The sequence below is a fragment of the Macrobrachium nipponense genome, chromosome 30, assembly GCF_015104395.2.
Source record: "Macrobrachium nipponense isolate FS-2020 chromosome 30, ASM1510439v2, whole genome shotgun sequence".
NCBI classification, from domain to species: Eukaryota; Metazoa; Arthropoda; class Malacostraca; order Decapoda; family Palaemonidae; genus Macrobrachium; species Macrobrachium nipponense.
The window spans coordinates 38,795,524-38,851,437 of record NC_087218.1 but is presented as its reverse complement, the minus strand read 5'-3'; the positions used below and the strand labels follow the sequence as shown (position 1 = coordinate 38,851,437).

At 37.0% G+C, this 55,914-nt stretch overlaps 4 protein-coding genes across 8 annotated transcripts in view; 1 reads left to right on the top strand and 3 right to left on the bottom strand.

Annotated features, from left to right (window-relative positions):
- The window catches only part of LOC135202459 (nonsense-mediated mRNA decay factor SMG7-like), a 148,711-nt gene extending 147,887 nt beyond the window's left edge, over window positions 1–824 (bottom strand). For all 4 annotated transcript variants that reach the window (XM_064231858.1, XM_064231860.1, XM_064231859.1 and 1 more), the window contains exon 1: window positions 667–824. In XM_064231858.1, coding sequence (XP_064087928.1) covers window positions 667–692 — 26 coding nt within the window. In that variant the 5' untranslated portion in view covers window positions 693–824. The remainder of the gene's footprint in view (window positions 1–666) is intronic.
- Window positions 825–12,114: 11,290 nt separating this feature from the next.
- LOC135202458 (uncharacterized) lies at window positions 12,115–13,722 on the bottom strand. The gene has a single exon (XM_064231857.1). The coding sequence runs from the start codon at window positions 13,603–13,605 to the stop codon at window positions 12,553–12,555; it is 1,053 nt and encodes a 350-aa protein (XP_064087927.1). The 5' UTR covers window positions 13,606–13,722; the 3' UTR covers window positions 12,115–12,552.
- Window positions 13,723–14,327: 605 nt separating this feature from the next.
- LOC135202456 (uncharacterized) lies at window positions 14,328–42,594 on the top strand. The gene is given in 6 exon segments (XM_064231856.1): window positions 14,328–14,445; window positions 31,533–31,696; window positions 31,698–31,712; window positions 32,116–32,352; window positions 36,453–36,695; window positions 41,996–42,594. Coding segments are annotated over 5 exon segments (1,209 nt in total). The 5' UTR covers window positions 14,328–14,445; window positions 31,533–31,537; the 3' UTR covers window positions 42,551–42,594.
- Window positions 42,595–47,714: 5,120 nt separating this feature from the next.
- LOC135202051 (serine/threonine-protein kinase 10-like) overlaps window positions 47,715–55,914 on the bottom strand; it is a 22,552-nt gene continuing 14,352 nt past the window's right edge. For both annotated transcript variants that reach the window (XM_064231318.1, XM_064231319.1), the window contains 2 exons: window positions 48,191–48,345; window positions 47,715–47,937 (listed from right to left, as the gene is read on the bottom strand). In XM_064231318.1, the coding sequence (XP_064087388.1) occupies window positions 47,715–47,937; window positions 48,191–48,345 (378 nt within the window). The remainder of the gene's footprint in view (window positions 47,938–48,190; window positions 48,346–55,914) is intronic.

Sequence of the window (55,914 nt, the reverse complement as noted above, 5' to 3'; positions counted from 1 at the left end):
ACCGTGATCGGGATATGGCTGCCGTACCAATATCCTGTGCCAAAAAATTATATTCATGGTCGAAATTTTTGTGAGACCATCTCCTTTACATTTACCAAAAAGTTTAACAGTGCTACCTTTCTACTAGGTATGTCTAATCATAAACACTGGCAGAGCAGGTGTGGGCACGACCCCAGTTTAGGCTACCTAATGTAAACAAACTTCCTAACCAGATCTCACAGAAACTAAGGAGGTCTAAAGCTATTACCGATAATATAACTTCTGGAGTAGGTGCAGTCGTTACCTAAAGTAACCTACGAGATATCTAAATGATTACTAGGTACTCCGTTCCGGAGCAGACTGGACTTTGTGGTTACTATGCAGCCTTCGGTTGGATAGAACAGTGCCTGGGGTTACTCCGTTACTCAAGTCACATACCTAGTGGCGATATAAATCGATAAAACCAAGATTATCTGATATTTTAAGGAAGCTATTAGAGGAAGGATAGAATGTTAATCATTATACCAGAGGAAACCAGCACCAAAGTGACCAAATCAAAAGAAAAACAAACCAAAATACCAAGATACCCAACGTACGAGATCTTGACATTCCTTCGGTGCCACTTCAGGTTTCCTTTCCACATTGGGTATAATAGGTGAAAGACACCATTGGCATCCTGTCACTTACCTCAGGAGCTGACTAGCAGTTTTCATCTCATGTAAAAGGCCGAAAGAAAATTCATTGGATGCAGCTCATTGTGATACTACTTGCTCGGACGTCTGTGAATCTAGCAGATACTCTTTTAACTGCTCTTTGGGAGAAGCGGGCACAATTTTTTAAGCAGATACTTTGTCACGATGGAATGACGAAGGTAATATATATACTGTAGCTACAAAATTTTCCCTTCCTATGGTAATATCATAATTCCTGAGGCATTTAATTGTAATTTTATAACTGCATATTCTCGATAGAATAAATGATTTAAGCCTTTTTTTCTTCACTTCTTGAAACGCAAGTGACTTCGTGACGTAGAAGGCACTGCCCGGCTCCCCCGAAAGCGTTGAGATAAACGAAAAGCAAAGGAAATTCCATTTTTGTCCCGTCTGATTACCATTTTTGTATATTTAGGGTAATAAGTTGACATGTATATATATATATTTATATATATATAGATAGTTGACTTGTTATATATATATAATATAATATATATATATATACTATATATAATATAATTATATACACCTTGATAGAATGACGAATTGGTAAGGAAGGGGAAACGGAAATGATTGTCTCATAATACTTGGAAGTATATGCAATGGATTATCTGAGTCACTAAATATGTGAAGCAAGGAAAGCAGCTTAACCTCTGCAATATAGGGTTATGAGAGCCCCCTTTACGTGTATATTATGAGGACGAAAAGAAAAAATGGACAATGTTGAAGTTCGTAGCTTGCATAGCAGGTGTCGGGTAAGAATGGATGATAGTAGGTAGAGAGAAAACTGGTAAAAAGATGGTTTACTCATATGAAGAGAATGAAGGATAATAGGTTGGACAAGGGTTTGTTTTTAGCGGTCCTCTTTCAACAGAATTCCAAGACAACTTATTGCGTTTTCTACGACACTATAAGCTTTTTATTTATCTCAACCAAAAATCATGTTGAATATAATGGAGACCTTATAACCACAAGGTATTCAATGTGTAAATTTTTTTTTGTTTCTCACCCAATGAGAGCAGTAAAAGGGTATCCAAAAATAAACCAGTATGATGATAATGGCAATGATAACTCTCATTGCCAAATGAAAGTAAATTTTCGGCCAAAATAAACAAGGTATTATGCATTTTGAACTCTGTAGGTGTGGAAGCTACAAAACCCTCAAAGTAGCCTTGACAGTATTTACGACTGAAATGAGGTATTTTAGTAAAGTTGCAAATTGCAAGAACTAATAATCAAATAATAGTTTTGATTACGAACTGGCTCACTTTGTTTTTAAGCAAAATGTTCCCAGAGTTAACGGATGTTGCTCTGTTTCTTCAACGCTTTTCACGAGGATGTTGGAACATCACGGTTTGTTTTGAGTCTTTGGTCCATGTTATGGCTTTTGTTAGTCCTGGCCTCCTAGGGCTCTCTTAATGGTCGTTGTTAGTCTTCAGGAATTTTTCATGGTTGTTGCTGGTCTTAGGATTCTTTCAGAGCTGTTGATGGTCGATGGTCCTTGTGACTGTTGAGGTGTTTGTGCTCTCACCATGATTGAAAGAAGCTCCGAGACCCTTGATAATTGATGGTTGGAATGGTTTTTGAAGTTCAGTCATATTTGCTGATGAGCTGGCTTGCTGGCTGTTTATTGTCTTTGGATTTCGTAATGGTTACCGATTGTTTTTCGGTACTCGAGGCTGAGGATAATTTTTGGACCATCCAGAGTTTTTGGGTAGAAGGGAATGTGGAGAGGAGTGCTTGGTCTGCTAGTCTGATCGAGCTGAATAAATTTGTTTTCTTTGTGAAAGTGTTTGCTTTGTACATGTAAAATCATCATTAGAAAACAGCTTCAAAGAACCCGCATTGTAGCTAGCGGAAGAGGAACGAACTTATCCCACTTGTAGATCCGAGAGGAAACATAACCCCAATTATTTTGATGCAGTGCATTTAACAGTGAATGAATGTATAATAAATTCAAAACTCAATAACTGTGCTGACGGATAAAACTGATCAGCAATATAAAGGATATCTAGGTTCAAACATTTGTGGGAAGAACCTGTTAATGACAGCAAATTTGACTCGGGATGTTGAATGTTACGAAGGAGACTAAATAATTAGAAGGAGACTATAGACTGGATACCTAATCTCATGTAAACCATTTTTGATTGTTGGAGGACGGTGTAGCTGATGCATCAATTAACAGAAACTGTTATTTACAGCCAATATCTGATTTAACTGAGAAAATAAGTTTGCTATTTAATTAACCTGTGACAGGTGGGACAACCAACATTCTAAAATATAATCACAAGGCTATTGGTGAAAAAGTTATGGCACAGTGTTGTACGTATGACATACATGACAAATATGTCATGATCTGCGTTTACTGTCAGACACACAGTGAGAACGTGTTGCTTTTATGAACTTGAGGATCTTCAGTGCTTAAAACATGAAAAACAGTCGGGGGGTAGTTTGAGTGGTTGGTCAGCAAGATAAAGAAATCCGAAAATAAAGACGAAGTACAAGGATCTAAAAGTGGAAGGGAGGAAACCCCACAGTTGCTCAACGAAGAGGGAATGCAGACAAATGAATAAATAGTGGATGCAGCTAGGGGCCGAGGGGACACTGCAAATACCATTTAGTAATGCCTACAGAGCACCACGTGAGATGCACTAACGGCACTGATTCCTTACGGGGTATTGAGTGTTGCGATACTGAAGATCTGACAAGTTAGGTGAAATATGCAGCACGATTCAGTGAATGTCATTGCGAATACGTGTGCAAGAGAATAAAAATGACAGTCCAGCAGAGTGCCTTCGGTGAAGACATGACCTGATAAAGAAACCTACACAAAATACAGTAATCCACCGAATTCCTCTGGGGTATTAAAATTTACGCAACACATAAGACGCCTTCTGACTGTAAAGTCACTGAATTAAGAAATTGTTTAATTTTCAATGATGGTGTCATCTGTACATATGAATTGTTTTCTTGAAATCTTTGTTGTCTGGCACTTATAGTTCCTCGTGAAAATCTAAATAAAGAAGACAAATGTGTTTAAAAAATTATCCAAGTCCATGAAAAGGTTAAGAGTGACGACATTCCTTTTACCACTCTCAAGGAGTGGTATCAAAGATAGTACATATTGGTATCTTCAGGGTAGAACCTGCCTTTTTGTCACACATCTTCGTAACGGCCAAACTTATCCATAGAAACTAATAGTGAACGTTTACTCCACACTCGAGTAATTTCAGGCCATATCTGTGGGCCATTTTCAAGAGATGTTTGGGTTGTCAGCCTGGGTCAAGGCCCAGCAGTCTTCTGGAACTTCTCGTTGAGCTGTCATTTATGTGATGGCTGTTCTGGTTTCCTTGGGAGTTGCTAATCCCCTCTTGTCGCTCTGATATCCTGAGCTGATGTCAATGGGATTAACCATTAGCAACTCTCAAGGAAACCAAAACAGTCATCACATAAACGACAGCTCAACGGGAAGTTCCAGAAGACTGCTGGGCCTTGACCCAGGCTGACAACCCAAACATCTCTTGAAAATGGGCCACAGATAGGGTCTGAAAGTACTCGAGTGTGGAGTAAAATTAAATGTAAATACTTAGAAGTAAACAAGTTACACAGTGATTTTGTGGGTTTCTTTTTCAATCTTCAGAAGAAAACTGAAAGTTTTTGTTTGGTTCATAATGGAAGTGGTGTTCTGCAATGCCGCAATGAAGCTAAATTCACCAGGCCCATGAACTATTCAACCTCTGTTAGACTAAAATCTGGCTTGTGTACACAAAGAACAAAGCTTAATACTGTTATTGCTCTGCAGACATTTTAAAAAAATAAATCGGCCTCCAATAGTCATTTTGTTCATGCACCGGTGTGTACAACCGCAATCGATACAACTACTGATATTACAGCCATGTTTTTTATGAGACATTCTATCAAAACGTGTTAATGTGTAAGAAATACGTAGGTTGGCTGACGAATTTAGAACCCGCGGGATTCTCGGATTACTAGTGCGTTACAAAAACTAACTTTTCTGGTTTCTGATAACTCATTAAACTTGGTTATGTAAAAAAAAAAAATTCAAAAGTAGGAGTTCAGTTGGAAAGGTAATGTCGTCCCTAAATTGTAAAGACGACTAGTGTCGTTCAAAACAGGATATTATCACTAGCAAGCAAGCATGTAAGACACATGCAGACGTACGTAACTGTGTCGTGAACATGTTCGATTGTACACAAAGGGAGTGGTGAGAATTCGGCACTCATTCCTGTTCCAGGCGCTGACAGAGGCAAGAGATGGATGACCAGGAATTTGTGATAGACCAGGAATATTTGATTCTGATAGTTGACACCATACATGGTCCTGAATTAGTACTGGTCATGTTAGATCATTACTACGCTCTGTTGCAGTTGAGAGTAATATATTAGGCACACCAGCTTCAATAAGAGTGTTTGTGATGAAAACTGTAATGGAACTCCAAGAGAGTTTGTGCAATATGACTAGTAAACGGTGAAACATTCTGTGGGATCTGACGCACGGCTGGTGAGGCTTGTGTATAGATGTATGAAGTGGCTAGGGTCATCATGGAATTTTTCTGCACGGTGTTCATCCACGTTCTTGCAGCTCAAGTGCCAAGGTGGCGCTGATTATTTCCCTTTATTTTCATGGGAGCCAACCGCATTTAGGGGAAACGGGTTGTAAGGTTAAGCAATCCTCATGCCCAATAAATAAATCAGGCACGTAACAAAACACAATAGATATTTCTATGGCATAAAGAAGAAGAAATTGTGACAAATTGACACTGCTTGAGAACCAAGAATAGATCTCGTTCGCAGGCATTCGTGTATTAACACGAAATCCACCCCTACCAGGTCGTCGTTGTTTTGACGTGTCAAAGACACGTTTTCTATAAACGCGTATATCCTCCGTCCTAGGTGCTGCTTGTCTTTCACACATATGTATTTCTTCTTTATAAGGATGGCTCCAGAGGGTATTAGAATGGAATGGGGTGTGAAATTCAGGTTAAAGGCCAAGCGATGGGACCTTTGAGGTTAGTGAGAGTTTGGGGAAATTTTGTGTAAAGAGGTTTTAAAGGGTGTAACGGGGAGGACCCTGCAGTGGCACTACGAAGCATTTGTCAGGAGATAGTGGAAAGTAAGATGGAGGAAAGAAAATATGAACGGAGGCATAATGTAACAGTAATGAAAGGGGTACGCTGCGCTAGAGGTCGAGGAAAGGCTGTAAAGAACTTGAGTAATACCTCAGCGCACCACGTAAGGTGCACAGACGGTACCCTCCTATGGGGTCTAGAGGGTATTATAGGTTCTAGATTTTCAGTAAGTCTTCTTGGATGACGTTGCAAGGCCCACACCCTTCCACAGTGGACTAGCTGCCAAGTATACTTCCCTATTTAGGTTAATAAATATACCTACACTTAATCACGAAACAATAAAACACGGTGTTGCTGTACATTGCATAGAAGTTTACTGATTATTCCAACATTTGCCTTTGTAATTTGTCAGCTGGCCAGTGTTTACATTTAGCAGGAAAGACAATCGTTATACGGTAACTGAAGGCAGAGATAAAAGGGAGAGAGAGAAAGAGTAGCGAGTCGTGTGAACTTGAAGCGTGATTTTCATTATTATTGTAAAAAAATACATTTATATAAACTACGTACACCGACAACTTTAAAAACAATTTGTACACTTATACTCTAAACAGAGATGAATTGAATCGTTTCATGAGTAAGTTATCTTGTCAGCTGGTTACGAGGAAAGTTTTCGTAAAAAGAGTATACTGGATGACTTTGTGCTATTCACCAAAAATCGTTAGCAACCTTCACGCACGCAACTTCGTCTGCCATGTTTACATGTTATTCTCACGGCGATTCTCACGTTCACTGAAAAATACAAACATTTTCAGTTCTTCTAATACTTTACACTACTCTTTATAGTATTATAATATCAATAATTTAGTAACTTTCCACATTCGGAAAATCTGTAAGTCAATATCGTTAACGTATTGATGAGGAAAGTTATTTTAACTTCTGTACCTAATTTGCGGGTGTCGGAAGCTGTTAGTTGTGTGTATTTACTCTATAATTGGTGGCTACGACTTTAATGATTTCCGTTCTTAATACGATAACAAGGCAACGCTTAACATTCATCTGGAGGTGTTCCAGTTGATATGTGTAACAGAAGTTCGCTTGAGTACGGTACACCGTACGCTGACAACATACCGAAAACTACGAAGTGGTAAAAGCGCGCGTTTGAAATTATTCGCGAAAACTGTGGTTACTATATCACAAAATTCCTCTTTACATTAGTGGAAAATGTATATGTAAATGTAAGCCCATGAAAGAGTACTTGCTTTCTACATATTTGACTTATTTATTCACTGGTGTAACCTCCCGATTGCTAGTTGAGGTAGTTCGAACAGTTGCAAAACGCCAAGATATATTTTCAAAAATATTAGAAATACCATTATTGCCATGATAATACTTAGCAATATTCATGTGCAAAGCAACTGAATCCAAGGAATGATGACTACTGGACGAGAACAGCTCGTTACCAACACCTGCCCAGTTTTCCCGCAACCCCAACGGGAAATTCAGAGGTACAGTGAGGTTCAGTGAATGTCGTTACATATAAGGAAGCAACATTAAATGGGGATTTTATAGTAGCCTATACGGCAAAGACGGGGGGAAATGATGGTTTTACAGTGGCCCTTTGGCAAAGACGGAACAGAATGAAGAAACGTAAACATTAAACGGTGAAGCTGCGTGTTAACACATCCACAACCAAATTTATGTATGTACTCACACTCTTTGCAATCATTTCCGTATGCAGGCCAATATTTTGTAGTAGGCTATGTCCAGCTGAGGAAATCATGACTGTTTGTAGTTAAAATGCACTGGTAAATCCGTGGAAGCCCTCATAAAAAATCTCACCAGGATGACTACAAATGTCCAGATCCGAGTAACACTTGGAGAACGAAAAAAAAAAAAAAGAAGAAGGCGGGTGCAATTTGGTGAATATTTGGAATTTCTGAATTTCTGTTCATATAGTAAGCTTTATATGACTTACGTGACCTGCAGCAGTTTATATATATATATATATATATATATATATATATATATATATATATATATATATATATACATATAAAGCAGATCCAGAACCAGAGGCAAACCCTATGGTTAAAAATTGCAACCTATTGCCTCTTTCCCGCCCCACTTTTTTCCCGCTTTCGTCGCCTGTTAGTAACCCAATATCTTCGACTTGTCAGTCCTTGCTTTTGTCGGCCTTCTTGATGACAGTTCTCGTTGACTTGTCAGTGATAATTCCAGCTTAGTCTGAGTGCTAATCATTAACTTAATGATCAGCGGTGTCATAATTTCAGAAGAAAAACATTCCACCTGTACTTCAGCTTATCACGTTTTAGGCGCTGCTTGATTTTGGGGAAAGAGAATAATTCTGGACTTATCCGAGGCTTTCTTTACATGGGCACATAAGTAAATATAAAAACATTGAATATTATAATTAGTTACAAACATTTGTCAAGGTAGTCATGAAGCCTAAAGACGAACTGAGAAATAAAATAGAAAACTAGCATATTATGAGATAATGATTTCCAAATACAATACAAGAGCTGTGATTTTCGGAATTGCCGTCAAAGTAATAATAGAGTCCATTGTAAAACGGGAACTTTGCTCACCTGTCTCCGACTGCTCATGTATTGATTTTTTTTTTTTACTTGATTCATGAGATGCCTCTCTTTGCTCCTATAATTTCCCCCTATTTTTTCTGTCTGGTGTTGGTCAAACTTTTCATTCAAATAAAATTTTTATGCCATTTGTGACAAAAAAAAAAAAAAAATAAATAAATAAATAAATAAAATCGGTTCCTCCTTTGACATCGTTTTCTTACGTACCAAATTACCTTTATTTCGAGGTTCCCTTTTCTTCACCGAAGTCGTGACTCTTCTCTTACGAAAAAAAAAAAAAAAAAAAAAGGAGTGGCTTTGCTTGTTATTGCTCTCTTACCTTAAACTAATATCTAACTTGATCTACCCCTTCTCAATCAAACTTCCCCTTTATCACCATTCCTTTGACTAAAGATTGCTGATGACCAGCAAAGAATTTTTTTAAATTATTATTTCGCTACAACCAAAAGTAATCTTATATTTTCCCATGTGACTGTTAATTTTGCCAAAATGCTTGTATCACCATTTATTCGAGATAAGATATGAAGAGATTATGTTACGTTCCTCACTGCTTTGAAATTAGTAAAGTCTAATTAACACAACTCCGCCCCTGTCTTGTCTTTATTCTTTATAGAATTATACTATGATTATGGCATACCTTGTACTGCCCTTTACTTTCCTGTGCGACTGCATTCAGACCGTATTTCTGGTAATTATTAGCACGGGTCATATTTACATTAAAGAAAAATGTTGGATAAATAGTGGGGTTGTGCCAGGTCTGAATAGTCGGGTGATATGATGTGATTGCCAAAGGCTGTTGCGCTCTTAATTACCTTAGCTGGCAAAGGCTATGTTGAACAACCGCTCAGTTATCTAATGCTTTTCTTTTGTTGTCTGTTTGCTCCCTTGCGGCAGGTGTATGTTTTCAAGAACCTGGATGTTCACAGGCTGACTAAAGTCAGTATATTACAACAACAGGAGATTCTTCCCCAAGTATTTTTGTTTTGTTTTGTATGGTGTTTTTACGTTGAATGGAACCAGTGGTTATTCAGCAACGGGACCAACGGCTTACGTGACTTCCGAACCACGTCGAGAGTGAACTTCTATCTATATATGCAATTCTCATTCTTCATGATCCAGCGAATTTGACAGGGCAAAGTAATTTCGAATATTTTCTTCCCTTAAATTTAGTACACATGATAAAAACAAAACATCAAAATGGACAGTTGCCTTGTTTTCAGACATCATGGTCATCACCACACATGCACATTGTAGGCATAGCATCAAGCAGTGCAACTGACCAAGATAGCCCAGCCAGTGAAGGACAATGATCTGTTGCAGTAATTTGCTTAGCAAGTCAGTGGATGTGAATAGCTTATCTTTTATAGAACATAAATATCACTTCTTGAAAACATATAATTGCTTCATTCCCCTCTTGCTGCAATTTGAAAGACTTATGCCAGTCTGAAACTGTAAAGCAAGGTATATAGAAATGTTTAAGAACCTATTTCATGTTTATAACCTGAATTACAACAGTAATGGTATGCAGTGTATGCTATACCTAAAAGCAATACAAATGACAAGTCACCATTTGAAACAATTTAAGTAGCTCTGTAAAGAAGTAGCCATCTAAGTGCTTTTCTACTCAGTAGTTTTTGTATTTGACACATCACAATTTCAAACAATTTATTGGCCTCCCACCTCGGTGGCTGTGAGTTCGATTCTCGGGCATTCCACTGAAGGGTTAGAGATGTGTATTTCTGGTGATAGAAGTTCACTTTCGTCGTAAAACCATTGGTCCTGTAGCCGAATAACCACTGGTTCCGTGCAAAGTAAAAATGCCTTACAAACAAACAAACAATTTAAGTATGTACTATAAAGCAGTAGATATCTTAGTGCTTTTCTTCTTATATATACTAGTTTTTGTATTTTTTTTTACAATATTGAAGTGTTAAAAGTAAATCCTCATAAAAGTAATTATTTATGCAATGTATGTACATTGTTTTTTATATCCCCTATGTTTGATAGAAAAAGGTATTTCAAATACATTATTCTTGAATGAATGTGGTTACCTAGCAATGAGGTTACATTGAATCCCTTAAGTTGACCACAGTTCCTTAATTGGCAAGGAGGGTAAATATATTTCCTCTGTAATTATTTTAAATTATTTTATTAGTACATATGTCAGACTTATTAGAATGCTGTAGCCCTATTACACACATCCACATGGCTGTCCAATATCATGGAAGAGCCCATAGGATATTATTGTGACTTTTCATCTTTCTAGTTCTATATTTTGTAGCTACAGGAAATATAAAAATAGCTACCATGTATTGTAACTCATTTCTTTCTGGGAAAAAAGTAAATAAGGAGAGAGAGAGAGAGAGAGAGAGAGAGAGAGAGAGAGAGAGAGAGAGAGAGAGAGAGAGAGAGAGAGAGAATTATCTTATGGGTTTCTTTTCAGTGTTGTGAAGCTTATTGACAACCTACCATTTTTCAATAACTGGATGTGATCACACACATCGAATGTACCATTATCATTCCCTCCTTGTCCTGTGAGAAGAATGCTTTCCATTTTGCTCCAAGGCTAGATTGCAAAATAGGGTTATAACTTTACAAAAAAGATAAATTAAATTCTGGTGTTTCTAATTCTTCAGTATAGATAGTTAATCTGTAGTACAAAAATTGTGTGTAGAGGGAAGGGTGATAACATAGGACATAGACAATGTACTGCTTTACAACTGTTTCGTCTGATTTTTCCAGTAGAAATTTAATGTTGGACTAATGCACAGTACATCACTTCAGTTAAGATTGTTTCAAGGAGGATTACTGCAGTCACATAGGATTTTTGATATTGCTGTAATATCATTTGTAACTTTGGATCCTGATTACATCCAAATATTTATATTTGGTTAAACAATGAATTTTGTCATGTTTGCTGTTTAAGACTTTTTTTAATCATTATAGGACTGTTAATCACCTCTAACAGCAGTTAATCAAGTTAGTACTGTATTATAATAAAACTAATAAACTAATTTTATGCCAGTGGAAATAAAACAACTGCATTAAAAATTTTTAATTTAATATTATCAATATGCCATCTAAAATTTAGTATTTATGTCTTTGGTAACAAACATGTGAACCTTTTTAAATGCTATCTACAGACTATGTACATTATTAAATACACAATCAATAAACCCTAATGTGGTACACTTTACAAATAATACTGGTTTAATAGGTCTTTTATACTTGAGACATATCCTGTTTTAACAGAAGAATTTATATATATATATATATATATATATATATATATATATTATATATATATATATGCTTATATGTCACTAAATACATGTGACAATATATTTAGCCAAGGCCAGGAAAAATAAAAGGAGTACCAAGCGGTTTCGTGTTATTTCAACACATTTTCGAGGTAAAATGCTAAAAACACAGAGAACATCTGACAAACATAAAAACAAAAATGAAAAAATTGAAAACAAGTATATATTCAAAGTCTGATTAAAACCAGTACAGCAGGTACAGAACATTCAACAGGTGATTAAAAAGAAACAACCCTACAAATCTCGTTAACAACAAATGGGTCCAGTTTGTACAGTGACTTAATGAATGTAAGCCAGGGTATGTACAAACTGGACCCATTTGTTGTTAATGAGATTTGTAGGGTTGTTTCTCTTTAATCACCTGTTGAACTGTTCTGTACCTGCTGTCCTGGTTTTAACTGGACTTTGAATACTTGTTTTCAATTTTTTCAGTTTTTATGTTTACTTTGTTAAATGTTCTCTGTGTTTTTAGCATTGTACCTCGAAAATGTGTTGAAATAACACGAAAGCGCTCGGTACGTATAAATATACGTATAAATAAACAAATATATATATATTATATATATAATTTCCAAGAAATGCATACACTGTATACTGTATAGCCTTTTATGCAATGAAATATATCAAAAGCAATCCTCCAAAAATAAGTAGGCTTAGTGCAAAAGCCACTAACCTTTTTTAATGACCAGGGAATCATGTTGAATGAATGAAACCTTAATTGGTATTGTATGTCAATTTGTTCAAACACTCATTCATACTGTTCAGCTTTAAAAAGTTCCTGTGCCTAGCCTACTCAGTTGGCTAATTCATAATGCCAAGAGAAAATTAAAATTGTCCTAATAAAATGAACTTAAGAACAATGTGGAGATGCCATCACCACTCAATCGCACAGGTCTCCAAAATATCCAATTGAAAAATAAAATCTGAGTAGCATTTAATGTAAGAGTCACAGCTTGACAATGATGTTTGCAATGAGCTGAAGGTTCTAAAGTGAAGACACTACTTCCTGCACCTTGAAATAATACAACATTGGAAAATTCACTAATTGGAATTGGATACGGTTTATGTTCTGGTCCATCTATAAATACCAAATGATGCAATGAGACTTCTGTATCACTGGGAATGAAACCGAATCTCGGTAAAAGTTCTCTCAGGGCATGGAGAGTTTTCAGTCTGTTGACTTTCCATTCAATGTGCAGGTCTTTGGGGAGATCATCTTCAGTTGACAGATGCTCTTTCAGGTTACTGTACTTATGCATATGGATGCTGGTGGCTTTCAAAGCACCTAATTCCTCCTCACTTGCAATGTCTATTTTTCTGACTATATGGTTCCAAGACACACTAATACCAACGTGATTTATTATGACAAATTTCCCTTTATTGTAATAAATTTCTGTGAATTTTTCTGTATCAGATACAATTTCTGGCTGCATATTTTTTGAGCAAATACTGCAGTCGACATTAACCTGGTCAAAAAATGGATTTTCTAACAAACATTCTTCAGAATACCAACTAGACAGCGTTGGATATTTGTTGAGAATAGGTAGACTCAATTGTCTTAGCCCTGTCATAACTGGATAGATAAAATCCTGAATATGGCGCGTCACAAATTTTCTTGTGGGATTATGCGTTGATAAAAGGGCGCCAAATATTGCAAGAAATATAACACTAATAAAAATCACTTTTGTTAAGACTTTCGCTGATTTTATTATCACAGACACATACGACACCTGGTCATCAGACAAAGTTTGCAGTTGTAAGGACTCATTTTGCTGTTTGATCTGTACAGATGTCGTTAGCAAGTGACAGATCTCGGAATCTGTTAGTCCAAGTTCTCTGCCTTCTTTCCATATTTCATTGAGTCGATCTTCTGCAGAAAATGATTCCATGTTTCGCTAATGGTTCATATAGATATACTTGAGCAGTACCAAACTAATGCGGACAGACCATAACCGAACACCCTGAAGCCTGACTACGCCACTACGGGTTGTACCACCAATGTTTTTGTTTGTAAATATGAATTATGTAAAGGGTTTAAAACACGATTTGTCAAAATATATGAAGATAATGAGATACAAATGATTTTAAATAAGATTTTAACTTATAATAACGGATTATTCATGAAAATGAAAAGCTTTTTTTGAATTATTACATGAAGTTTATGTTCCAAAGTTTCCTAATATAACTCGGAAATAAGACTTGCAACCCATGCTTGTCTCAAATTCGCTAATTACTGTATGATTATATTAAAGTTCTAAAAATGGTGTGTTAAATTTTATAATATTAGGTGGCTTGACTATGACTATCATCTTAATACACATCTAAGTGTAGTGATGTTTTAACTATATGAGAAAGGAAATGTTAACCTTCCAATACTGTTAGTTTTTCACTGTGAACAATACCTGAGAGCACAATCAGCACATGAATGTAAACATCGTTCATCGTTTCATGGAATGATTGGATGATAGCTAAACCTTGAATGGTGTTATTATCTTGATCATTTTATTGTTAATGTAAGTAGACTAATCACTAATAAGTTTTGGATAATTTTTTTTATCTATTAAGAATTTAATGTTATAATTTCATATTCAATTAAAAAAGGTTTCCCAGTCAGTCTGTTTTGCTCGCAAGCACTCTTGAACAGTATATAATCAATTGCTTAGTATACTGTCATTTCAAAGTACGCGTATCACAAACGAAAACGTGCTGGCAGTGTCATACGAGTTTGGGTAATTGTTTTCCTGGTATTTCATGAATTCTTCATGTCATCTATGCTTTTTCATACCACAGGTTACCCTAGAGTGTAGCTTTCACTGCCCGTTCTACTGTAGGTTTGGCTGGCTATGCCTAAATTAGCTTTTTCCATTTGTCAAAGTCGACCTACTACCTAGCCTAGTAGACTAGTACTAGGTAGTACTAACTACCTTATAGGGGCTTAGACCTAACAATCGGTTTTCGGCTATAGAGGTACCTAACAAGTAACTCGGTAAATTGTTCAAATTAGGTATCTCACAAGCACTGCATTGTAGGTAAAACACCGCATGGCCTGCAGAAGGTCATGTACGATCAATGCATGCAACCCTCCGAAAAAGTACATTATAACGCATCCTGACACCGGAGATAGGCATCAGTCGCGACTTGTTGTTGGTGAGAAACGGAGCTAAAGACCTCTACTCTCCTTTCGAAGTAAAATATTTTCTCCAAAGTTAAAAATTAGGCACAGGATATCCTACCTAGGTACGGCAGCCGTATCCCGATCGTGGTAGATATTGGTACGGCAGTGAATTACGCATGCGTCAATTTCAGACTTCCTGCCGTACAGATAATAGGGTAGATCATCACAGCAGGCCACGCAGGCCAGCTACCATCAATGCAAGCCACCCTCCGAAAAAGTACATTATAACGCGTCCTGACACCCGAGATGGGCATCAGTCGCGACTTGTTGTTGGTGAGAAACGGAGCTAAAGACCTCTACTCTCCTTTCGAAGTAAGTATTTTCCCCAAAGTTAGAAATTAAGGCCAAATTTTAAGATTTAAACAGATTAAACAGAGGGTACTGAAAACGGTCTCAAACGTAGTGGAAACCTCACCAAAACGCGTTCAACATTTTTACTTACAACTCGAGGTATTTAGAGATTGACGCCATCTCGATGTTTACGGAGTAGCTTGTGTCAATAAACTAACCATTTCCTGTGATAAATCCGCACACCACTTGTACCCACAGACGCTGGAGCACTTTTATCACAACAATCGAAACACGATTTCTCATCAACAACAAGCCAGGCGTAAACAGCTGTTGGGGTAGAAGATGACGAGAAGCGTGCTCTTGGCAATTTTTAAATAAATAAATAGTAAAACATCAATATTTTACATATTTATGATGATTAATTTGAAAATATTCGTTATTGAAAAAGTAACTCTATTTTGACTGAAATTTAAGTAATTATTTTTCGGAATTAGAACGTTTTAAGGCCTGTATTATGGACGTCACGACGTCTTTGACTTTCGTACCTATTGTAAGTAATTGCTTTACTCAACTTTCTTGCAGAACAGTTTACCAGTTATTCATGCAGATTATCAGCTTTTCATGTAATTGTTATGATCGTAATGCGCATATATATCTTTATTAGTTATTTTTTGGATATATGAAGATGTTTTACTGCCGGGTTACAGCCTTAGTGTGACGCAATGCCTAGTGTGACGCAATCAATTTCGGTCCCTGGGACTCTTTCTGTTTTTGCACCATAAGAAATTAATGGGGCCGAATTTGCAATGACCAGAAAGTCGTTAAAAGAGGAAAGTTAGCATTAAGGGGCATATGTTTTGATTGAGAAAAATACAAATTTATACAATAGCCAGCTTGCAAAAAATACTTGATTACAAAAAACTTGATTGACAACTAAGCAGCATACCTACTATGGGTTTCAGAGACAGTGCAAGCACGTATTTTGGCAATATTTCTATAACGAACTCGTATCTGTTGCCAATTGGTATGTTTTCACCCTCCAAACTGGGTATAAGACTTACACAAAACGTGGAAATTGGTGAAATCAGACTATGTATTGAAAGTATATATACATAAATATTAGCAATTTTATCATTATTGGGCAATACCTATGACAACTAAATTCATGGAAACAGTTTATAATAATGCATCGGCGTATGTGTTAAGCTCCACTAATGTGGCAACAATGATTTTGCCATTTTTAGCATGCAAACATTAAAGGTTACATTTATTTCTGGCTTACAGTTTATTTAAAAAAATCAAAATACTTATATAGACTTAAATCAATGAAAAGTGCTAGCTAAAAAAAAAGCAAAAAATAAAATATATATAATCCACTTATCTATAGTCTGTTCCTCTATGGTTTTCGGCAGCCAGATGTACGACAAGGTTAAAAACATTGGATTGTATCTACTTTAGAAATATCTGTAATTTTTCAGGGTAATTTGGTTGCAAAAAAGGATAATAGACATGAATTAAATTAAAATTTTTAAATAACAAAGTAAAGTTAAACTAAATAACGAGTAAAGTAAACAATTTAGGGAATAAAACTTTGCAGTGTCGTCGTCTGCTGTTCGTAACTGTGTTTGTGGCGCGCGCTTAGGAACCAGGAACAACAACTTGTTTAAAGTGCAATGTGGAGTGAATCGAGACCAAAATGTGTATAGTAACAATCAAATAAGCACTGTGGAGTTTCAGTTGTGATGGCAGTAAGGATAAAAACCACCGATTACAAGGTAAAAATGAATTGAGTTCAAACCATGACCCCGGGAATAACAAGTTTCATACTTTCAGTGATATAGGCAACAAAATGTTGTTTTATTGTGCTGATTACAACTGCAATCTTGAGTAAAATCAATAAACGTTACATACATACGCTAACATTGTTCAAATGAGTGCTGGGAAGGCTGGGAAAGATGGTGTCCGTCACTGACCAGAACCTGCCATCCACACGGTAGCCGCCATATTGGAATTCAAAACTGCCTTGAAAACATATTTTACGTAGAGCGTCACATGCTTGTTTTAGTTCGTATGGGGCTTTCATATATCACATTATGTTGATGAAACTTCAGTCTTTTGAATGGAATGCTTAGAGTTGTAATTGTATTCTTGTTTCACCAATTAAATATCGAGTGAATAAGACCCGTCAAGTGTGATAAGTGTTGGTAGTCGGTGATGTTTGACCCTACACTATATTTTCTACCTACCTAGGTATAGTAGCTACTACTACCTATCCTCCGGTCAAAGAAGTTACCTACTAGGTAGCCTATACCTAGGGTAAACAACCGAGTGGACTGGCCAACTCACCGAGTACCGCGGTTTTGGCTACCCTCCGAAAAAGTACATTAACACGTCCTGACACCGGAGATGGTCATCAGTCATGAATTGTTAGTGGGGATAGCAGGAGCTCAAGACCTCTACTCTCCTTTCGAAGTAAGTATTTTCTCCAAAGATAGAAATTAAGGCCATATTTTAAGATTTAAACAGAGGGTAAACGCCGAAGCGGTAAAAATAAAAAACTCCCCCGAATGCCGGAGCCAGTTTTGAGTGAGCGTGGAAGCGGAAAAAATAATTTTTTCAAAAAATCACAGCGCGCTTAGTTTTGAAGATTAAGAGTTCATTTTTGGCTCCTTTTTTTTTCATTGCCGGAAGTTTAGTATGCAGTCACAGAAATGAAAAATAATATCATTATCATATGTAAATAATGCGATATATGGTAGCAAAAAAAAAAAATTCATACATAATTGTATTAAAATCACGCTGTGCAAAAAACTGGTAAAAAGCTACGAGTTTCTTTCTTTTTTTTCGTTGTATTGTACACTAAATTGCAATCATTTTGATATATAATAAAAGCAACACCGGAAAAATATTATCACAAAATGATGTACGAATTCGTAACGCGCGGACGTAAAATAATGTTTTTTTAAAAAATTCACCGTAAAATCTAAATATTGTTCTAGAGACTTCCAATTTGTTCAAAATGAATACAAATGATGAATATTACGATACTGTAAGAGTTTAGCTTACAATTGCGTTTTTTTCGACCATTTCGGTAGAGTCAAAGTTGACCAAACGTGGTTTTTTTATCTATTTATCGTGATTTATATGCAAATATTCGAAAATGAGAAAAGCTACAACCTTCAAATATTTTTCTTTTTATTTTGTTTACATGAAATTGCGCACATTTTCATATATAAAACTCTATGAAATGCTTAATATGAAACGGAGCAAATTTTCCGAGAATTCGATGTACGCAATTCGGAGATTTATGGCGGAGAATCCGCGCGCGGAGGGAAGGAAAGTTTTTTCCTTAAATTCACCATAAATCAAAATATTGTGCTAGAGATTTCCAATTTGTTGCAAAATGAAGGTAAATGATTGAATATTACTAAAATTTAAGAGTTTTAGCTTACAATTGCGTTTTTCGACCATTTCGGTAGAGTCAAAGTTGACCGAACGTGGTTTTTTTTCTATTTATCGTGATTTATATGCAAATATTTAGAAAATGAGAAAAGCTACAACCTTCAATTATTTTTCGTTTTATTCTACATGAAATTGCGCACATTTCCATATATAAAACTTTATGTAACGGCTAATTTAAAATGGTGCAAACATTACCACAATCGCACGTATGATTTTTTCGGAAGAGTTACCGCGCGGACGTAAGGAAAATGTTATTTTGTTCATGCAACTTACCTGACAGATATATATATAGCTGTATTCTCCGAAGTCCGACAGAATTTCAAAACTCGCGGCACACGCCAGTGGGCGGCCAGGTGGTAGTACCCATTCCCGCCGACTGGGAGGAGCGGATATTAGGAACCATTCCCATTTTCTATTCATATTTTTTCTGTCGCCGGTCGGTAAACAACTGTTTACAGACCTCCGCCTAGGATTTTTGGATTGACTCGTTCTAAGTATCTGGATTGACTTTTGGTTATTGATTCTGGATTGTTGATTGGCATACGCGATAGTGGACTGTTTTTTTTATTTTGGATTGGCTTTTCTGTGAACGTGATGTCTGGATCAAGTTCAGTGAGTTTCAGAGTGTGTGTGAAGAGTGATTGCAAGGTGAGGCTACCTAAATCATCGGTAGATCCCCACACAGTATGTATGGGGTGTAGGGGGCATGTTTGTTTGTTGGATGATCGGTGCAATGAATGCAAAGGTTTGACCGATGATGGATGGAAGGTGTATGAGTCCTATCGGCGTAAATTGGAACGCGATAGGATCAGGAGGGCTTCCTCCAAGGTAAGGGAAGTAACATTTCACCTGTATTAACACCAGTAGAATTTGCTTCACCTAATCCTGTGTTGTTGCCTGCGGGCCCTGATTCTGTGTCGAGAAGGTAATGCCCTTTCTCTGATTCTAGAGTTGTTACGCACTCTAGAGTCCAAAGTGTTGGCCTTAGAAACCGGTCTCAACGGTAAAAAGTTGTGGTGTGATCGTGCCCCTAGTTTTGTTTGGAGGGGGCGTCAGATCGGCCCCATAATGCCTCTAGGCCTAGACCTCTATTGGACTCCCAGGACTCGGGGAGTGGGTATGTCGAAAGCCGCAAGAGGGTTACGGGGGCTCCCCACTGATCTGGCGTCCCTTCGGCAGGACCTGTTGTTAGTTCCCAGGCTGCCAAGGAGTGTGCACAGGCTCGCATCCTTAAGGACTGTTTTTTCGTCCTCCGAGGCGCCCTCCCCGCGCAAGGGGTGGAGCGCTCGGAGAGACTCGCGTCCGTTGAAAAGGACTTTTCCGAGGGAGGACGCTTCACGTCCTCTCTCTCCGTTATCGTTGCGGTCTTCACCTGCGTCGTATTACGCGTTTCCTCCGCAGAAGAGAGGTAGGACGTCATCTGAGGACGACGCTGAGAGTGCTTATCTCGCGCTTCGGAGAGGCAGGTAGCTGTACCTGTGAGAAGGAAGGAGGCGTCCCCTCGCCCCTCCTCGTCTTCTCGCAGGTTCAGCCCTTCACCTCCTCTAGTTTCTTCACCAACGAAGAATATTCTTGTGTCTCTTCAAGACCAATTGTCAGCTTTAATGGCTCAGAAGACTCGCCCAGCAGCAGTCGAGCCTAAGCGTATAAGGACGCCAGACTGCCTGTCAAGAGGAAAAGGCAGTCCCCTTCTCTGTCTCCTCGTTTGTCTCTGTCTCCGCTTGCTTCTCAGTCGGAGCTTCCTCGTTCTCGTTCTACTGGTAGGAAGTCTCGTGGACAGGACGCTTTTCTTCCCTCTCGATGTCCTGATCAGCCCGCGCGTCAGGACGCCTTGGAGGACGCTCGGCAGGACGCTTTTGAGGACGCTCGTCGGGACGTTTTGCTAGACGCTTTGCCTTTTGAGGAAGGCTTTCGAGAGGCGCCCAGAAGGACGCTATGAAAGCGGAAAGCTAGACGCTTTAGCGGGAAGCGTAAGGACGCTCCTCTAGAGCGAGTAGAGTAGCCTCTCTTGACGCTCAGCGCGGTCAAGACGCTCTTCGTTCTTCGAGCTCTAAGGATCGACAGAAGGTCGGTCGCTTTGAAGAAGCTGCTACACTTAATCCTCGAAAGCCTTTGTTGAAGGCTAGACCCGTTGGGCGCACGCCCTCTCCAGGTGCAATCTCCTTTGCCTCTTAGGGAGGAAGGAGAGCTTAGTAGTCCGGCGGACTCAGTTGAGGAGGAACAGCCTTCGGTTTCGTCTGTGTCAGATTACAAAGTGCTGGTTCGACTGTTACGCTCGTCTTTTGGAGAGAAGTTCCAGCCTGCAGCTCCCAAGTCTCCACCCTCTCAGTTTTCTTTTTTTTCGTCATCTAAGTCTTGCAAGGTTACGGAGTTTGTGGAAATGAAACTTAAATTCTTTGTCCACCAAGAGGGCTTTTAAGAAGTTGCAAGATTGGATGGAACGTCGGAAGGATCAGGGCAAGTCGACTTTCGCCCTTCCTCCTTCAAGACTCAGTGGGAAAGGCGGCATCTGGTATGAGACCAAAGGAGAAGTAGGAGTTAAGATCCCGTCGTCTTCCCAAGGGGACTTTGCTAGTCTGGTCGATGCTCAGAAGAGGTCCCTTTTATCGACTGCTAAGATTTCATGGACGCCAACGGAGATTGATCATCACATGAAAGGACTGTTAAGGACTCTTGAGGTCTTTAACTTTCTAGACTGGTGCTTGGGAGTCCTGGATCTTCAATCTAGGAGTCCTGACTCGTTAGTCTGGGGGAGCTGTCCAATGTGTTATCCTGCATGGACAAGGCCGTCAGGGATGGTTCGGAAGAGTTAGTGTCTCACTTCGGCACTGCTTTTCTCAAGAAGAGAGCGCTTTTCTGCAACTTTACGGCTAGGTCTGTTTCTACAACGCAGAAAGCGGAGCTTCTCTTTCGAACCATCTCTTCCCCCAGGCTATGGTAAAGGACCTGGCAGTGAGCCTACAGGAGAAGGCTACCCAGGACCTCTTGGCCCAGTCTTCAAGACGTCCCGCAGTCCCTACTACGTCTTCTTTTGGACGACCACCTAGGAAGGTTAAACCCTTTCGTGGCGCTCCTCCCTCGAGAGCTGCTCCTCGAGGGAGAGGGCTTTCAAGAGGAAGAGCTTCCTTCAAGCCTAAATCCTCTAAATGAAAATCAAGTCCTTCAGATGCCGGTCGGAGCCAGGCTAAAGTTCTTTGCGGGGGCGTGGAGAGAGAGAGATACAGATGCGTGGTCCCTCAAGATAGTGGAACAGGGGTACAAGATCCCCTTTTTTGGACCCTCCTCCTCTATCCACAACTCCCAGAGATCTTTCCCCGTCATATCAAGGGGAGAAACGTCAGATTCTTTCGATCTTTTAGATCAAATGATCAAGAAAAGAGCGGTGGAACAGGTCTTAGACCTGGGTCACCAGGATATTACAACGTCTTTTCCTGGTACCAAAGCAGTCGTCGGGGTGGCGTCCAGTCTTGGACGTGAGCAGGCTGAATCTTTCATAGAAAATAAAAAATTCAAGATGGAAACGCCTCAGTCGGTTCTAGGAGCCTTGAGACCGGGCGACTGGATGGTGTCCTTGGACCTACAGGACGCATACTTTCACGTTCCTATCCACCCTCTTTCAAGAAAGTTTCTGAGGTTTGTGTTAAAGGACAAAGTTTGGCAATTCCGAGCCCTTTGTTTCGGATTAAGCACGGCTCCGATGGTATTTACCATGCTCATGAAGAACGTAGCGAGATGGTTACATTCTGCAGGGATAAGAGTGTCCCTGTATCTCGACGATTGGCTTATCAGAGCATCGTCAGAAGAGAGGTGTTGAAGGACCTTCACTTCACGTTAGCCTTGGCGAGGTCCCTGGGACTTCTGGTCAACCTCGAAAAGTCGCATCTGACCCCAACACAGTCCATCGTGTGTCTGGGGATTCAGATGGATTCAGTGGCTTTTCGAGCGTTTCCGTCCAGGAACGACAGCTGCAAGGCTTAGAGAGAGTTTCGGCCTTCCTGGGGAAGGAAGCTTGCTCGGCGAGGGAGTGGATGAGTCTGCTGGGGACCATTTCCTCGCTGGAAAAGTTTGTTTCCCTGGGAAGACTACACCTCAGGCCTCTCCAGTTTTTCTTGGCAGAAGAATGGAGAGTCAAAGAGGATCTGGATGCGACCTTTATGATCACCAAATCGGTGAAAAACCATCTAAGATGGTGGTTAGATCCTCGGAAGTTTCGAGAGGGGTTGTCCCTAAAGCTTCTGAGCCCCACGACCTAGTGTTGTTTTCCGACGCCTCCGTGTCGGGATGGGGAGCAACACTAGGAGGGGAAGAAGTGTCAGGGCGCCTGGAGGGGGGAACAGGTGTCCTGGCACATCAATGTGAAGGAACTAGCGGCGGTTTTCTGGCGCTACAGTTCTTCCAGCAAAAGGTTGCAGAAAAAGTTGTTCAAGTCAACTCGGACAACACCACGGCCCTTGCGTACCTAAAGAATCAGGGAGGTACACACTCCCGTCCTCTATTTTACTTAGCGAGGGAGATTCTGCTGTGGGCAGATGCAAGGCAAATCAGGATCCTGACGAGATTTATCGCAGGAGTCTAGAACGTCAGAGCAGACCTTCTCAGCCGACAGGATCAGATCCTGCCGACGGAATGGACTGCAATGCCCCAGGCGTCTGTCGGGAACTATGGAGACTGTGGGGGACGTCCTTTAGTCGACCTATTTGCGACGTCGAGGACGTAGAGGTGCCTCTTTATTGCTCCCCCACCCCGTGTTGGATCCGGGAGCAGTCGCTATAGACGCTCTGCTCTGGGACTGGACGAAACCTGGACCTGTATGCTTCCCTTCCCGCCATTCTCGATCATGGGGAAGTCATAAGGAAGTTCGCGGCATCGGAGGGGACGAGGTTGACCCTGGTCGCCCCGATGTGGCCCGCGAAGGAATGGTTCACGGAGGTAATGTCCTTCCTCATAGACTTTCCGAGGACGTTGCCCGGAGGAAAAGATCTACTCAGACAGCCCCACTTCGCAAGATATCACCGAAACCTTCTCCGCTCTGGGTCTGACTGCGTTCAGACTATCGAAAAGTTGGCCAGAGCGAGAGGTTTTTCTAAAGCAGCTGCGAAAGCGATCGCCAACGCAAGGAGGACTTCCTCGAGAGCTGTTTACCAGTCGAAGTGGGCTTCCTTCAGGGCATGGTGTAGAAAGGAGGGAATTTCCTCTTCCACTACCTCTGTGAGCCAGATAGCCGATTTCCTGCTATTCTTAAGGAATGTGCAGAAGCTGGCAGTCCAGACCATAACAAGGATATAAGAGTATGCTGTCAGCAGTCTTCCGACACAGAGGCCTAGACCTTACTGACAACAGAGATCTTCACAATCTCTTGAGATCGTTTGAGACTACATACCAAGATACCTCAGGCGAGGCCTCCTTCTTGGAACTTAGATTTAGTTCTTAGACTGTTGATGTCGAGTCCTTTCGAGCCTCTCCATGCAGCGTCTCTTAGGAACTTGACGAAGAAGGCTCTTTTCCTAACTGCTCTGGCGATGGCGAAGAGAGTTAGCGAAATTCAAGCCATTAGTAAGCAGGTGGGCTTCAAAGGTGACAATGCTGTCTGCTCTTTGAGTCCCACTTTCTTAGCGAAAAATGAAAACCCGTCTAACCCTTGGCCAAGGAGCTTTGAAATTAAGGGTATGACAAGCCTTGTGGGCCAAGAACTGAGAGAGCCCTGTGCCCTGTCAGGGCTCTAAAGTTTTATGTTCACAAGACAAAGGAGGTACGAGGTCCCTCAGATAATCTGTGGTGTTCGGTAAAACGACCCGATATGCCATTATCCAAGAATGCTTTGGCGTTCTTTCTGAGGGACGTGATTAAAGAGGCTCATTCGTCTTACCAGAAGACCGATTTGAGCCTCTTGCGAGTGAAAGCTCACGAGGTCAGAGCTGTCGCAACCTCGCTTGCCTTCCAAAGGAACATGTCGATCAAGGACATCCTTGACGCCACCTTTTGGAGGAGCAACTCAGTATTCGCCTCACACTACTTGAGAGATGTGAGAACGATATACGAGGGACTGTTGTTCTCTTGGCCATACGTTTCTGCAGACACAGTCTTGGGGGCTGAAGGTAGCTCTCTCCCTCCCTTAGTTAGGTTTAGGTTAGTTTTAGTTGTTGGGTTTTTTGGTTGTTGGTGGTGAGTCTTTGGTGAAGACCTCCCATCTCTTAGTTTAGTGTTCAGGGGGTCTTGGATAGTTGGTCAGGTGGTGGTCAGTTGCTTCGTTGCCCTCATATGTATGGCTCGATGGTCTTGTCACGTTGAGGTCACGTCCCCGTTGACAGAGCATCCAGAGCGCACCAGCACTACAGGTCTCCACCTGGGTGGCAACTCTGATTAAGCACAAGCAGGCTCAAGTGACAGTAATCACAGAGTCTACTTTGCTAACAGGTGAGGAACCAAGGTGTACATCATCTACTTAATTTAAGTTTCCTACAAATCCTATTCTGTCTCTTCCCACCATCCGAAGGTGGGATTCAGCTATATATATATCTGTCAGGTAAGTTGCATGAACAAAATGTTATTGTTATAATACAATTAAGTTTGTTTCATACTTACCTGGCCAGGCAGATATATATAATTAAGTGCCCACCTACCTCCCCTCAGGAGACAGTGGCACTGAGAAAATATGAATAGAAAATGGGAATGGTTCCTGATATCCGCCTCCCAGCGGCGGGAATGGGTACTACCACCTGGCCGCCCACTACGTGTGCCGCGAGTTTTTGAAATTCTGTCGGACTCGGAGAATACAGCTATATATATCTGCCAGGTAAGTATGAACAAACTTAATTGTATTATAACAATAACATTTTTTTCATAAATTCACCATAAATCGAAATATTGTGCTAGAGACTTCCAATTTGTTACAAAATGAAGGTAAATGATTGAATATTACACCAATTTGTTACAAAATGAAGGTAAATGATTGAATATTACAAAAATATAAGAGTTTTAGCTTACAATTGCATTTTTCGACCATTTCAGTAGAGTCAAAATTGACCGAAGGTTGAAAATTTGTCACATCATTTTTTATATGAAAATATTTCAAACAAAATGATAAAAGCTACAACCATGGGTTGTTTTTTAGTAGTATTGTGCATGAAATTGCGCACATTTCCATATATAAAACTTTATGTAACGGCTAATTTTAAAATGGTGCAAACATTACCACAATCGCATGTATGATTTTTTTCGGAAGAGTTACCGCGCGGACGTAAGGAAAAAGTTTTTTCATAAATTCACCATAAATCAAAATATTGTGCTAGAGACTTCTAATTTGTTGCAAAATTAAGGTAAATAGTTGAATATTACTAAAATATAAGCGTTTTAGCTTATAATTGCTTTTTACGACCATTTCGGTAGAGTTAAAGTCGACCGAAGGTTGAAATTTTGGCACTTATCGTTATTTATATGGAAATATTTCAAAACTGATAAAAGTTACAATCATGAGTATTTTTTTGTTGTGTTTTAATTGAAATTGCGCACATTTTCGTATATAATAATTCATGTAACGGATAATTTAAAACGGTGCAAAAATTATGTCAAAGTGACAAAATAATTTTTGAGATGTGTCAATGATACTTTTTAGTGCAATAAGAAAGAAATTCGTGCTTGCGCGCCTGCGTAACGATTGTAAACAAAACAACGCCTTGATCCGTGAACTCCCAGCATCCCCGAAGGCGCGTGATTCAAAAGTTTTCGGCTGGTAGGCCTATAAATATTTTTCCGTGAATTTAAAAAAAACTTTTTTGAGCCAACGTATGGTACGTCCGTTCGGAAATCGGGGGAGATTTTGACTCGCCGTTTAATACGTCCATTCGGCGTTTAAGGGTTAAGGCCATATTTTAAGATTTAAACAGAGGGTAATGAAAAGTGTGGCCAACGCAGTGCACACTACCCCAAAACGCTTTCAAAATTTTCACTTATGATTAAAAAAATTTAGAAGATTGATGCCATCTCAATGTTTGCGGAATCGCTTGTGTCAACAAACTTCCCATTTCCTGTGCTAAATCCGCACACCACTTGTACCCATAGACGCTGGGGCACTTTCATCACAACAATCGTAAACACGACCTCTAACCAGTACTTATCTAAGGGAACTATGGCATTCTTTGCTGGGTTTTGCACTTTTCAATTGTTTATCAGTGTTGTCAATTGGTATGTGTTTACCCTCCAAACTGGGTATAAGACTTACACAAAACCGGGGAAATAAGTGAAAGTAGCCTATCTATTTGTAGTAGTATGTATATAGTACCTACTAGTAGGTATACATATTACAGTAATTTTATCACTACTGCATTACTATGACAACTAGTATAATTCATGGAAACAGTTTGTAAATGCATAGGCGTATGTGTGAAGCTCCACTAGATTGGCAGCGATGAGTCATTTTTTGTTGCGTTGTCTGCTCGTAAGTATACATCAGAAATATTTGTAATTTTTCTAGGTTAATTTGGTTGCAAAAAAGGGATAATGAACATGAATTAAATAAACAATTTGAAGTAAAGTTAAACTAAATAATGAGTAAAGTAAGCAATTAAGGGAGTAAAGCTTTGCACCGCATAAAGAGTGTAGTCGTCTGCTGCTCGTAACTGTGTTTGTGGAGTGAGTGCTTAGGAACCAGGAACAGCAATGTGGTTCAAGTGCAATTTGGAGTGAATTAAGACAAAAATGTGTATAATTACAATCAAATAATCACTGTGGAGTTCCAGTTGTGATGACAGTAAGGATAAAACTGCTGATTACAAAGTAAAAATGAGTTCAGTTCAAACCATGACCCCGGGAATAAAAAGTTTCATACTTTCAGTAATATAGGCAACAAAATGTTGTTTTATTGTGCTGATTACAACTGCAATCTTGAGTAAGATCAATAAAGGTTACATATACTATACGCTAACATTGTTCAAATGAGTGCTGGGAAAGATGGTGGATTGTCTGTGGTTAGAACGGCCAGCCACGCGATTGCTGCCATATTGGATTTCAAAACTGCCTTGAAAACAACATATTTTATGAACTCACATGCTTATTTTAGTTCGTATGGGGCTTTCATATATCACATTATGTGACAAAACTTCAATCTTTTGAATGGTATGCTTAAAGTTGTAATTGTATTCTTGTTTCACCAATTAAATATCGAGTGAATAAGGCCTGGCCAGTGCAGTGATGATGGATCGTCTGCGGTTGTTTACCCTATTACCTAATAACTATAGGTGATAGGTATGGTATAATTCTAAGTATATAGTACATGAGCCTATGTTCGTGCAGCCCACTCCTTTAAACTTACGAAACATAGGCCTAGGTAGCTAGGTACTTGCCTGTTTCTGATGTTTAGTGTTACCTAATTGGGTGCTTGGGAAGCTCTCCCCACCTCCCCTGGCCAGGTGAGGGCATGGTGGTGTAGGCTAAGTCAGGGCTAGGTAGGCCTATTACCTAACTAGACTTACCTTTACCTAACCTAACCTTGGATGTCATGTCCTGACCTGGCTGGAGACTGTCTCCCCAGGACTGCCCAAGTAAATTTTGACCCCTTAGGCCCGCCACTAATGTTCAGTTATACCTGTGCAGTTTTAACCTGCACAGTTTTTCTGGCCTGCGTAGGCAGCCTGAGTAAATAGCTCATCTCCATCGATGAACCTCAGTCCAAATGGCTACACATGTGCATTGCAACTTTAATGTTGTGGAGGCAACTTTTTTTGGCTCAGTTTGCTGTCTGTCTGTGGACAGATAACATGTACAAATTCAGAACATTGAGAAGGGTTTTATTAAATTGAAAAGTGTTTATACCTAAATTGATGATATATTGTATTTCTTTGTCGTTAATAATTGATATGGAAGTCAGAATAATGTATATTTATAATTTTGCAATTTTTCCACTGGAAAAAATAATAGTGTATCTGGAAGGCTGAAAGTAGTAGCAGCATCATTCCGGAATGTCTTGCAGATTTCATTGAAACCCTCTATGTGAATGAGACTTTGCTTTGGCAAGTCAAATCCAAAGGCTATCGTAACAGATTAAGCCTATGTATGTTTATTCGTAGTTATAAACAATATATGCAAGACAGTTTTTCAGTGAGAGTAAATATTAATATGGCAAAATAATGTAAAGCAGGAATAGGTCTATATGCGTCTCTTCATGATTATGCACCATGTATGTAATTCAATTTTAAATTGAGAACAAAATAATATTCTACTTTCAGACGAAACAAAATAAAACTATATTGGACTGTATGTTTTTCATTGCTTACACCTCACGGAAGTTCGCTTTGAATTGAAATTAGACTAATCAACACTAATGAAACACAGGAACCTAACAGTAGTAAACTAAGGATTTTCAATCATTGTAACATGCCATAAGAAAGTCAATCTTTAAATGAAAATGAATCAGTATTAACCCTTTTAATGAAATAGAAAAAAATATTAGGCCTAGTATATGTGTCATCTTTGAAACGAAAGCAAACTATTACAATCTTAATTATCTTTCCATGGAACTCTCTTGAGGCCAAATTTAAATTCTAAACAAATTCTCATGGTAATATTTAATTCTTTTTTATCAACCACTCTTTCAATGGACGTTTTGATGTTTATGATTTTTTTTTTTTTAATGCTGTCAGTAAGCCAATTACAGCCAGAGCATTGTGTGTTGACACCATGGCTGTTACTGTGGACTGAGAAAGCGGCATGTATCGTTAGTGGTGAAGATTTGCCTGCACAGTCCGACTGCGCAGTTATAACTTGTGCAGGCATAACTGAACGTTAATGGTGGGCTTTACTCTGAATTCATCCTGGCAGGAAACATGATAATAGTCCAAGTTTAGGTCAGAATGGTATGCACAGGGTAACACATTTTTAATTAGCCTACTACCTAAAGTAAATTTGAAAATCAAGTATGAATCCCCAGTTTTTTTCACTTGGCCCTAACGCAATGCACGGTTAGGTATTGTAACATGATTGGTTGGATGTGTGTTTATTGGTCTCTCCTCCCAAAAAAATCCCCCACTATTTCCCTCACTTAGAAGTTGGTGTCTGAACCAAAAGCTCCCCTAGGCGCATGCATGATACCATCCGGTATCCTAATAATCAGTAGTTGTAGAAGGTGGATTTTGCCTGTGAAATGGCTACATTCCTTGTTTATTCATTGACTATTTCTGCTTGTATTTTGAGTTCTACATGTCATTTAGAACAGGAAGTACCACAATAATATGCCAAAACCTTCTCCCAAGTGATTTACCTCACTGATAACCTCACTTCCTCTTACCCTTACCGTAGGATGTAGCTCTGGGCCCATAATTCTCCCAGTGGTGTGGTGTGGTGTATCCTGCCCAAAACCCTGCATTCCCAACAGGTCCCCCTTACCGTAGGATAGAGTTCTAAGGTAAATTACACATTAATGAAAATTGACTGCCAAAACTTAATGGAAATTGTTAAAAGGCTAAGCAACCAAAATAAGGAAATAGTACCTGACACGCCACTATTACAAACTTAATCAACCGAAATTCATTTCCATAAGTTGCAGATAATGGCCTACCATAGGAAGATATAGGTTAAGATTGAGCAAAGAACAGTGCTCTTTAATTTTTATTAGTCTTGTGAAGCCTAGCCTGATTATTATTATTGCCGGTGAGTGTTAAGCTTCTTAAGCCTAACTTGCTTAACCAAAGGGGTCTTTCCTAGTTAGTAACCCCCAACAATTTTCCTGGGTGTTATCTAGGTCTAATATTTCTTGGGGGTCATTACTATCTATGTATAGGCTAGGTATTTACTGTCTTTTGTTTAAGTTTTTACGAGAATCCCCAATGGGCTTGTACAAAACACGCCTCAAAGATGGATACTTACTGGGTTAAAACCTGTGGTTCAAAATTGCTTTCTGCAACTGTCCATTATTTTTTATACTGCAGAAATTATTTTCTGATTTCTTTACTCAGATCAGTAAAATCAGTCTTTTCTCAAAGTCTTTAAATGTATAATTTATGGGTCAACACTATTCCCAATTTTCTGTTGTGTTTCTCTGCAACTGCTGGGTCTACCATCAGGTTGTTAGTAGCCTGTTAACTTATGCTTAACCTTTTAAGTCATTATAATTTTTAATTTTCTTAAGTGTCCGTAACTTTGGGACCAGCTCTGATGAATAACTAACAGCATTTTTCCTTGTCTTGATAACCTTTTTTGGCAGTCATCAATATCTCGCATCTAATTAGCTACATTTTCCATCGTATCCCACAATTGGCTGGGTCTGTTTCTGGGTTGAAGATCTGTACTAAAGTATCTAATGCATCTACCCCACTGGTCATCATGATGTCTGGATAAGGTGAGCCACATGGTTTTGGTAAAACACAATAAAAACAGTGTGCACACTAATCTGTACCCCTGGGAAGTTTACAACAACACCACCAAAATATACTGAGTCTTCATCAGGTTCATGGATAATACTCTTCACCAGATATAACGTGTAGTATATGGTTTTACTGCGCATGAAATGAAGATCCATGCTTATTCGTGCTATAAACACACTAAATCCAGGTTATAAAACAATATTGCAGAGTGAACACCAGAAGTTGTCAGGATGCAGTGCTAATGCATAAATTACTAATACTCTGGGCATTACAGTTAGGTTTGTTGAAGTGTTTTTTTTTGCATTACTGTTAGGTTTATTGAAGGTTTTCAAGTGACATTATGAACTAAGTACATATAGACACTCCAGATTATGCTGTGCTACTTGAGTATACTGGCTTATTAGTGGAGTTATTTAATAAAAATGATTTTCTTATGGGGCCTTGCTGCGGTATGTACGTACCTGCAATTTTGTGTATGTAAACAATTTAAATTTACGGTTCAGTGGTGTGCATTATACATTTTTTCTACTTTTAGGTAAAATGAAGGAAATCCCTTTGAGTACTTGCGAACGGGAGTCTGTCATATCAGCAATATCTCGAGGGGTTAGGCATGACAACCGGGCATTCCTAGAAGTTCGTCATATAAAAGTCAGCTTTGGCAAAGACTATGGCAGTTGTACAGTAACTCTTGGCCAGACAAAGAGTTTTAGCTCAGGTAAGGTTTGCTATGTGAATAAGATGAGGATATACTTTGTGCACCATTTACATTATTTGAGTTTTTGTAACCTGAAGCAATAAGATAGTATTTTGTGTATCTTACGGGATACTAGAAATATAATTTGTTTTTTTTTTTGTATGTTTTAAGTGACATTTAATTTTGTTGTCAAGGAAGATTTCAAGGCTGGAATAATGGCAAGGCTCTCTTAATTATTTATTTTTTTAAACTAATTTCGTATTTTCTTATTTGTTTTGCATCACCCATTTTCTTATTTGTTTTGCATCACCCTTCTGATATCTTACTCTTTGGGGAACAATCTTTTGGTGTAGTATTATTTAAAGACAATATTTGTGTATATTTTAATTCAAGATTATTCAATAAAATAACCATATGATTGCAGGTAACATGTGAGGTCGTTGAACCTAGGCCATCTCGTCCTAATGAAGGGAAAATTTCAATAGCTGTTCACCTATCTCCGATGGCAGCTCCACATTTTGAAGCAGGAAGGGGTATTGACCTTGTGGATGAATTACAGCAAGTTCTTGACAGGAATATTAAAGAGTCAAGATGTCTTGATGTGGAGTCCCTGTGTATCATGGCAGAAGAAAGTGTTTGGCAGTTTCGTGTTGATGTTACTGTAAGTGGTGATAATGGCATCTTTTATTATCTTTAGTTTTGCACTCTAAAGTCCCAAAGATTCTAATAGTGAATTTGATTTAATTGTTCACACCTTCACTCTGTGAAAGATGAGAATTATAAGCTATTTTCTTAAATATTAAAAACCTATGTGAAAGATGAGAATTATAAGATATTTTCTTAGATATTAACAACCAATTTAAGGTACTTGGTTATAAAAAGTCCTGTTATAAAAAAGAGCTTGATTAAACAAATAAATATCAACAAAATGTCATGTGAAGGTAGCTTTAAAGTGGACTTATCATCATAATTTACTATGTGTCTGTTCCCCACTCCTTTACTCATAGCCAGTGAGGTTCACTTTATGTATTTTAAATTGCACAGTAACAAACTTGATTATATGGAATAAATCTCACTACTGTTAAAGTTAGCTTAAATCTTCATGCCATTGAGTGTGATCTGCATTCAAAATAAACAAAATAGTGCTTGCCTAACTTGTTAGGACTGTTCTGTTCTTTAATCAATTGTTTCCAACTAGGTGGAGTTGAAATTATGTTCTGGTCAGAATTCATGTCGTGCCCTTGTGCAGATGACGTGTGTAGGTGTTTGTAATAATTTTGACTACAACTTTTTGCAATTCAAACTACATTCTGCATAAAGCTAGACAATCCACTATTTTATTAGAACAATCTGCAATACTTAGAAATATTTGTTGTACAATCTTCAGCAACTGTTAGTATGAAACATTGCTTTAATAAGTCCTTGATAATCTGCTGGTTATTGCACTGCAGCTGAGGCTTGGACTACCTATAAACATCATTAGGTAATATGGACAAATCAGCGATGTTGCGATTCATATGCTTGATATAGACTGAGAAGTGGTCCAAGGAAAAACCTTTGGCTAACTGATCTGGCAACTGCTGATCCACAACTATGAGATGCCCACTGTATTTGCAGGGGGTTGTCTGGTATACATTCCCTGTGAATACGGGGGAATTGTTTATACTGTACTGTATATGTAAATGTGTATACATGCATTTGTATAATATATATATATATTTAAAAAATCACAGTAGATGCACGTGACTTCATTAAATAAGCGAATACCACAGGAAAATGATAGTCCGAAATCCAAGCGCTTTCGTCTTTACTAAGACATTGTCAAGGAGCCAATGAAATACAATTGGAGGGAAAGGTCTCAGGTACACAACAAGATCAAGAATACCAGATGGTTAATTGTTAAAAGGATAAAAACTAAAAGAGATAATCCAGGATTATCGGATATCACACGGTCACATACCTAAACAGATTTGACCCTAACCGAAATTGACAAAGTATCTTTACAGTCCAAAACATGTAAAACTGAATATATTAATTTTGTTGCTTATATTTATCTACAACTTTTTTCATTATGAAAGCATCAAGTTTAAATAAGCCAATACTTAAATTTAGAACATTTCTATTATTTGACTTGATGAAACAAGATTCAATGATATTCCTTTAATTGTGTCATTACATGGGATTAAGGCTCTTGCTTGACTCCAGTTAATAGGATGATCTAAATCTCTCATATGTACGAATAATGCATTCGATATTTGCCCAGTTCTCACAGAATATTGGTGCTGTTTGAGACGTTGTGAAAGAGATTCACCGGTCTGTCCATAAGAGACTTTATCACTTTTTGCAAGGAATTTCATATATGCAGCCTGGAAGATCTTGAGGAGAATTTTTGATTACTAAACTTTTGCCATTAATATTACTGAAAACAACATTTATGTTAAAAAGCTTTAAAATTCTAGGAATATCTAAAAACCTTTCATCATAGGGTAATTTTGGAATGTTATGCTTACTAAATTCAAGTTTGTCATTAGTTGAATAAAATGTTTTTCTAGCTCTTTTCCATGCCACATCTACAAAAGTCCTTGGGTATTTAAGTTTCAATGCAATATCATAAATAGTTTTAATTTCAGCGTCAATAAACTGCAGGCTACAGACACATAAAGCCCTTAGGAACATTCCAGAAAAAACAGAATTTAACATTTTGATGGTGATTGGAGTAGTAATAAACAAAAGAGGCAATGTTAATTGATTTTCGAAAGACTGAAAAGGTGAAATTTCTATAATTTCTCTGGACAGTTACATCAAGAAATTCAAATTACAATTTCTTTCTTCCTCTACAGTAAATTTTATAGAAGGGACTAAATTATTGAGATTACTAAGGAATTCCTGGAGATTTTCGTGAACTGGCCAAATAAAGAAAATATCATCCACATACCTAAACCATATAACTTTTTGGGGCAAAATTCTTGGTAAGAGTTTTGTCTCAAAAAATTCCATGTAAATATTGCTAAGGATAGAAGATAAGGGATTACCCATAGCCATGCCAAACTTTTGTACAACTAGTTGCAAAGTAACAAAAACAGTTGTGTGCATATTTATTTCATCAAGTAGTACAGCTCAACCCCTAGTAGCTGTTTTGTGTGTGTGTGTGTGTGTGTGTGTGAACTCCGAAGTGTTTAAGGCCGTCATCTAAGATATCTTCTATAAGGATAATAGAATCTTATCAGTATAAAAGTCCTACTAATAATGTCCCAAACCTCTAGAGTTTTGCTTCAGTAGTGATCAAGGCTCACATTCTCAGTGAAAGAATTGTTAATGTAACAATAACTGATGTTTTGAACTCGTACAAGTAGGTGATAAGGATCCTCAGAAGGCTGTGTCCAAGGTTTTTGAAGTGTCTAGCTTCAAGAACCTTGGTTAGTGATGGATCTCAAGGAAGGAAACTTAGAACTTTTTTTTTTTCTTTCTTCACCCTGGTTAATTTCTCCATATCCTTCTGTCCCCACTCTTTGCACAAAGTTGTTACATAACGAGGCCATGCAGCCAATTTTAAGCTAGTCACCAAGGTTTTACCTTTGTTTTTTCTGGTTCCCAAGACTTCAGGGAGGGGACTAGAGGCCAGTATTGGACATTTCCAGTCTCAATAATTTTTTTCATTTTTCTCCTTTTTTTTCATGGAGTCATTCAATTCAGTCCTGGAAATGTATGATAACCGAGACAAAATTTTGTAGAAAAAAGTCTACGAAAACCGAAACGTACGAAAAGAGAGGCATACAAAAACAGAGGTTTGACTGTCCTCTACAAGAGAGTCCTCTTTTCCGTGTAAGGATCCTCTAACAAGTCTTGCAATGAGGGCCTTGCACCCTGCTGTGGTTCTAACGTCTGGCAACAGTACTTATCAGTAAGGACCACACAACAGGCAAGAATGTTTAGCAGCTTTTTCCCCTCATGAAAAAGCTTTTAGTTCTCTTGGCTGAAGGGTTCTTTTTCTGGCTGCACTAAACCGCAATCCTCATTCAATGTGATTGTCAGTTAACTTTAACAGTAGGTAAGATTAATTCCAAATAATGAAAATTTTTATGATAGTATAACTGTTACAGTGGTAACCCACCCAGCCTCCCCACATCTTAGTGAGTAATCATGAAGAATTCCAACAAGAATGTAAACATGCCAATGCCACCTAGTGGGAAACAGGTTATTACAGAGACAATCCTAGCGTGTTAACCAAGCGATATTTTGTTTAATTTGATTGCTTATCACGGCTAATGGTTCAAAGATGTAAGTTAACATTAACAGTAGGTAAGTATCCAAATTTTTAATTTTATCATAAAATTTTTTGTTAGATTAGCTGTACTTGAACTTCAACCAAACCATAAATTCTCACTAGCACCAACCAAAATCAAATACACATTACCTAAACTTGATCAGTTACAAAACATAGTTGACTAAATTGTATACACTTTTCCTCAAATTTATAAGTAGGTACAGTTGATTTTCATTCAGTAGGAAGTAGTTCATATTGAACTAGCATGACTTTTTTCACCTTATAGTTAGATTATGTTGAAATTCTTTCCACTCGAGTGCTATGAGAAATACTTTTTTCTTATATTTAGAAATTGTTGAAATGGTTTTCGCTTTGATATAAGAATTTTCACTTTTTATACCAAATAGAGAGAAATTCGAATACTTTACTGGTTTTATAAACCTGTAGTTGGCATTTAAAATTGTCTTTACTTATCTAAAAGTTATTGTATTTTCTAGGTATTGAATCATGCTGGAAATCTTGGAGATGCATGCAATATCGCTGCTGTAGCAGCCTTAAGACATTTCAATCGTCCAGATGTGTCAGTTGAAGAAGACGGTCGTGTTACAGTACACACCTTAGAGGAAAGAGAACCAATACCAACATATATGAAGAAAGTTCCAGTTTGTCTCACCTATGCATTTTTTGTTATTGATGGTAGAACACACATGCTTTTGGACCCTTCGGAAAAAGAAGAAAGGGTAAGGACAGCCTCATTGTTGTATGTTTTAGAGAGGAATAAATAACATACTAGATTAAAGTTTCTGACAACAAGTTAAAGCATATTAAGCCCACAGAGGAATTAGTGCACTAATCGTTTGTACTGTATGTTGAGTGACACTAAGTTGACAAGTTATATACTGAGACTTGGACATACATGTATAACATGTTGTAAGTTCGTTATCCTGTCATTTGTCTAAACCATCTCAGTCTTTTAGATCTCAGACCTTTTTCCAGACTCTTGTTACCAGATCATCAATTCCTCATTTGTACATAGTATGATCTTCCCACTGTACTCTGGCATGCTGTACAGATATGAATTGTTAGGAAATCCTGCCATCAATTTTTGGGAGCATGTAGGTACAAATTGGTGTATAGGTGTGTACCTTCATATCTTGAGGTCAATGTCTTTATTTTTGGACTGTCAGTTATGGGCTTTAGACTGTTGTTAAACCTTTTTCAAAATCTTTTAGTAAGGTGTGGCACCACAGAAATCTTATTTTTCAGTGACTTAAAGTAATAAAGAAGCCCTTCAAAATTATTGTTCTATAAATCCTTGTGTTCAGTAAAGTGACTTTTCATTCCACAAATTAAATGAAGCTGAGTAAAGTTGTGGATTCTTGCTCATTTAGGCTTACAAAATACAGGCAGTCCCCGGGTTACGATGGGTTCGGCTTACGATGTTCCTAGGTTAAGGCGCTTTTCAATTATATTCATCAGAAATTATTTCCAGGGTTACGACACCTACAACACTGATCTGGCAGATGAAATATGACAACAAAAATGCAAAATAATCAATATTTGAAGGTTTTTTTATGAAGAATGCAATAAGAATGCAGTTTACATAGTTTTCAATGCACCCAAAGTATTAAAAGTAAGGTTTTCTTAGGATTTTTTACGATGTTCTGGCTTACGATGATTTTCGGCTTACGACGCGTCTCAAGAACGGAACCCCCGTCGTAACCCGGGGACTGCCTGTAATAGTATTCTGTCATTAAAGTGATTGCAATCCTCTGACCTATGGGTATATGATGAATAACCTACATGAACCAGTCTCGTAATGTAGAGGAACACTACAGTGAAGCATATCCTTACTGATTGTCCACTTTCAACAACTTATTAAAATATCGGAAGCAATCTTTGAAAGAAATTTTTCCAAAATCTTCAAATCTTTATATTAGTCAATTACATTAAATTTGTGAGGACTTGCAGTGTTTTAAGTAAGATCTAATATAATTCATCTCAGTCTTGTATGAGAGTTAGGGATGATAATTGGTTGGTTTTGGTGAACAGTTTATTGGCGATAATAGTTCCTTATCAGAGCCCATTAACCACTGGTTCCATGCAATGTAAAAACACCATACAAACAAACAAACAAACAATTATCAGAGCCCATGTTTCTGCTTGATTCAGTAGTACATAGTACATGCCTTATATCTCTCTCCGGTTTAGCTATTTTATATAATTGCCAAAACATGATACATTATGTCCTCGACTTTGGGTGCCACTGATAGGTGGTGATTCAATCTTATGGTGCTTTTTCAGCGCTGGTAAGCAAGAATACGCATCAAGTTAACGGTGCTTGTGGCAATGTAACTTGAAGCAACATCAAGTTGCAGTGGTAAAACTCTAGTTATGGTGCCACAAGCACTGTTAAAGTGCTGATAACAGCAAAAAATGGACATACAGCGCAGCACTGGAATGGATTCCCTGGTGTAAGTCAAGGACGCACTGTACATGCTGTAATTATTGCACTGAATTGTTTATTTCCTCTCTGCTTTCAATATTATTGTTTGGTTTACCATATATGTACATATACTAATATAGAGTTAGTGGATTATTACTGAAGCAAAAATTATTTTACTTCAGATATACATCTGTTTTATGGATTTTAAGGGGGCCGGCCGGCTGATGCCCTTTTTTAAGGACAGGACTTTGATATTCCAACCACTTAATAAGGTGACTTGGGACATCTCCAAACCGCATATGATTTTCGCCTCTGACCTTTGGTTTTGTGACGCCAGGGCGATTTATCCCGAAAATAACAATTTTTCAAATTCTATCTCTTCCCTTGATATTTAATATTAAGACCTGGGATTACTACCAAATAGTATAGACCTGATGTAGACCTCCAATCGAATGGAGTTTTTTTTTTCTAAAAGTCATTTTTTTGCTAGATATGATTTTTTCAATATGGTAAAAAAATAAACCCTATAAATCAGGAGTGTTTATAAAAAAAAAACGAAACAAAAATTAGAAAAAAGGGCTCTATTTGATTGTTCTATAATGTCTTTCTGAGTTATATACCAAATTGCAATGTTATAGCTTTAAAACTAAGTGAGAAGATAGATTTTGAAGATCAATAAGTATAGTTTTGAGATACGGGGGTTCAAAGTTTTCCTTCGTATTTCTATAATGACAATGTTAATAAATAATGATTATTATGAATGTATATTTCTTTCTTGTGTATTAATAAACCAAAACTATTTTATTTATCATAATTTAATCATAAATGATGATCCCTTTGCTCATATATCGCAGCCTGGGGCACTGCTTGAGGCAAGATGGGGCACTCCTTCCTACGCAATTCTCTCTTTCCCCTTCACTAAATTGGCTTATTACAGCGAATTTTCTTCTTCTGTATGTTAGCGAGATGTTTTCCTTGTATTTTTCCTCTTTGGCATGATGAAATTCTTGCCCGAAACAAGGTAAACAAACAAAACGTAAATGCAAGAGAATGTCAAGAGGTGAAACTCAAAGGTGTCTCTTTTTTTACAAGGACAATTTAATAAATCATGATTATTATGAATTTCATATTCCATTTTGGGTATTAAAAAACCAAAACTTTGTTATTTATCATAAATGAAGATCTCTTTGCAATCAAGATCGTAGCCTTGGGCACAGTGTGACGTGTGCTGTCAAGCAAGACGGGGGTGTTACTAAGCAACCCCTACTTCGCAACCCTCCCCTCTCTCTTCACTAAGTACGCATATATTATAATATTCTGTAATAATACTTGAGCGATTTTTCTTCGTCTGTATGTTAGCGAGATGTTTTCTTTGTCTTTTCCTCATTGGCATGACGAAATTCTTGCCGAAACATACATAAACATACGTAAAGGCAGGCGAATGTCAGAGGTGAAATGGAACGTGTAGACTACTTGAAGTCTGTGATCGCACTAAATGAGGACTGGACTTGGTAGCTGAGCCTGAAGTCTCCTTCTCAACTCGGGGAATTTCTACAGATGCCATTTCTCCCAATTTCTTTGACAATAATTATCAAAATTTACAATAATAGAAGAAATATTGCATTTTCTTATACGGATCAATGTTTTAGGCTTATTGAGTTACGTTAACTAATTACCCTGCAACTACGAAAGTAAGAGGAATTTTGACGAAATATTTTGTATACGTATTCTCAATTGCCATATGAAGCTCCATGAATTTTTTCATGACTGCATTTTTCGCCCTATACCACCATATATAGGGGTTCTGGCCGGCCCCCTTAATGAAGTTTTGGGAAAATTTTATATCTGTTTCATTCAACTTGTTTTTATTAATATTTGTTAGCATACCAATATATATTTGTTCATATTTGTTAGCTACCAAAATATATTTGTTCATATACGAAACAAACCCTCTTTCTTAACATTAGAAAAAATCTTCTAACTCCAGCTGGAAACTGGTAAAGTTAACAAAATTGTGTATGCCTAGGACTATTGTCATCTGTGCTTGGTCATGAGTTATGTGGGACCACCCACTTACCCATCGGTAACCTGTGACCCTTTTGGTGAAGAGAAACGATCAGTACAGTGGTCCCCCTGTATTTGTGGGGGATGTGTACCAGACACACACGTGAATAGTTAGAACCTGCGAATAGTTGGAAACCCTATAAAAATGCTTAAAATCTCCTATTTTGGTAGTTAAAACTCAAAAAGAACCAACTAAAAAGTTTTACACCTGGTTTTTTTAATAGTTTTATCACAAAAAGTGCATTTTATGATGAAATTTATAAAAAACCCAGGAATTTGTGGATATTTCTCATAGAAAAATACTGCGAATAGGGAAATTTTCCGTGAATAATGCGGGGAAACGTTCCAGAGAGAAATCTGCGAATGTGTATGTCCGCGAATCTGGAGAACGCAAATACGGGGGTTCCAATGTAATGTCTGTTCGACAGAATCAAGAGAGTTGGGTAATATATTGTGAGGGCAAGAGCAGTCTGAGCTCTTCTTTAGCATTTAAAAAGAATAGTATGTCTATTCATGGAATATTGAGAGCTGGTTCAATATTACAACAAACCATTTTCACTTCCTTTGACTTGAAGGATGTTGCCCATAGGTCCTTGGACACTTCTTCCTTGGGTCTGGTGGTGGCTGCTCAACAAGTTGTGTAGCTCATCCAGTGCTCCTGGTGGGTCAGTTTGTATCTTGTTTAAGATGAGGGTATGAAAGTTAAATGAATAAGACAACTGGTCTCTTTTCTTTTCAATTTTTTTTTATCCTCCTTTACCTATGGCCAGTAAGAAGAAAGTACTGTCATAAGCTGGAATGGACTGGATACAGGTGAGTAAAGTTGTCATGCTGTTAGAGTGATCATTAATGTAAGATACCAATCAGTAGCAAAAACATTCCTCTCTTCAGCAAGGGGAGAGAGGAATGATAACAAACCTACATGAGTAGATGCGTATGTTGGTTTGTTATTAGAACAAATAGCTTCTTATCCTACGTAGATCTAATGAACTATGATGTATAGAAACCCAGAAGTATGAATTTATGATATTCATATATATCTTGGATTCTGAAATAGAGGTCAGTTTTCTTAGAATTCTTTTATGTGGATTCTGAAATAGAGGTCAGTTTTCATAGAATTGTTTTATTTGCAATTTTGATCAAAGGTGGCAAGCTGATTAATAGTAATTACCTCCCACCAATTGTAAGGCTATCCTAATGTTAAGACCAAGGGTCTGTTATGTATATGAACAAATGACTAATTTTTAAATCAATTGTATTTTTCATAACTAACAAACCTGATGTCTTTACTGGTTTTCAGGTGGCGGCAAAAAATTTATCTTACTGTTAAGACCTCAGGTTTGTTAGCTATGAAAAATACAAATTGATTAAAAATTTGTCATTTTCATTGCTTGTAATGCGGTGTTCATTATTTAGTATATATATTTTTATTTCACTTTCTGCTTGTATTCCCTTTTATGTGTAGTGGTTTAGTAACTGACCCTGTATCAAAGGTTATTAATCTTTCTTGAAATTTTGCTGTAATTACAGGTCATGTCAGGAAAGCTGGTTGTTGGTCTTAATCCCCATGGTGAAATTACATCCTTGGTTTTCCCTGGACGTGTATTATTAGACCGGAAGGACATCATGATGTGCATAAAAAATGCATTCCAAATAGCCAAAGGTTTTGCAGAAATGGTTCAGAGATTGGTAGATGAGGACTTGGAAAAAAGAAAAGCTTTAGTTAAAGCTGATGGCTACACCAAAAATTTATCCTCAGATATAACTTACTCAAGACATTTGGCTAAGGAGAAGATTCGCACTGAAAATAGATTTAAATTTGAAGTTCCAAATGAATCAGATGAGGAGGTAAGCAGTTCAGTTGGTGGTCCAGATGAAGAAATAAAAATGGAGGAGGAAGACAGAGATGAAGACGAAAATGAAGATGCCAATGAATCAGGTGGAGATAGTGATATATTGTCACGTATCCAGAGCATTAGACAGTTTACCCTTGGGGAATCAAGTACAAGTAAACCCATGGAAACTGATAGTGGAAGTGAAGAAGAGGATGTAAAAGACAAGTTAACAGGTGATGATCTTTTGTAGCTTTGTAGATAATTAAATTGAGAAATATGTTATCATATATTCAACACTTTGTTTATTTTATTCCTAATTGTTCATGTGTAGTTCTGTCCCATGAAATCTAATTATTTTCATGCCTATGTTTCACTGTTTTACTGAGGCTCTAAACTCTATCACTGTTAATTTTCCTTTTAAGGAAGTTATTAGTATTTGAGTAAAATGGTTATGAAATTTACTATTTCCTTTGCACTTTGATTTTTGAGACATGCCATTATCAAAAAGTTATTTTCATGCTCAGAACTGTGCCTTAGCTTTACTGTATGAGAAATTTACTGTAAGGTGGCATTTTTGTCTGTATTTTCAGAAATGATTTTGAATTTATTAGACGATTTACACTGACTTTGTGGAAGATGAATATATGAATGTAGAAGAATGTGGGTGTCTTTATGAAACAGTAATGAATTTCAAATTGTAACTTTTTATATAAATGCAAGGTCAAGTAGGATAGACAGTCTTAATACCTTCTTCTAGGCTAGTCCTGAAGAACTCAGGAAAAAGGAAAGAAATGCAAGGAGAGGAAGGCTAGGGTTTAACTGTTCAGGGAGAGATAGACCCACCCCTTAAAGGAAGGAATTGTTTTGGTATAACAGTAGGAGGAAGAGAATCCTTACTCTGATTAGTACTGTGGAAGGAAAGTAGTCAGTCCAAGAATTACAGAGTTCCACAGAAGTGGCTTTGATGGGTGCCAGTAAGAGGAGAGAGACGCCCCACATTTCTCTCGAGAGCAAGAGAATCAAGATATAGTGGTACCTTGATCTATGAGTGAATTAATTTACAAGTTTTCCGAGGTATGAGTTGTCACTTGGTTGATTTTTTGCTTCGTTATGTAGCAAAAAATTGAGGTACGAGCTTGAGATTGTGCTGCTGTGTAGATGGTGTAATGACGAAAAGTAAGATAAGCAAAGAAGAAAAAGTAAATATGCATCTTTTCCATAAATCTTTTAAGACGTTATACTTTACTTCACTGTATTCAATAAAATACATAGTACATATTCTCATCTTATTTTCTTGCTTCTAGTTAGCATATACAAATATCCAGATAATTGACTTATATGAGAAAAAGATAATTTTTCGTTATACAACTTGTTTTTAAGTCGAATTATGACTTGAATACATTTCGTTGTGGTTGTGAACTAAATAATTTATTTTGTTAACAGATTGTGTTGGCGGCATGTTTATTGAGTAAAAAAATTATGTGATTACTTTCGCTATTTTCACTTTGTTTCATTGTAATATGAGCTTTACGTTATTTGTCTTTTAACAGCATGAAAAGAACAGTAAAATGTATTCTTTCAAGCCCAGTAGCTTTGATTAAAAGGATTTTCTCTCAATGTTACCTACAGTTGTGTTTGATGGCATAAGTTTACGGGAGTTTTAACCTTTTTGCCGATGCATGATAATAGTCATTAGCAGTTTGAAAATTTTTCTCAGCTTCATCTACAATTAAGTTTAACAGTATATTTCCTTGTTGATTTTTTATCTATAGTGAATAAAGTTATTATATAAAAATATCTGAGTCCTATTCTACACAACATCATTTATAACATAACTACGGTAATTTTTTACTATCGTATGATGGTTGAAATACAAGCCAAACGGATGTTGTTATCCAGTTCGGAAAAAAAATTGTTTCTCGTTCGGTTGTTATGTCTGGACTCATTTATGCAATGAGTATAAGGTTAAAACAATACTTTCATCATTCTCTTTTGCTGTTTTTGAACTTATTTAATTAGAAGATGGGATAAAGTTAGGCTATTGTAATTTGGTCTCTCTTGCTTCCTGATTGTAGGTTGCTGCCTGCACCCATTGCAAGCAAAATTTTAAAATATTTTCAAAATATTATTTCATCAGTATTAATTGATAACCCCATCATAAAATCGGATTATCGTAAGATGAATTATCGTAACTTGAAGATTACCTGTACATGTTATAAAACCTTATTATATATTATGTTTATATACAATATTTGTTATTTAGAGATTTATTTTCCTTATTTGGTAACATGAAGTATAAAAATATGGGGTGTCATTTTGAGGGTTGGAATGGATTAAGGGCATTTTAAGTATTTTCAATGGGGAAAAGTGATTTGATGTGCGAACAAATTGAGTTACGAGCTCGGCCATGGAACGAATTAGTCGTAGGTCAAGGTACCACTGTAGTTAGTTGGCGCCTGGTGGCAAGGGATGTCCTCCAAGGATATTTCCGCAGGGAGCAGGGCACTTGGAGGGGTTGTTATTGTCTCCTCGTCTTCATGTAATGAAAAGGAATATCTTGGATTCAATTCTCTCAAGCAAGGAGGCAAAAGGTTGCATCTCAAATATGAAAGCAGTGTACCAAGAAAGGATGAAAAAATTCATCTTGATGGTTTAATATAATTTGATTGAGGACAAGAATTTATGGCATGTAAATAATAGTTTTTGCAAGTTTTATGGAAGGAAATAAGGTATAGTTGTTTTATTCTAGACCAAGGACACTTTATTGATATGGTAAGTGAGAAAATTGATTTGTAAAGTGGCAGGGATGCCATTTTAGGACTGTGTATCCTTATTGGACTTGGTAAAACATTGTCAAGCTCCTGGTGGTTTTTTTAAAGCGTAAGATTTTTGGAGGTCCAAAAGTGCTTGTGGTAAAATGCACACTTTTGGCTTACCACTTATGAGCATTTATTGCTAGATGTTAACTTATTTTTCATGATAGAAAGCTGTCTATGGTTTCATTTTGAAGCCAAATAATTTTCTTTTGGTGTCTGAAAATTTAAAAGAAAGTTAAGAACAGGTTTCTTTACTTTTTGAATAAATATAAGATTTCTTTACTTTTTGAATAAATATTTCTGAAAAAACAATATAGGTATTTATAAATTCTTTTTGCACCATGAAAAAGTATGGTAAAATTCCATTCCAATGATATGAGATATATAAATATACTTTGTCAGTTTGCTGCATATAAGAAAAGGAAAAAAGGCAAAAATTTTTATGATTTCCCATTTTGGAAAGAACAGCCCCTACTTGCATAGAAGAGAAATCTGTCTGACAATGCCATTTGAATGCAGAGGAATTGAGTTTGTATAATATCAAAGGGTTAAACATGATACAATAATAATACAAGTGATCAACTGCATTGTACACCTTCATGTTGGGAAATGCATGACTTTTTCAGTGTCCGGCAACCTCCCATACCTATTCATTTATTTGACCAGAATACTTAGTCAAAAATCTTTGCTGCCATAGAGATGGCATTCTTTACTGGAGCAAGTTGTAACTCTGTCCCTTTGGCTCATAGCATTAAGTTAGTTTTTATTTCTTAAAAAAATGTTGAATGGTGAAGTGTGAATTACCCATTGCAATTCAAACTTCATGCTTGACGGACAAAATAACGAGCTGAAGTTGAAAAGTTTTATTAGGTATCTTTGCCCCCCATTCAGGTGAATGGAAATTTGCTGAATGAATCTGAGGCTTTTAACTATTCTTGGAGTAACTTTTCACTTGCATCTGACTTTTGAGAAACATCTAATGAAATTTTCAGCAGATGCTGCATGAAAGTTAGCTATTGATTGTAAGGCGCCATATATTTAAAACTGATAAAATCAATGCAACCTCTTTTATGTCATATGCTCATACTCCATTTATTAGAATACTGTTCGCCGGTGTGGATGCCTGCTTCTGCCAGAGATTTCTCTTTTAGATATAGTGGTTTGTGGTGGTTGGTTTCTGTTTACTAATACTTAGTAGTAATTATGACTTGGACCATCGACGGATGGTCTCTTGTTTGTCACTTTTTCGTAAGTTCATTTAAACAGTTCTTTTACATTCACAATTGATCTGTGATCCCCTTTATCTGCCGAGAGCAACCAGATTCGCTGAACAGCAGCACCAATATATATATATGACTGTGGAACAGCCTCCCAGAGGAAGTTGTTCAATTGGAACTTCAGAAGTTTAATTGAAGGTGCTATACATTACTACCTTAATACTATTCTCCTTGTATTTTAGTATTTTTTTTATATATTTGTCAATTTGTTAATGTATTTTTTCCTTTTTTAATAATTGGGGTCTCTGCTTTCTGTATTTCCTTTACTTTTTCTTACTACTTTCTAATGAACACTATTCTTTTGAAGTTTGAATTTCAAGTTAATGGCCCCTGTGGGCTTGTTCCATATGAATAGGCTTCGTCTTCTGAATAATAACAGTAATAATAATAATAATTATTATTATGGTGTGATCATGATTATTATTATGGTTTAAACGGTGCACCATCAGGCTTTGAAGGAATGATGTGACTTCCACTGGTTACCAATACGTATACTATAATTTAGTGTCATAATTGGAAAAATTTCTTATTGTAAGTAGTATTTGTATTGTATAGTGTTTTTGATAATCTTATAACAATTTCTTTTCAGTTAATAATTCTTGTTTATTAGTGAGGCACTAATAATGATCTAAGCTGCATATTTTGAGGCTTAGGGTTTTACGTTGTTCTTTTCAGTTAAATTTTTTTTTATCAGTTAAATTTTTTTTAATTAGTGAGGCACTAATAATGATCTAACCTGCGTATTTTAAGGCTTAGGGGTCTAGGTTGGTGTAATTGGTTTTTTGCTTACTATTAATGACTTTCCTTTCTTGCTTGTGTTGGAATGGTAAGGTTTCCTAGTTTCTTTTTTCAGTTGAGGTATTCATCATGTTTTGTTTGGCTTATCTATAATTATATTAAAGAGCTTTGGTTATTCTGCAGGTCGTAGGTATTGGTTGGTATGACCCTTTTACATGTAACCGTTTGAGGTCTGTGGACTTTGACTACGCATGGTTTTCTAGCTGTAAGTTTTTCCATTTTTCAGATTTTTCTTCTTTGTTTTGCATTTATATTTTATCTTCATATTTTTCAGATCTGTTTTATTAGATTTTCAGGTTCTCCAGGCATTTGTTTTGTATTATTGTTGATTCAGCATGTTTAATACCCCACTGTAGTAGTAGTAGTATTATTATTATTTTATTCACAAGTGAATATCCTACAACAAATGTGTTGAAATCGTATGTCAATGTTCACAAAAGTACTATCAACTTCTCTTCAACTTCTGTATTGTATGCTATGTTGGGGGTAAAAATAGAGGAAGTATTTTTTAAATTTATGAATTTCAGAGAGTCATTACAGAGATCATTGCTTCCCACCTCTCATTTTCTTGTCTGTCATTTTCATCATCATCATCATCATCATCGTCTGTTGAAGAGGGAGAAAAGTCAGGAAGGACGTCCTTCACTCGAGTTCGCAAGCGACTTCCTATTGTGTTTTCCCTTCGTTTCTTTTTCTTGTACTCCATGTACGACTTCCAGTGAGTTATTCCCTTTTGCAAGAGATGCCTGTATGTGTGATATGAATGAGATCATTATTTAGAAATACTAAAAAAAGATAAAGCTACTATTTTGTAATGGTATTAAAAATGCTAATAACAATACAAGTCTGCTGCTTATTCTTAAGCTTTATAGTACTGTACCTTGGTTCAGGTACTCATATTTGTCAAAGATGAATATGTTAGGGTTAAGTTACTTACAGATAAAAAATATATCTAAAGGTTAATACGACATATAACACATTTCAGTCAATTGTTAATACCTCCTGTAGTGCTCTTTTGCATACTGGATCTGTGTGCGTCTGTGAAGTAGGGAGTCGGTTGCCCACCATTTCCATATCCATAAATAACGACGAAGGAGAATATTGCTGTGATGCTGGATGGCTGTATGAAGTTGGTGGTGTCTCATTTCAGCCAACTTTGGAATGTCATTATAATTTAATTAACATAAAAGGAAAAGCAGACAATAAGCATTAATGCACTCTCATATTAGCAAAAAAAATATGTATCTTTAAGTGTGTTAAAAAACCTTACTTGTGGGAAAAAAAAGATTAGAATTTTCTTGCAGTTTAGGCATGCTTCCAGTTGTTCAGTGAATTAGAGAACAGTGTTCTTGCAGTTACTTGTAGGTTTAAATGGGGCAGCAATATAAGTATGTAGTAAGTGCCATGTGCCGTTACATAGGCCCAGAGACACATTTTGGATGACACTTATATGATGTAGGAATTTAGCATTCATATGTTCCCATGGTAGTATTTATTAAAAAAAAAACACAATATCACGGAATGATCGATGTACTGTTTACTTTAAATTATAATTAACTAAGTACAACATAATACATACTCACATGGTTTCAGTAGTATGTATTAGTGCCATACTTAACCCTTAAACGCCGAAGCGGTAAAAAAAAAAATGTCTCCCGTGTGCCGGAAGTGTTTCAGAGTGAGCGCGGAAGCGGAAAAAATATTTTTTTCAAAAAATCACAGCGCGCTTAGTTTTCAAGATTAAGAGTTCATTTTTGGCTCCTTTATTTTTCATTGGCTGAAGTTTTAGTATGCAACCATCAGAAATGAAAAAAAAATTATCATTATCATATATAAATAATGCGATATATGATAGCGCAAAAACAAAATTTCATATATAAATTGTATTCAAATCGCGCTGTGCGCCCAAAAACGGTTTAAAGGTAACGCGTTACTTCTTTTTTTCGTTGTAATGTAGAAACTAAATTGCGATCATTTTGTTTGGTTATATAAACACATTGTAAAAATTTAAAAGCAACACAGAGAAAATATTATCACAAAATAATGCATGAATTCGTAACGCACGGATGTAAACAAATATTTTTTCAAAAATTCACCAATAAATCTAAAATATTGTACTAGAGACTTCCAATTTGCTTTCAAAATGAAGAAAAATGATTGAATATTACTATACTGTGAGAATATTAGCTTACAAATGCAGTTTTCGACCATATCTGACTAGGTAAAGTTGACCGAATGTCGAATTTTTTATATATATTTTTTTATATGCAATTATTTCGGAAATAAGAAAAGCTACAACCTTCAAATATTTTTCGTTTTATTCTACATGAAATTGCCCACATTTTCATATATAAAACTCTATGAAATGCCTAATATGAAACGGAGCAAATATTCCGAGAATGGAACGTACGCATTTTGGAGATTTGTGGCATAGAATCCGCGCGCTGAGAGAAGGAAAGATTTTTTTAAAAATTCACCATAAATCTAAATATTGTGCTAGAGACTTCGAATTTGTTTCAAGATGAAGATAAATGACTGAATATTACTAAGACTGTAAGAGTTTTGTTTTAGCTTACAATTGCGTTTTTTCGACCACATTTCGGTAGAGTCAAAATTGACGCGAACGTGGGTTTTTTTTTCCTATTATCGTGATTTATATGCAAATATTTTAAAAATGAGAAAAAGCTACAACTTCAATTATTTATTGTTGTATTCTACATGAAATTGCGCACATTTTCATATATAAAATAAAACTTTATGTAACGGCTAATTTAAAATGGTGCAAACATTACCACAATCGCACGTATGATTTTTTCGGAAGAGTTACCGCGCGGACGTAAAGAAAATGTTATTTCTTTCATAAATTCACCATAAATCGAAATATTGTGCTAGAGACTTCCAATTTGTTGTAAACGAAGGTAAATGCTTGAATATACTAGAATATAAGCGGTTTAGCTTACAATTGCGTTTTTTCGACCATTTCGGTAGAGTCAAAGTTGACCGAAGGTTTGAAAATTGTCACTTATCATTTTTAATATGAAAATATTTCAAAATTGATAAAAGCTACAACCATGGGTTGTTTTTTAGTTGTATTGTGCATGAAATTGCGCACATTTTCATATATAAAACTTTATGTAACGGCTAATTTAAATGGTGCAAACATTACCACAATCGCATGTATGATTTTTTCGGAAGAGTTACCGCGCGGACGTAAGGAAAAGTTTTTTCATAAACATTCACCATAAATCGAAATATTGTGCTAGAGACTTCCAATTAGTTGCAAAATTAATTTAAATGATTGAATATTACTAAAATATTAGAGTTTTAGCTTACAATTGCGTTTTTTCGACCATTTCGATAGAGTCAAAGTTGACCGGAAGGTTGAAATTTTGGCACTTATCGTTATTTATATGAAAATATCTCAAAACTGATAAAGCTACAATCATGAGTATTTTATTGTTGTATTCTTCATAAAAATGCGCACATTTTCATATATAATACTCCATGTAACGGCTAATTTAAAATGGTACAAAAATTATGTCAAAGTGACGAAATAATTTCCGAGATGTGTCACAGATACTTTTTAGTGTGGCAAGAAAGAAATTCGCGCTTGCGCGCCTGCGTAACGATTGTAAACAAAACAACACCTTGATCCGTAAACTCCCAGCATCCCCCAAGGCGCGTGATTCAAGAGTTTTTGGCTGGTAGGCCTAAAAGTATTTTTCCGCAAATTTTAAAAAAAACTTTTGTATGTTGACGTAAAATACGTCCAGTCGGCACCCGAGAGACAAAAAATGTCGACGTAAAATACGTCCAGTCGGCGTTTAAGGGTTAATGTAGTAAAAAATACATAAGGTATGGTTCTGGATATAAATATGGTGTCTTATTTTACTTAGCATTTTCCTTTGTTTTGTTTATGATGGCAAAATGCAAATATTAAAATGCTTATATGATAAAGTTAAGTGAAAGTTTAAATGGTTCTTGACTTTGTTTTTAAACTCCTGAAGGTTATTTGCATACAAAACAGTGCCTGTCATCACAGTTGAAAACTTTGTCTGGTTTCTCTTTCTCTCCTGTAACTCTTACTGGAAATATGAAAGTGGCCTCTTCCTTGACAGAATCAGCTTCTCTGGCAATTCTTAGTTTTCTGAAAATAAAAACGATTGTGCCGGCTTTGTCTGTCTGGCCGCCGCACTTTTTTCTCTCCCCCCCTCATATCTTATCTTAAAAACTACTGACACTAGAGGGCTGCAAATTATTATGTTGATCCACCCTCCAATTGTCAAGCAAACCAAATTGCAGCCCTCTCTATCCTCGGTAGTTATTTTAGGTAAGGTTAAAGTTAGTCATAATTGTGCATCTGGCAATGATATAGGCCAGGCCGCCAGTGGCTCATACAGCATTTTACTGAGGCCACCAAAAGATAGATCTATTTTCGGTGGCCTTGATTATATGATGTGCAGAAAGCTCTTCAGCACATATTTTACTTGCTGTTTTTAAATCTGACCTGATTCTTGAATGTGTGCAGCCATCCTGTACTTGCAATTAGTGGCTTGTCCTCACTCATTTCAATATATTCTTTGCTGAAATCTGTATAAAGACCTCTTTTACAACTTTACTACTCGGGCAGTCATCGTCATTGATTAACATTCTAAGCTTTGCTTAAGTAGGATTCTCCACATTTTTTATGATTATTAAGTAGTTTAACCAAACCAATGAACTATCTATAATGCTGTCACAGGGTTAGCCCCCCCCCCCCCCCCCCATATGTGCTGAGAAACAGTAGACATGTAACTGCATTGGTAGGATGCTGAAAAGGACTAGTATTGCATATAGAGTTTGAAATATAATATGAGATTTTAATTTTCATTTTTGTTAAAATGTCGAGATTGAATATTTTCCAATTTTGTTAAACTGAAACTACTTAATCTATTTACTTTAAAAGGGGAGCCCAACTGTATGTTTAATTTATGATTATTTACACTTTAGTTTTGATGATATGCTATTTGCTCCATAAGAATAAATTTAATTAAATAGCATTTGATCAAAATTTGCTATAATTCTCACATTTCTTTGAAAACTACTACTCACAAAGGAGCAGCATTGTAGTGCTGGGAAAGATGCTGTTTAGGATGCCCAATAGTACCTTACCATTTAAATACTTTGAGCGGAAGTGCCATGTACATGAACCCATGTTAGGGGTCAGTGTGCATACATTATGAGCAAGATATTACCTGCTAATTTTTATTCTTAACTGTTTTGGTGTCCCATTGAGGATTTTATGACAGTCTAGTATATTGTATGTCTTCCAAGTGGATTTTGAAAAATTGCATTGTGAGGTTTATAGTGTTGTAAACATCTTGAGCATGTCTACCAGGTGAAGTAGGAGGTGTATGGTGAGGCTTCCAAGCCTAAGAAAATGTGCAAGAGCTTGGTAGTGACTTAAAGTAACCATGGGAGAGGTGCTAAATAACTGACACAACCTTCAGACTTTCTATAAGGAGTCAAGGGTAATTTTTTGTAGGTCATAAGTAATATGAGTGGTCAAGGGGTGACGTTAGTTACTTAATAATGTTAGGAGAAGCTACTAATGCTGATGTGGAGACTGTGAAGATGTTGTCATGAATCTGGGAGGCAGTGAATTTGTGATGGTTATCAAAGAACCAAGCAAGTCTTGAACATTGATGAGATGGATCTCTTTTGGAAAAAGATGTCTGTGACTAAATTTTCATTATGAGAAGAGAGGCTCCATCTGATTGCTAGCCCTTGAACAGTATTCCAGGTGGTATAACATCCTCCTCTTTCTAGAAAATGGTCTGAGTTATCCATAGGCCATTGAAGACTGGTGTCACAACACAGAGATAATTGTTTATTGATTTCAGTACCACCTTCCTCATCCAGCCATTGAATCAAAAGATCGTGATGCTCAAGGCCTGCAATCAGTGGTGTGTGATGAGAGTCTTGTTGGGTTTTGTAATACTACCCCTGATAGGGTGGTACTTGTTTGTGGTGAAGTTCATCCTACATGGAACCCTCCTCATTGGAAGGTATGGCCTGCACATGTCCATGACAACAAGAGCTTCGTTTTCAGGGAAACTATTTGTGCTGGGTTTAAGGGAAACTATTTGTACTGGCATGGTTAGGTCGTTGCCTGGTTGAATGAGGTAGAAGAACATGTTGCTGAGTTGCTTAAGAGTCTCAGCAAGCCATGTACCAACGTGGAATTGATATAGCTTGGGCAGGAGAAGGCAATAGAGTGCAGAGTTCAGGGAAGAAAAATTGAATGTCCCTGAGATGATAGCAAGAGCTGTTTTTCCGACATCCTTGCGTAGTTTGAGAATGCCCTTAGGTTTATGAAGTTGATTGATCCTGACAGCTCTAGGAATGATGATAAAGTTTCAGCAATCCATGGTGGCCTTAACTGTACAGGATGTTGGAGGGGAAGAAGTGACATAATTAGCAATCTGTTCTTATTGTCCATCCTTCTTCATGCACATCCTCATCTACTCATCTGCAGTTTATCCCAACTTCTAACCCTCTGATATCTGGTGCAGAGCCTTTTGTGATCCATCATCTCATTGTTCAAAGCCATTCTCATCTAGACAAGAAACCCTCTCTGAATACTACTCAAGAGGCCTTCCTATTCCCTACTAGCATACGGAGAAGCCTAAACTAAGATGACATGGCATTACTAAATAATACCACACCAGATACAACCACTGAACAAGACACCCCAGATCAAGAAACAACAGACTGCACCAGGTATAATGTCACGCAACAGCAACTTGCCAGTGACAATTCGGCAAGTAGTGACGTCATGCAACCACCTCCTCCAACCAACCAGAATCCTGCACGGAGAGGTGCCCTCCCCTTACGACGGTCTGAGCGACTACTGCAGCGTCAGCATAGGACCCACCTCTGATCTTGAGGCACCCACCAACAGGGGATCAGCAGCTGAGTCAGTTAGCTAATCAGAATTCGTCGATAAGGACCCCATGCTGTGCAAAAGGCTACACATACCGTAGGACTCCCGCAAGAACTTCAGTCCCACAACACCTGCCTGACGATGTCCTTTTGGGTTTAAGGACGAAACATTGAGAGAGAGAGAGAGAGAGAGAGAGAGAGAGAGAGAGAGAGAGAGAGAGAGAGAGAGAGAGGAGAGGAGGAAGAGGGAGCAGACGCCCTTGAGCAAGAGGAATCCAGAATGAGTATCTTTCGTCAGTTAGGCTTAAGATCCAATTTGTACTGCTTTTTGTATAATATATTCAATTTGACAAATACCACATTTGTGACGTGAACCCCCCATTTGGCGTTTCAATAGCCAACTTGAGTACAGAAAAAAAGTCAGTAAGAGGAAGAATAGAGAAACTGCTATACAAAATAAATGTGGGTGGAAAAGCCATTATTTACAATAAAACCTGTATTAATAAAGGTCTTCTTCCAGCAAATGATAATAATAATAAGTTACTATGCCTATCTCTGAAGGAAATACGTATGTACAGTAAAAGACTGGAATGAGGACAAAAAAAAAGTGAGTTAGGTAGCATAGAAGTAAAATTCAAGATGCAGTTCCTCAGTCCCAAATTTTTTTTATTTAGTTTTCTTTTGAGAATTTTTATTCAAAAGTATAGTACGTAATTTCAATGGTCGTTGATGGCATTCTTTGACTTCTCCCAGAATCTTGAATAAATAGGAGACCCATTATATATATATAATATATATATAATATATACTATCCATATATATATATATGTATATATATATATATCTATATATTATTATATATTCTTTTTTATATATATATCTATATATATCTTATATATGTATATATACTATATATATATATATATATATATATATATATATTACATATATATATATATATTCTATATATAGTATATATATATATTATTTAGTATATATATAGATATAATATAGTATATATATCTAATATATATAATATATATATATATATATCTATATTATATCTATATATATATATATATATATATATATTAATATGTAGTACCTCGAGATACGAAATTAATCCGTTCCGAGGCGGCCTTCGTATAATGAGTTTTTCGTATCTTGGAACACCATTTTACATGTAAAATGGCTAATCCGTTCCAAGCCCTCCAAAAACACCCCATTAAATTTCATAATAAAGCTAAATTGACCTATAAACAATGAAATACTACAACAATTTGGACCATTCAATACCTAAATTAAGAATAAAAATCCAAACCTGTAAATAAAGTGTATAATTAGTGTACAAGAAATATTATTACTGTAACGTAAAATGTCGAAGTTTACCTTTCGAGTCAGGCTATCTCCGAAAGTGGCGGCAGAGGAGGAGGAGGAGGACAAACGGCAGATAACGTACGTAACGTACGTTACACTTAACTTTACGAAAACACATAAAAAATTTAAGGAAAATTATAAAAATAAAATTTACGAAAAACATTAACAAAACTGTAACATTTAACTTACAAAAATCTAAAAATTACGTAAATTTTTTTTTTTCTTTTTTTTTATTTTTAACTTTTTTTTTTTGTTTTTTTACTTTTATGTAGGCCCTTTTTTTTTTTTTTTTTTTTTTTTTTTTTTTTTTTTTTTTTCTTTTTTTTTTTTTTTTTTTTTTTTTTTTCTTTTTACAGAATTTCAACTTCATCACCACTTTCAACGTTCTGATTTTCATCACTTGGTTCTTCCTTTTTGCTTTC

What these genes read in the sequence shown, in the direction of transcription:
- LOC135202458 (XM_064231857.1), bottom strand. Translation starts at nt 13,605, where the DNA reads ATGGAATCATTTTCTGCAGAAGATCGACTCAATGAAATATGGAAAGAA.